Genomic DNA, 69227 nt, shown 5'->3' with positions numbered 1-69227 from the left:
GAAACCTAGACAACCTTACGTTCGCCCCCTTTACAAGCTCGAGATCCGCTCTTAGCAAAGAGCTGGCCAGGCAAGGCTATGCGCTTAGCGGCTACAGGCCTAGGCCACACGGGTCCCATCAAACATACCAAGGGAATGAAGGATTTATGCGTTTTACATGAGTTAATCAACAAGTTTTCTTGCCCTACAGTACAAATTGATATATTTTATAGTTTTTTCATTACAGATCCAGTTCCTTAACTACGTCCTGCGTGCCTTGTTGATATTGCTTGTCCAGCTCCGGGAGGTTACCGGAATCAAAGTCCTCGGCAACACCCATTCCGATGTGCTCCACGTCCAGTCGGGGGAAGTGCATTTTTAGAAGCGCCTTGACATTCTTGGCACACTCCACGGTGGTGTCCTTCACCAAGGCCTTCAGCCGACTTGGTGCATTCTTTGACTCGGCCACAAACCAAGCTAAGTCATATATTCATTTAAATATTTTACGACTTCCGTATATCTCCACACAACTCAATTTCCTATGTCTCCGTGACTTTCACCGACCACCCTGGTCACACCTCCGATTGCTTATACATCTTGGTCCGTCCACTACACGGGCAGTCGGGGGTTGCACCCTATGAGTGCCCAGCGCATGCTATTTGCTTTTCTGCATAGTTCTGACTGCTTTGCTTCTTGTCTGTCTCTCTTAATAGTTGCTAACGTACTTGGGTAGCACACGCTTTAATCTGTGAAACCTCGACTCATATTGTGATGCCCCGTCTACAAGCTCGAGATCCGCTCTCAGGAGACTGCTGGCTAAGCAAGGCTAGGTGCTTAAACGTAATAGGCTAACTACCTGAGGAAATTACATAGCCCACAAGAGCGGGACGCGCAAGGATTTATTTACAGGCTGAATAAAACTCCGAGTTATTCAATTATTAAATGCACTACATTATGCTACATAGTCTTTGTATTATCATTTTACAGATCCAAAACTACTCAGCGTGCCTCCTGTTCCCCGGCCGACCTCCCTGGCTCGGGGCGGGCGGTGACTTGGCGTACTTCTGTGGCTCGGCTGGCTCCCAGGCTTGGGGGCTGGGTGCCACAAACGACTCGGTGTGCCACCCACTGTTCGGCCGACCTAGGCTGGGCATACGACGACTTGGCGTGCCTCCTTGGCTCCGCCAGTCCTCGCGCTCTGGGGCTAGGCACCTACTTCAGGTCGGCGTGCCTCCGCGGCTCCGACAGTCCTCATGCTCGAAGGCTAGGTGCCTATTTTAGGTTGGCATGCCTCTGTGGCTCCGCTAGTCCTCGCGCTCCGGGGCTGGGCGCCTATTTCAAGCTGGTGTGCCGCTTTGGCTCCGCCAGTCCTCATGCTTCAGGGCTAGGCGCCTATTTCAGGTCAGCGTGCCTCCTTGGCTCTGCCAGTCCTCGCGCTCGGGGGCTGGATGCCTATTTTAGGTTGGCGTGCCTCCGTGGCTCTGCTAGTTCTTGCGCTCGGGGGCTGGGCGCTATGTTTTTATCCCTTTTACGACAGAAGCAATACATCAAATTATGGACCATTGGACCGATTACTTTAATCGCTTCAATGCTCGGGGGTTACTCCATATGGAGTGCGTCTTGCAATGCCCTCCATGTGTTTCCCTTCGATCTATAGGATGTCAAACATCCCGCTGCTCGGTAGTCGCACAGCCATGCGTACTTGGTCATACGCCTGTGGAATTTTCAATTTTTCTTCCTTTTTTGAGCACTGTGCAACCTCTCCATCACTATGACAACACCGCAACTTCAGCTGAGTATATTACAAGCTTCATTGTGCATTCATTAGGTTCCTGTTTGACTCCACATTGCTTAGGGGCTTGAGGGATAACAGTACCCACAAGTCCCCACCGACCAGGATACTTGTCGGTCCTGGCAGGTGGGCTCCACCACACCATGCGGGCCAAGGCATAAAGATATGCGGAGCACAAGTTTGGAGACCGGGTGAACGGATTCTGCCCGGATATCATGGGATACTTGTTGTAAACTGACTCAGATTGCTTTCCATGTAACGACCAATTAGGATTAGATCCTATCTGATTTTAACCATAGGCCCTCAGCCTATATAAGGCGGCCAGGGACGCCCTCCTAAGGTAACCGAAACCCAACATACATCAACCCAATGCATCTCATACCAACAATACAATCCATCAGAATACAAGACGTAGGGTATTACTCTCCGAAGGTCCGAACCTGTATAAACCCTATGCCTCTATGTTACCATTCGAGTTCTTGGTCTTGCGATCTCCCCCTCCTACAAATATATCACTTGGGCACCCCCTAGGTGGACTGCAGGTCACTAAATCCGACAGTTCCTTTCCGCATGTGCTTCGCCTCTACCACTTTTTCCTGCGCAACAAAGTCTGGGGATTGGCCCACGGAAGACTTTTCTTTTGCCCTGGTCGGTCGAGTGGTGCAGGTTGGGATCGTGGGAGGCGTATACAGGTGCGATCCGGAAGTGTACATGCATGCAAGTAGCCCCCACGAGCAGGTCGCGCCAATTCCCTTTGCAAATCGGCACAGGGTTCTCGGCCACGAGAGGTTCAAAAAATAAAACTAGGTACTTAATTGAGCATGTCGCTTCTTTTGATTGCATGGTGCAGAGTGTTTGTACAATATTTGAAAGACAAATCTATGGGTAAAAGCGACATAGCTACTTGATGTTCTAGGAGTTGGTGAGGACGTCACCGTCCTTGTCTTCGAGGTGGTAAGCCCCCGGGCGCAGGACCTCGGCTATGGTGTAGGGTCCCTCCAATGGTGGCATCAGCTTGTGCCTTCCTTTTGTCACTTGGACCCTTTAGAGGACCAAGTCACCGACCTAAAAAGCCCGCCCCCTCACGCTCTTGCTGTGGTAGTGCCGCAAGGCCTGTTGGTACTTGGCTTATCGGAGGAGTGCCACATCGCACGCCTCATTGAGCTGGTCGAGCACGTCCTAGTGAGCTTCTTCCAACCTTGCCTTGTCATATGCCTTGACACAGGGTGCCCCGTAATCGAGGTTGGTGGGGAGGATGGCCTTGGTGCCGTACACCATGAAGAAAGGTGTGAAGCCCGTGGATCTGTTCGGGGTCATCCTTAGGCTCCAGAGCACCGTGGGCACCTCGCCTTCCCACTACCTGTGAATTTCTTGAGCCTGTCAAAGATGCGAGGCTTGAGGCCTTGCAAGACCATGCCGTTGGCCCGCTCGACCTGCCCGTTGGTGCGCAGGTGGGCCACGAAGGCGTAGTCGACCCGGATGTGGTAGTCATCGCAAAAGCGCAGGAATTTCCTTCCCATGAATTGCGTGCCATTGTTGGTGTTGATGGAGTTCGGGACCCCGAACTTGTAGACAATGTCGAGGAAGAACTCAACCGCGGTAGCTGACGTGACCTGGGTGATGGGCTTTGCCTCAATACTCTTGGTGAATTTGTCCACCACTACGAGGAGGTGGGTGTAGCCCCTGGGCGCTCTTTTGAATGGACCGACCAGGTCAAGACCCCATACAGCGAAGGGCCATGTTATCAAAATGGTTTGCAGCTCTTGGGCCAGTACGTGTGTTTGCCATGTGTAGTACTGGCATCCCTCGTAGGAGCCTTGTCGGAACGCCTTGCCGACCAGTGACCTCGAGGCCGCATGGTGGTTGCAGATGTTGGCGTGTATCTCCAGAAGTAGCTCCCGCCCCTGGTCGGTGGGAATACACTTGTGGAGGATGCCTGATGGGCTACGCTTGTGTAGCTCCTCGTCGACGACCATGAAGGAATCTGCGCTTCAAGCAAGGCAGCGGGCCTCAGTCGCGTTGACGGGGAGGGTGTCCTGCAGGAGGTAGTTGAGGAAGGGCGTCGTCCAGCTTGGTTCGAGCGTCGCAACCTTGAGGTCTGGGGTGCCCATCTTGGTCCCCACGGTTGGCTCTGCTACCGGCTCAGGGTGAGCTGCATCGGAAGCAGGGGTGGGTGCCTTGGCGAGCTTGATCAACAGCTCATGGGCATCATTGACGAAGACCCCTGGTGGGGTGTACTCGCGGTTTGACGCGAGCTTCGCTAGGAAATCGGTGGCGAGATTGCCGCGCCTGAAGACGTGGTGAAGCTCGAGGCCATCGAACTTCTCCTCGAGCTTTCGCACCTCATCATATTAGGCGACCATCTTTTCATCGTGACACGAGGCTTCTTTCATGACCTGGTAAACGACCAGCTCTGAGTCATCCCTAATGTAGAGGCAGCGAGCGCCCAGCTCGGAGGCGATCTTGAGGCCGTGGATGAGGGCTTCGTATACCGCCACGTTGTTGGTGGCCGAAAAGTGGAGGCGGATCATGTACTCGAGGCGGTCCCCCTTTAGGGAGGTCAACACGATGCCAACCCCCGCGTCCACGGCCATGATTGACCCATCAAAGTACATTGTCTAGTACTTGTGGCTGGTTGAGGCAGGGGGAAGGGGGGAGGTGGGTCTAGGTCTCAATCCACTATGCGATTAAGTTGACGAGAACCTGCCACGTGATTGTAGTCATTGGCATGTAGTTAATCTAGTAGCCCATGAGCTCTGTTGCCCATTTAGCTACGCGACTAGAGGCGACGCAGTTCTGTATGATCTCCCTAAGTGGTGCCAATGTCACCACCAAGATTGGGTGGTTCTCGAAGTAGTGAAGAAACTTGTGCTTCAAAATCAAGATGGCATAAATCATCTTTTGGATTTGAGGGTAGCGAACCTTGGTGTCGGACAGTACTTCACTGATGAAGTATACCAGCCTCTGCACGTTGAGGGCGTGCCCGGGCTCCTCACGTTCTACGATGAGCGCCGCGCTGACCACTTGTATGGTCGTGACAATGTAGAGCAACAGGGGCTCTTTCGGGGTTGGTGAGACCAAGGTCAGAGGTGAGGCAGGAAAGGTTTTGAGCTTGTCAAAGGCCTCCTACGCCTCTTCTTTCTAGCGGAACTGGTCAGATTTCTTCAGGAGCTTGTATAGAGGCATGCCGCGCTCCTCGAGCCATGAGATGAAGTGGCTCAGGAAGGCCAGGCACCCCATTAGCTTTTGAGCACCGTTGAGGTTCCTGATGGTGATAATTTTCTTTGGGTTGGCCTCGATGCCGAGCTCGGAGACAATGAAGCCCAAGAGCTTTCCCTTGGGCACCTTGAAGACACACTTCTCCAGATTGAGTTTGATGTTGTAGTGGCGGAGACACTCGAACGTGTCTCTCAGGTTGGCGATGAGCAGCTCCATCTTGCGGGATTGGATGATGATGTCATCAATGTAGACCTCCACTGTATCCCCGACCAGGTGGTCGAGGTAGCGGTTCATGCACCTCTAGTATGTGGAGCTTGCGTTCTATATCATGACGTAGCAGTACATTCCAAACGAAGTGATGAAGAAGGTCATGAGCTGGTTGGACTCCATCGCGATCTAGTGGTAGCCCAAGTAGGCGTCGAGGAAGCAGAGGACCTCGCACCCCGTGGTCGAGTCGACCACCTGGTCGATACAAAGCAACGGGTATGGTGCCTTGGGGCATGCCTTGTTAAGGCTTGTGTAGTCCACACACATGTGCCTTGAGCCATTCTTCTTTTTCACCAGCACGGGGTTGGCCAGTCACTTGGGGTGGAAGACCTCTTTGATGAACCTGGCTACTAAGAGCCGAGCGATCTCTTTGCTAATGGCCTTCTGCTTCTCATCGTCGAAGCGGCGCAGGCATTGCTTCATAGGTCGAGGGTTCGGCCTGATGTCGAGGGTGTGCTCGATGACTTCCCTTGGGATCCCCGGCATGTTAGAAAGCTTCCATGCGAAGATGTCCCAATTTTCACGCAGGAAGTCAACGAGCTCACCTTCCTATTTGGCGGATAGTGCGATACCGATCTGCGCCACCTTGTTAGAGTCCTCAGGGTCAATCTAGACTGCCTTGGCATCCTCCATGGGCTTGAGGGTGTGTGGCGGAACCACCTCGGATTAGTTGGATTAAGCAGGGTTAAGCCGCCTAACATGCGACACCCCTGGTTAACTCAAGCCAACGCGAAGCGCCGTCGGACTTCATCCGATTTAACCACTTTAAACAGGATCGAGTTCAGCAGACCCACACGAAGGTGAGCGGTTACAGAGAATACAACAAGTCCACTGAGTTTAAACAGTCTTACTCAAGAGTTCGGTCATAAAAATTAATGTCAGAGTTTTAACAAGAGAACAACAGAGAAAACACTAGCGGAAGACTTCGTCGGGGTCGGACGTCCGGGCGAGGCCAGCCAGAACATCACTGAATCCTCTCCTCGCCGTCCGAGGAGGGGTCCCACTCGACCGTCCAGCCTGGCGGGAGCTGGGGCGGCCAAGCGCCAACAAGGGAGGGGTCGGGAACTGCAACTTCACCTGAAAAACAGGAGCCACAACAAGGCTGAGCTACTAAGCTCAACAAGACTTAACCGGGGAGGAGCCAACTACTCTTCCAACTAGACATGCAAGGCTTCTTGGCTAAGGGGTTTGTTTTGCCAAAAGCACTAAGTAACCTATTTTCAAGTTTTAGCTCCGGTTCTAGGTTTACTCATCAGTCTAAGTTGTGCAACCTATTCTAGGCAAACATTGAGCCAAACAAGATGTGTAGATAAAACAACAACATTGCCATCATCAGATTCCTCATTTACTCAGGGTGACATAGCGATCAAGAAATCTCAAACTGTGAGAGGCAGACGAATCGATTCGAGTTCTTTAACCATGCATGGTGAACCTAGCCCCACGACATCCGCGCACCCGGAGGTCGCTTCCTGTGTCGGCCTTCCCCATCGATCCCCTAACCCGTGTCGGGCCCATTTCCTTTGGTGCAAGGTTCCACAGACCCGGCCTCTGCCGTTCTGTGACCACGCTTTGCCACCACGTGCGACAACCAGCAGGGGAAACTCCGTTCCAAGAACAATGGGGCGACCGCTCACGTCTAGGTTCAATCAGGTACTAGGCTTCCTCATCCCATACTAAGTATGAGGCTAGTACTTTCAAACACTTGATCACGAACACCACCACTGTCAGGCCTTAGCAAGTTTTCATAGACAGACGGGGCAACCATCCGACCACCAAAGTGTTAACCAACCCTGCCCCGTCCACCGTCCTTATAGTTGTAACAGGAGAGTAAAACATGCAACTCCTACAACTCGCGAGTGACAGGAGATCACTCGACTTTTACCGTCTCCTATTTAAGCAATGCAGCTACTCGGTCCAACAGCTAGTGCTCATATCAAGGGTTACTAAGTCATGCATCTAGGGTTTCACACAACTCCTAAACGTAAATGCACAAACATGCTATTCGGAAGGCATGTGCAAGTTTGACAAGAACACATAGGATCTTCATGCAACCGGGGCTTGCCTGCAAACAAAGAAGGCTGGAACGGCTCGACTTCGGGGGCGGCTTCGACTTCCGCGGGCAGGATCTCGGCTACAGCTTCTTCTTCGGGCGTCGGGTGCAGCTCGTAGAAGCCGTCAGCGAGATGCAGCTCTACACGAATGCAATGCAAGGGTTAGTTTAAACGTTTTGATTTGACAGCAACACTGGCTCTCCTGAGCCTAGAAACTTGCGACAAAGAGCAGGAGGTGGAGGCTTTTTGAGAGAGCTGATGATGATCAACAGGTAAGGGTAGGAAGGAAACCAGTGGTCTGATCCTTGAACTGGAGGATGTGATAACTGGGATCCTCAGACGTAGGCGCTGAAGGGTTCCCACGTTTTACACATACACCCTCGAGTTGAAGAAAAAGATCACAGCCAAGCCCTCGGGCGAGGCGGACAAGGGTCGGCGAACAGACAGGGTCGGACGAGACGGAACTGGGGTCGGGCGGATAGGAGGGGTCGGGCGAAGCGGACTTAGGGTCGGCACTCACCTTCTTCCTGAAAGGAAAGCTTGGGGTCGGGAAGAGGCAGGCTTGGGCGCGGAACTAAAGCTTTGAGCAGGGACTAAGGTTGGCGATGCTCCGGCGGCGGCGCTTCTTGCGGATCACAAGAGAGCTCTACGCAGCACAAGGGAGCAAGCTGCGGGGTGACTTGGATGAACTGAGAAGAAACTGGGAGAAGAACTTCTCAAGACTGGGCGGATGGCGCTAGGAGCTTTGAGCAGGGAGCTAGAGAAAGCTAAGGCAACAAAGGCGGAGGGAACTCCGGCGACGGGGGCATTCCTTTTATAGCTGCTGGAGCAGAGGAACGGAAACGTCGCGGAGAGAGAGAAAGGAAGCGGCGCGAAGGCCGGGGAGAAGCAATGGAGTGCTCTGCCGTGGCGGCGATTGAGCAAACCGGGCGGTGCTGCAGAACTCCGGGGGTGACGCCAGCGATCATTGCGCTACTCCGTCAGGGCGGCGTAGGCGCGGGTAGACCGGTGGTTGAGATTTGGCGGAAAGCGGGCGTCGTCGTGCGGGAGAGGTGATAGAAGAGACCGGTTAAACGGCGCTAGGATCGAGGGCGCACAGGTGGGAGAACAAGCGGACGCGGCGCGGGGGAGAGCGCGGAACAACAGATTGTCGGGCGGCGTCTGACAGAGCGGGGAAAAGGAACTGTCGCGGCCGCGGTCGGGGTTGGCGGTGGGGGAATCGTCGTGTAGCGACGACCGGGCGGCGCAACTGTTGCTGGAAAGGACGGAAAAGACGGGCGACATCGGTCTCCGGGGCCGGGATTCTGGTATCGTGATGATGGGCGCGGGGAGCAAGAGTCTGCAGAAAGGGGCGCAGAGGGCTTCCGCTGCTATTGGGGAAAAGGGCGCGGGAACCCACTCGGTCGCTTGCCAGAGACAAAACTGAGCGGTGGCGTCGGAGAAGACGAGCCACGCGGCAGGAAAGCTCTGAGGCGGCCATGCAGCTCGAGTGCGGCTGATGCGGGGGATCTGGAAAAGATCTCACGGGTCCACCGGGGAAAAGATCGGGCGGGTGAGGAAGATTAGCAAGATCCGACGGAGGGCTGAACTCGCCAGGGTCGGGAAAAAGGAACGAGCGGTAGGGGTCGGATCTCAGGGGTCGGAACTGGCGGAAGACTGAGCACTAAGGTGCGGTCAACCGTGCAACTGACTGAGGTTAAGGGCTGAGATCAAACCTAACTGGGAAAGGTTAGGGGTCGGTCGTTACAGGGTGCCCAAAGTCGGAGCCTTGTTTGAGTCCAGGGTGACCTCTTGCGTGATTTGCTGGATCTCGAAGAACTTGAGGGAGCAGATAGTCTGCATCACCAGCTCACAGTTCTCCACATCGAAAAGAAGCGCAAACTCGTGGTTGGCGCTGATCGTGATCACACCGCGGGGTCCAGGAATCTTGAGCTTGAGATAGGTGTAGTTCGGGATCGCCATAAACTTGGCGTAGCATGGCCTCTTGAAGATTGCGTGGTAGGACCCCTCAAAGTCGACCACCTCGAAGGTGAGGATCTCAGTGCGGAAGTTGGCATGGGTTCCGAACGTGATGGGCAGGTCAATATGCCCCAGGGGGATAGCCTGCTTCCCAGGGATGACCCCATGAAGGGTGGCCCAGTTGGTCGGAGCTCTGACCTCGGGATCTTCATGTCATCTAGGGTGGCGATATACATGATGTTGAGGCCACAACCCCTATCCATGAGGACCTTGGAAAGGAGGGAGTTGGTGATGATCGGGGCCACCACGAGATGAAGCCTCCCAGGTGCCCCGATGTGGTCGGGGTGATCTGTCCTATCAAAGATAATCGTTGTATCCGACCACTTAAGGTAGGTCGGGACGACGGGGTCAGTACTTAATACTTGTCTGGCCTTGTTCTTCCTCTTGCGGCTCCCGTAGAAGTCCGAGCTGCCGAAATCATGAGGCAATCTTGGGGCTCGGGGAAGGTGTCCTCCTCCCCGGCATTGACATTGGCATTTGGTGGATGCTTCCCTATAGCGCCGACCTTGAGGTCGCCCCTCAGGTAGCGCTTAATGAGGTCACAGTCCTTGCAGAGGTCCTTCGTAGGGTAGCCATTGTTCGGGCACGATCCCTCGAACATCTTCTTGAAGTAGTTGGGGGTGGGTTGTCCCCCCCTTCTCCTGCTTTTCGGAACGGTCGGTGGCTGTCACGAGGTCGCTCTCGTGGCCCTTCTTGTTCTTCTTTTTCTTGCCGTCATGGCGGGAGGGGCCACCTCCTTCCTCGTCATCGTACCCTTCCCCTTGTCGAAGATCGCGACCACCGCCTTCTCTCCAGAGGTGTGGTTGGTGGCGATGTCTAGCAGCTCCTTGGTGGAGCAGGGCTTGGCGCACCTGAACTTATGGATAAGGGTCTCGCAGGTGGTCCTCGAGATAAATGCCCTAATCACGTCGGTATCAACCACGTTGGGTAGCTCATTGCATTGTCATGAGAAACGGTGGATGTATTTTTGGAGCGTTTCCCCTGGCTTCTGCTTGCAGCTCTTGAGGTCCGAAGAGTTGCCGGGTTGGGTGTACGTACCCTGAAAGTTGCCGATGAAAATCCAACAGAGGTCGGACTAGCTGTGGATGCAGTCTGGCTAGAGATATTCCAGCCATGCTGAAGCCGAATCTACGAGGAAGATCGGCAGGTACTGGATGATGAAGTCGTCGTCGTTGGCGCCACCGGCTCGGCATGCGAGACGATAATCCTCCAGCCAGATGTTGGGATTTGTGTTCCTAGCCTACTTGCTGATGTTGGACGGGGCACGGAAGCGCTCAGGGAAGGGCGCGGAGCGTATCCTCCTCCCAAACACCTTCGAGCCCGGGCCATCTAGCTCAGGGATCATGAGCGCTCGTAGTAGCGGTTGCAACGGCCGCAATGGTCATCGCGGTCGTGATGACGCTATCTGTCGGACTCCGCGCATTCGCGGTGCTATGCCTGGAATGTGCGACGCGCGTCGTGCGCCCCGCCCAAGCGGCTATGTGCCGAGGCCGCGGGGCGCGGTGGCGCTAGTGTCCCTCTCACAGGTTGGCTAGCCTCCTGTTGGCCACCTACGGTTGCGGCAGGCACGCGGGAACCCTGGGAGCCGCCTGCACTCCGCGTTCGGTGGCTGCTGCTCACCTCTTGTCTCTGTTGGAGGGAGCTCTCCGCCTGCTGGAATGCCACGGTCTCAAGCAGACCCTTAAGCTCGTGATGGATGCGCAAGCCCTCGAGGTCCTACGGCTGAGGGATTGAGCACAGGATCATTGCCGTGGCGGCCACTTCTGGCTGGCACGGAAGAAGCGGTGGACTCCATCTTCGTCGCGCATGATCTGCTCATGCACGCGACGGGAATGGTCATGGGCCGCTCCGGCTGCCTGTTACTTACCGAGCTCGGCACGCTCGCTCTCCAGCTGGGCACGCTTGCCGTCGAGCTCTGCCACTTCAGCAGCGAGGCGTTCTGCTTTCTTGCGGAGATACGCCTCGCTCTCCTCTTGTGTGCGCTGGATCGGCTGCGCGCGCTGCCCATCAGGAGGGGTGTGCTCGAGGGGCTACTCGCGAAGTGCATCTCCATGAGGTCATGGAAGGATGTCGGTGCGTACTCCGCCGCACCGATGAACATGTGGTTCGCGGGGTTAGGGCGGAGCCAGTGCTCGAGGTCCAGCTGGAAGAGCTGGGCTGCGTCCCAGAGACCATACGGTAGCTGAACCGTACGGCCCCAGAACTCAATCTCGAGGGGAGTGAGACCTCCCCCAAGAGCTGGGTGAAGACATTGGCCAACGCATAGAAGGTGCGCTGGCAAGCCTCGGGCTTGGGTTCATCCCGAGGTGTACGTTGATCTGACGCGCTAGGGCATCGACATCGGTGGGCAACGCGGTGGGGCTTTCACTTGGCGGCGCCCCCTCCAGCTCAGGCTGGATGGGGAACCCCTCCTCGAGGAGGTGCAAGTGATCTAGCTGGTCGGCGACGAAGTCCAGATTTCCAAAACGGAATGCCTAGGCACGAAGAAAGCTAGGGACTTGCGGTGCAGGCAAGTGCAATGCAACAAATCCAGGGCAGCATGACACATGTAAACACCGTGTGGCGTGTTCCTGGTTCCAGCTGCTCTTGTGAATCAGTTTAATTAAAAGGATATCTGGCACAAATGACCATCTGCTACTGACAAACGGAGGAGCTAATGACAATTGGATGCAGTACGCTAATAAGGACTCTTGTTTGTTTGCTGATGAATTGGAGCGACGACTAATCGCCTTGAACAAGAATTTGAACAACCAACAAGGTACGACATACACCAAGTGCTGGCATGTCCATATAACATTTTCGATCGGACTTGCATCTAAATTCGACCCTGATCGACCATCTAATTAAATTCACTCACAAACCACGCGCGCTAGCACAAGATGAAGCTCGCCGTTGCAGCAGTGGTTTCCCTCCTCCTGGCCGTAGCCGCCACGGGCGGCGCCGCCGTCACGTTCCAAGTGACGAACAACGCGTCGACGACCCCCGGCGGGCAGCGCTTCGACCGCGACTACGGCGCGGGCTACGCGGCGCGGGTCCTCTCCGACGCCTCCCGCTTCACCTGGGCCGTCTTCAACCAGACGAGCCCCGCGGAGCGCCGGCCCGGCGTCGACACCGTCGCCCTCGTCGTGAACGCCGCGACGGACGACGGCGCCATCGCCTACACCGACGGCAGCACCATCGTGCTCGGCGCCGGCTACGTCTTGAACTACACCGGCGACGTCAGGGCCGAGGTGACCGGGGTGCTATACCACGAGACGGTGCACGTGTGGCAGTGGGGCCTGCAGGACTACAACGCGCACTGGTGGGTCTTCGAGGGGATCGCCGACTTCGTGCGGCTGCGGGCCGGGTACGCGCCGGCGCACTGGGTGCTGCCGGGGCAGGGGAGCGGCTGGGATAAAGGGTACGACGTGACGGCGAGGTTCTTCGACTACTGCGACTCGCTCAGGCCAGGGTTCGTCGCCGTGCTCAACGCCAAGCTCAAGGACAGCTACAGCGACGACTACTTCGTGCAGATTCTGGGTAAGAACGTGCAGGAGCTGTGGATGGAGTACAAGGCCAAGTACGGCCAGTGACCCTACCCCGGAACAGACGACTCGGTGGAGTGATGTTGCTTATTATCTCGCCCTTATCTCTTGCAACGAGGGGTTTATCATTTTGTTATCCGATTTGTGGGACACTATTTGATTTTTCACATTGGGCTGTTTAACGAAGCGAGCAACTTCAAGAGTTTAAAAAAAATCTCTTCCAAAACTATCTCTTGAGGATTCTACTAAAAATTTATTCTCCCAAAATAATATCATCCCACAACATATCCCTAATAATAAACTAATACTTCAAAACTAGTCACGTCAGCACGTGAACTCCTCTGTTAGGCTCCAGCAGCTTCCCCCTCCAACCTTTCCTGCGTCGGCCTCCAAGCGCCCACTCTCGGGGTGAGGCTGGAGCACCACCAGATGCACTGTGTGGCCGGAGAACAAAGGAGCTGGAGGAGGCGGTGTGGCAGAGAAGGAACCCGGCGCTGCGGCAAGCAAGCCGGCGGCGCAGCCTGCCCCGGCAACTTCTGCTGCAGCTACGATGGGTACTGCGGCATTGGTGCTATCCACTGCGGCAGGGACTGCCAGAGCAGACCCTGCGGCCGGACCTGGATAGCGTGCGGCCGCAATGGGTACTGCGGCAAGCTTTCCCCATCGTACGAACACAGAACACCTGCTCCTTTTCTCTGCAGATCGACACTACCACAAAGCCCAATAGCCCCACGAAGAACACCACCACCACCAACTTCCTTTCTGCAGGAATAGCATCCACATCGCCCGCAGGATGCACTGCCAGACGACGGGCAGAAGGGACAAGGGAGGACGGAGCACGCTGCGGGCAGCGCGGCGCCGCCAGCGCCGCTGGCTCGACTGCGCAGGTGGCGCGGGGGGAGCTTTTGGAGTTGCTTAGACCGATCAAACACGGCAGGAGATTTTCTTCGAATTGGAAAAATCTTCGACTCCCGTATTTTTCCTTCCAGTAATGGATCAATGGTCCGGAACTCCGGATAGCTACGTTGTCCCCGGGCGATTTCGAGTATTCAACTCTGCACTGCCGGCCGTGGCGTCCCCTAAATTAAACCACAGGAAGCATGGTCACCAAACAAGATCACTCTAAGGCCTTGTTTAGTTCCCAATTTGGGAGTGGCAAAATTGGCATTTTGCCATAAATGCGCAACTGTAGCATTTCGTTTGTATTTGTGAAATATTGTCCAAACATTGACTAATTAGGCTTAAAAGATTCGTCTCGCAAAGTACAACAAAACTGTGCAATTAGTTTTTAATTTCATCTACATTTAGTATTCCATGCATGTACCGCAAGTTTGATGTGATGGGGAATCTTCTTTTTGCATAGTGCCAAAGTTGGGAATTTAGGAGTAACTAAACATGACCTAAATTTCCTGGGTTCACACATTGGAACAGTCAAGTCATGCAGTTTGATTTGGCCCTGTCCAGAAAATGAAGTCAGCCAGAACAATGAGTTATGAACGTACCATACACGTAGCGCCATCAAAATATCCCTCCGATCGATCTGCCTACAAATTCAGCCCCACACCTGCCACTGCATGTCATCACTAACCAAAGCTCGTAGCATTGTAGCACAAAGAAGATGAAGCTTCACGCCGTGGCAATCGCCTCCCTCCTGGCCGTAGCAGCCACGGCCGGCGCCGTGACGTTCGACGTGAAGAACGAGGCGGCGAGCACCCCGGGCGGGCAGCGCTTCGACCGGAACTACGGCGCGGACTACGCGAGGCAAGTGCTCTCCGACGCGTCCACCTTCACCTGGAGCGTCTTCAACCAGCTGAACCCGGCCGACCGCAGGCCGGCCGACGGCGACACCGTCCTCCTCGCCGTCCGGGACACGGGCGGCATCGCCTCCACCAGCGGCAGCACCATCGAGCTCAGCGCCCGCTACGTCGACGGCATCACCGGCCGGCGATGACCTCAAGGACCAGGTGACCGGGGTGTTGTACCACGAGGTGGCGCACGTCTGGCAGTGGGGGCTGCAGGACTACGGGGCGCACCCGGGGATCTTCGAGGGGATCGCCGACTACGTCCGGCTCAAGGCCGGGTATGTGCCGGGGCACTGGGTGAAGCCGGGGCAGGGAGACCGGTGGGATCAGGGCTACGACGTCACGGCGAGGTTCCTGGACTACTGCGACTCGCTGAGGCCGGGCTTCGTGGCGCAGCTCAACGCCAAGCTCAAGGACGGGTACAACGAAGACTATTTCGTGCAGATTCTGGGCAAGAACGTGCAGCAGCTGTGGCAGGATTACAAGAACAAGTACAGAAGTGGCTGATGTAAAACAGTATAGAAGTGACGTGGTCTTGTCAACCGGTCATTGAGTTGGTTGACATATGGGAGTATAATATAACACGTTGTACTTGCGGAATAAAATTATAAAATAAAGTAAATGGAACGTTGGTGTTCTACTATTGCGAGGCTTAGATTAACAGTGTTGTGCGAACTTGAATGGTGAGAACAATACTAGCGACAACTCGCGTCCACCAAGATGCAAGGAGTGCTCAAAGAGATGCACAATAGGCAGCAAAAGAATATGACTCTAAAAAACCGATCAAGGAAGTACCTATACCTCAGTCAGTTAGGTTATTCGTGATGGAACACAACTATCAGAATTCAAGTCGTCGACTCGGTACGTGTGCTCAAACTTTCGATTAAAAAGGTTTGACTATTATGTGTGTGGGGTTTGTGTGTTCGTAAGCATATGTATTGTGTTTCTTTGAAAAAAAAAGAACGCGTATCAACTTTTTAAAAAAAGTATAGTATTTTTTTTGTAAAAGTTTATTTTTAGAAGAAGTCGGTTGTGGCTGGACAAGGACACCTACTCCTTGGCATCGATTGTGGCTGACCACAAAAGTCTCGGAGTATTCCACCAATAGATGTGTAAGTTGGTACACCGGCAGAGGTGCAAATTGGTATCTTTAAGAACTTGGGTGTGTTTGATTCAGGGGACGAAGTAGGATGGAACGAGACAATCCTACTTCGTCCCACGTTTGGTTCAAGAACACAAGGATGGAACCATCCCAACATTATAAGAAATATGTTGATCTATGCCGAAAATTTTATGGCACATTTGTTCTCATCATAGATCTATGATGTTTCTGGTTGAAAACGTCATAAAGTTTCACATCCGAGCAAATTTAGTGACAAAGTTACAGAATGTCATAAAGTTGCCATTGTAGCAAAAAGAAATCGTCACTCGCTGTTACATGTTGGTTTTGTGACGATATAAACTCCGCGAAAATGTCATAAACCAACTAGGGTCCCACATGTAAGTTTAAGCTGATAAATAGGATGGTAAAATAAAATGGAAAACGTGCTCCTCCCGTGGGTCGAACCTGTTACCGATCGAATGGGAAGTCTTTACCGCAACCAGGTCCTGCATGTAAGGTAAGTTTCATGTTAGTGTCGTATTTGACCGTAGAAAATCTCGCGCTGCAGCTAAAAATAGTTTACCCGCTGCTGCGCTCCCGGGATAGGGAAAAAAAGAAGAACAGAGAGAAGGCGGCCAGGACGGAGCACTCCTATAGAAATTTGCGCCTTCCCGCGACAGCTCAGACCTACGGCAGCATAAATCTGGTGCTTCCTGCTATGGCGCGTCAATCTGGTCAATAATTTTGAGCTGAATTCACCAAAATTTCATTTTGCATTAAGGTCTTTAAATCTGGTCAGTAATTTTGAGTTGAATTCGCCAAAATTTCCCAAATGGATAGACGTTGGATACATGGTTGTCGACTATTTACCCTCGAGCATGAGAAAGGGGTCAATGTTTTCATGGAATTTGTTAAGATTAGATACTCTGACGATGAACAAATACTATGCTCATGCCGTCGATGCCTGAATCAGTCTAGATGTACTATAGATGTGGTGAGCTTGCACTTACTTTTGAATGGGATGGCAAGCACCTAACTAGGTGGATCCATCATGGAGAAACATTCGAGGATAGGGTTCAGCAAAATGCAAATCTACAGGATAATGGGGTTCAGGAAAATGCAATTCTGTAGGATGATGGGGTTGAGGAAACCGCAAATCTGCTGGATGAGGCGGTTGTGGACAATGCAGTTCTGCACAATGATGGTGATCAGGAAATGGTTCAGGAAAACGAACACATATCGGGTATGGAGGAGGATGAAGGCACCAAAGATGGACTTCCTGAAATGATACCTGACATGTGCCACGCTAAAGAGCTTGGAGGGAAAATATTAGAATGTATAAAGGAACATATAAACTGTAAGTTGTCACCGAGATCTAAATATACACAATTTACATTTGTTGTGAAGTTACTTCATATCAAGTCTTTCTATTGGATCAGCAATGTCGCATTCAATGCGATTTTGAAGGTGGTATCCGTTGCTTTCCCAGGAGCAAGTGTTCCGACATCTTATGATGACGCAATAAAGTACATACGTGCCATGGGACTCGGCTATGAATCTATCCATGTTTGTAAGAATAATTGTGTATTATTTCACAAGGATCTAGCGGAACATGATTTGTGCCCAGCATGTTGTGAAGTAGATTCAAGATGGAAAGATGCAAACAACAAGAAGTGTGTTCCTCAAAAGGTATTGAGGCATTTTTCGCTGGTTTCAAGGCTGAAGAGGATGTTTCTTTCATCAAAAACCGCAAAGGAAGCACAATGGCACGAGTTGAAGCGACAACCGATGGACAATGAGCTTAGCCATCTAGCTGATGGTGAGACATGGAAAAACTTTGATAAAAATTGGCTGGAATTTGCAAAAGCTACGAACATTAGACTTGGACTTGCAACCGATGATTTCAATCCATTTGGCAACATGACCAACTCATATATAGTATGTGGCCAGTATTTGTTGTGCCGTATAACATTCCACCATGGGTATGCATGGAAGAATCAAACTTCATGATGGCATTATTGATCTCTGGGTCAAGTTCTCCATCAAAGGATTTTGATGTCTTCTTGCAACCTCTCGTAGATGAGCTGTTGGACCTGTGGAAGGGTGTCGATGCATACGATGCTTGTAGTCAACAATCCTTTAAATTGCATGCTCCAGTTATTTGGTGCATACATGATTATCCAGCACTAAGCACATTGGCGGGGCGAGTCACGAAAGGTTATTATGCCTGTGTGCGTTCTGATAAGGATCCTTGCTCAAGGAGATTGAAGAACAAGATATGTTATATTGGCCATCGTCGTTTCCTTCCAACTGACCATCCATGGAGAAGAAAGAAGGGATAGTTTGATGGTAATACTGAAAACTGAGAGAGGCCAAAGCAATTTACTACTGAGGAGCTTCAACAACAACTGGAGAAGGTTAAAGATGTTAAACCAGAAAAGCCTCCTCAAGATTAGAAAAGGAAGGGGGAACCCAGATAGTGTTGGAGCCGAAGGATTTGTTTGTTTGACTTGCCGTATTGGACAACTCTGATGCTGCCACATAATCTTGATGTCCTGCGCATTGAGAAAAACATATGCGAAAACCTTATTGGAACATTGCTTAAAATTGCTGGGAAGACAAAGGACACGATCAATGCTAGGGTTGATTTCGAAGAGATGGGCATTAGACCACATCTACACAAGCTGAATACTATGGAAGGGGAGTCATGCAAAATGCCAGAAGATCCATATACAATGGGTAAAAAGAAATAGAAAATGTTTTGTGATTTTATAAGTTAGGTGAAATTCCTAGATGGATATGCTTCTAACTTATCAAGATGTATTACCGCTAATGGATGCAAACTTCAAAGATTGAAAACTCATGATTGTCATATCCTACTCCAATGGATTTTGCCTACTTCCCTTCAAGGTTTAATGGATAAAGAGATATACTTAGCTGTTTCGAAATTAGGAAACTTTTTTCGGCAACTATGTTGCAAAACTTTGAAGTTGGATGTTTTGAATAAACTGAAAATAGATATCCAAATAATTTTGTGCAAGCTTGAGAAAATTTTCCCCCTGCCTTCTTTGATATTATGGTGTACTTGGCTATCCATTTTCCTAATGAAGCAATCCTAAGAGGCCTAGTACAATATGGATGGATGTATCCCAGAAAAAGAAGGCTATGCACATTAAAACGTTCCATGAGAAACAAGGCTAGGCCTGAAGGATCCATTGTAGAAGCATATGTTGCTAATGAGACCTTAATATTTTGCTCAAGGTACTTTGCGGATGATGATGTTGACACACGATTCAATCAGGAGGACAGGAATAGATAGAATGCTGATTTGTTACGAGAAGGCGATTTATCTTGTTTCCAGCACAATTTTGATGTACTTGGAGCAGCGAACACTTCGTTCCTTGATTCAGATTACGACAAGCTAATTTGGTATGTGCTACACAATTGCGAAGAGGTTGAGCCATATATCGAGTACGTAATCCGTCATGTAATGATTGTACTGCAATTATTTTGGTCTAATTTTTAGATGAATGTGTTTTTGCAGGATATACAGGGATCAGTTAGAAGCAGAAGGTGTGTCAGACCAGGTTATTGATCGTAGAATTCAGAAAAAAAAAATTGCCCGATGGTTTAAATCACATGTAAGTTTTCTGCTTTTTCAGAACAAACTTATATTAGCTTGCGAGGACCTATATATATAAATATATATATATATATAACTATGATTTTGTTGTACAGATTGAAAATATGCCTGAAGGAGAGATCTCCGAGGACCTATATGCATTATCAGCTTTACTAGACAAGCGAGGAAGAAAATATTCAGCATGTCTTGTTGGCGGTGTCCGGAACCACACACATGCGTGAGAGGAAAATCGGAACACACAGAACAGTGGGATTATGGCTGCAGGCTTTCATAAAAATGAGCTATTTGAGTTTTATGGTTGTCTAAAAGATATTATTGAGCTGCGGTATAACTCATTAGGGCGTGGCATAAATCGAACTGTTGTTTATTCCACTGTGATTGGTATGATCTGGGAGGGACCAAGTGTGGCGGATCCACTTCGGATTAGCCAAATCGAGGCACGGTTAAGTCGCCTAACACGCGACACCCGGCCTTAATCAGGCTAACACGAAGTGCCGTCGGATTTTATCCCATTTAACCACTTGAACAGGACCGAAATAGCAAACTCACACGAAGGTGAGCGGTTCCAGAGAATACAATAAGTCCACTGAGTTAAACAATCTTACCATTTTTGTTCAACATTAAAACAAACAACATCAGAGTTTTTACAAAGTTTAAAAATAAAAGAAGTTAAAACAACAAGCGGAAGCTACTTCGTCGGGGTCGGACATACCTGGTGAGGCCAACCAGGACATCAGTGATCCCTCTCCTCGCCGTCCGAGGAGGGATCCCACTCGACCGTCCAACCCGGAGGGAGTTGGGGCGGCCAAGTGCCAACAGAAGAAGGCTCGGGAGCAGCAACTCCACCTGAAAAAGAAAGAGCCACAACAAGGCTGAGCTACTAAGCTCAGCAAGACTTAACCGACAGGAGGAAGCTACTCCACCACTTCTAGACATGCAAGGCTCTTTGGCTGAGAGGTTTGTTTGCCAAAAGCACTATGTAGATCCCTATTTTCAAAGTTTTAGCTCAGGTTCTAAGTTCATTATCCGGTCTAGGTTAGCAACTTACTCTAAGCAAACAATGAACCAACCAAAAGGTATATATATCATCATCAAGACCATGTCATCATCAGATTCCTTTATTACTCAGGGTGACATAGCGATCAAGCAGTCTCAAACTGTGAGAGGCAGACGAATCGATTCGAGTTCTTTAACCATGCATGGTGAACCTAACCTCACGACATCCGCGCACCACCGAGGGTCGCTTCCTGTGTCGGCCTTCCCCATCAATCCCCTAACCCGTGTCGGGCCCATTTCCTTTGGTGCAAGGTTCCACAGACCCGGCCTCTGCCGTTCTGTGACCACGCTTGCCACCACGTGCAGCAGCAGGGGAAACTCCGTTCCAAGGACAATGGGGCGACCGCTCACGTCTAGGTTCAATCCGGTACTAGGCTTCCTCATCCCATAATAAGTATGAGGTTAGTACTTTCAAACACTTGATCACGAACACCACCACTGTTGGGCCTTAGCAAGTTCCATAGACAGACGGGGCGATCAGCCGACCACCAAAAGTTAACCAGAACCCTGCCCCGTCCATCGTCCTTATAGTTGTAACAGAAGAGGAACAACCAACTCCTACAAACTCGCGAGTGACAGGAAATCACTCGGCTTTTACCGCTTCCTATTTAAGCAAAGCATCTACTCGGTCCAATAGCTAGTGTTCAGATCAAGGGATCTAAGTTACGCATCTAGGGTTGCAAACAACTCCTATACATAAATGCACAAACAACATGAAGAAGGCATGCGCAAGTTTGAGAAAAACTGGGGATTCATGCTCCGGGGCTTGCCTTCAAATGAGGAGGAGGGAAGCTGCTCTTCTGCTTGGACGGCTTCGGCTTCTGGGGGCGGGAGCTCTGCTGCAGCTTCGTCTTCGGGCGCCAGGTACAACTCGTAGAAGCCGTCGGCGAGACGCAGCTCTACACGAAATGCAATGCAAGGGTTAGTAGTTTAGACGGTTAATTCAACAGCAACTCTTGCAAGTTCTAGCCCAGAAACTTTGTAGCAAAGCTACGGAAAAAGGTGAAGAAGTGTACTGGGGGTTGGGGTAGATCAAGATAGAAGGGTCGGATGGGAGGGAACTTAGGATCGAACCCTTAGACTAGAGGAATAGAGGAGCTGGGGGTCCTCAGGCTTAACGCAGAGAAGTCCCCGATTCTTACACATATACCCTCGGGTTAAGGAAAAAGATACCGCCGAGCCCTCGGGCAAGGCGAAGAAAAGGGTCGGCAGACAGACAAGGTCGGGCGAGGCGGAAAAGGGGTCGGGCGGACATAAGGGGTCGGACGAGGCGAAAAGGGGTCGGCAGCTTACCTTTTCTTACAGGCGAAGCTTGGGGTCGGGAAAAAAGAAGACTTGGGTGGAGGGACTAAGGCTTGGGATAGCGGCGAGATCCGGCGGGGTTCCGGCGGTGGCGGTGCTTCTTGTGGATCACAAGCAAGCTCTTGCGCAGCGCGGAGGAGCAAGCGGCTGGGTGGATTGGGGAAAATGGTGTGGAGCGGAGAGGAGAGTTCCTCAGGGACTTAGGCGGTAGCGCTTTGAGTACGAACATGAAGCCAAGGTGGGAGGGCAGCGATGGTGAAGGGGAACTCCGGCGGAGCTCTGGCATTCCCTTTTATAGCTGCGCGGAAGAGAGAAGGTTGGAGCGGCATGAGGACCGGGAAGAAGCGATGGAGTGCGCTGCCAGGGTGGCGATTGAGCAACGAGGGCGGTGGAGCAGGACTTCAGGGATGGCACCGGCGGTCATTGGGCACCGAAGACAGGGCGGCGCAGGCGCGGTTTTGCCGGTGGTTGAGATTTGGTGGAGACGGGCGTCGTCGTGCGGTGGATCTGATGGAAGTGACCGGGGGAACGGCACTAGAAGCGAGGGCGCACAGGTGAGAAGACAGGCGGGCTGCTGTCGCGCGGGCGAGCGTGAAACAACAGTCTGTCAGGGCGCAGATCTGGCAAGGCGGAAAGGAGCTGTCGCGGCCGGGGTCTGGGTTGGCGGAGGGGGAATCGTCGCGTAGCACGGATCGGGGCGACGCGACTGTGGAAGGGCGACGGAAAAGACGGGCGGCATCGAGCTCTGCAGCCGGGAGTCTGGCGAGGTGATGATGGGTGTGGGCAGCGAGGCGCTGCAGAAAGGGTTGTAGAGGGCTTCCGCTGCAATTAGGGAAGGGGGCGCGAGAATCCATCCGGTCACGGCCGGCGACGGGATGGAGCGGCGGGTGTCGGAGGAAACGAGCCACGCGGCGGAGAAGCTCTGAAGCGGGCATGCTACTCGAGTGCGTCTGTCGCGGGAGATCTGGGGAAGAGATTTTATGGGTCCACCGGTCAGATTTAAAGGAGGCATTGTGGGAAGACTTAGAAGGATCCCGCGGCGAGTTGGGGTCGGCAGGGTCGGAACGGGAGACCAGCGGAGAGGGGTCGGGTCTCGGGGTCGGGTCCGGATTGGAGGTTGAGTACTTAAACTTGGTAAAGCTGAGATAGGGGATTAGGGACTTAGATTAAGATTAACTCAAGAGATTTGGGGTCTGTCGTCACACCAAGAAGGAACCATGGATTAGAAAGGATGGGTACTTCACAAGCATTAATACTAAAAAGTACTGGTACAAAAGTGATCCCTACATTTTTGCTGAATAAGAAACGAAGGTGTTTTACTTGTCAGACACCTTGCTACAAGACCCATGGAGAGTGGTGCAAAAATTTGAGACAAGTATTTGTGAAGCTTTAATGAAACTGAGCAGGACACAGCGCCCAGTGGAAGGGTACTTGCATATCAAGATGATGTAATTGAAGAAACCTTGAATGATGGTATTCGTGATGGTTCGGAGGCTATGGTGCCAATTACTAATGGGAGGAGGATAAGACTATCGTTCCAGCAGCTCAAGTTACTTCCGTTCGCCAACAAGTTCTATCTAATGTGGACGGATTCAATTTTGACGATGAGGAGGAGGACGAGACTATCTGGCAATACCATGATGCAAATGAAAATCCCACACCTGACAGTGACAAAGATTAGCATGTGAAATCAATTAATGTTTTAGTTGATCTGATCTAAACTCATTTGTTGTATAACATATGAACCGATATGTGCATCTAGACCTTTTATCATAGTAGTTGTGGGAAAATTCTTTTTGATGCATCTTAATATGTTCAAAAGCACACTTAGCTGGCTATTGATCCGGCTCATTGTATTATCAAACACCGGAACATCCTGTAACGTCTTCCAAAATCTTCGAACACCCATTTGGCTGGCTATTTATCCGATTCGTTGTATTATCAAACACCAAAACATCCTATGACGTCTTCAAAATCTTCGAACGCCCATTTGGCTGGATGTTTATTCGGTTCGGTGTATTATCAAACACTGGAACATCCTGTGATGACTTCCAAAATCTTCAAACGCCTATTTGGCTGGCTGTTTATCCAGTTCAGTGTATTCTCAAACACCGGAACATCCTTATGCTAGAACAAGGTTGGGTAGGAAACACCTACCCATCTTCTTGTCTAGGTGCGTACTACACCTTTATGACTTTATCCAACGTCGTGACACTTTTGGTGACCCGCCGTTCCCCATTTACTGCAAGGCACTTGCGGCGCTCGCCCTTGGTAGGGTTTAGCCATGACCGCTGCCACCACCTGCTGCAGCCGCCCGCCGCCGTGGTCGCGCTCCGCCGCTACTGCAATCCACCATAGCTCACCTCGATTTCATAGGTACTCATCACTGAAAGGGGGATTCGTTAAATTTTTTGAGATCATTGTGGTAGCTGATTCAAGAAAGATCTTGCAGATGGGCCGAGATGGTGGCAAGAGAAATGGAAAGGCGCTTGACTTGCCTCCGGTGAAGCGACAAAGGAAGTCGCAGGCAAATTCTGCAGGCATGGCTGGTGCTTAGACGTGGCAAAAGGGCAGATCCATTACACGGGAGTCTTCCCCTGCCCGTTCCCGCCATACACGGGGTAGGTCAACCTCAGCATCTGTCTGCCACACATGGGTTGGTTCAACCTCAGCGCCTTCCGAATGACAGCAATCTACGCGGCGTCGACCGCCCCGCCCTGCTGAGTTTCCTGCGCCCAACCCCAGGGAGCAGAACGAGGTACCACTTTACCCTCCACCAAAAGAGCCGCTAAGGATGATTGAACTGAGCATGCATAGCTACCAAATGATTAAAAGGCTTAGATCTGTGTCTGAGGATGTGTGGTTTGAAAAATCCCATGACAGACGGGTCGAACAAAAATTTAGTAATGTCATTCAGCAAACTTTCTACTATAACTATAAGAAGCTATCCACCAAACTATTTGAGCACAAGATTATAAACTGGAATCATATGAACATGACTGTGGGAGGAGAGGATATTATGGGATACTTCGATCAACTACCCGGATTGGCTGATTTGATCTTAGGGCATCATTAGTATATTGAGGATTGAGTTCGAGTTTTCTATGCTACGTTGTACATTCCTAAGAGCAGAGAGTGCATTCAAGTCATGTTTCATGAAGCTCCGCATAGAATTTGGCGACACCAAATTGATAGTATTGGAGTCAATTCGTGTAACGTGTCCCTACACCACATTATCTACGGGGATCGTGAACCACCTCGTCATAGTTTGCTTGGTGGATCATTCCCTTCGGACGAGGATATGGCCGAACTTTTTGTGGAGTCGTTCCCTTCTAGCTGAGCATATTGCACGCCTGACATGTTTACCCATAAGGCCAATGTGATTCACCGGGCACTAAGAAAGACATTGTTACCACAGATTGGCAATGCAGAGTCCATCACTAGTCTTCAACAATGGCTTCTCCTTCACGTCATGACTGGCCAGGAGTTCGACATCGTGGACTTTATTCTTTGTGAGATTCAAGATGTTATCCATGATGGATTGACCGTGGCCCAACAAATGTTGTATGCTCACTAGATCTCCATCATCCTGAGTGATCTTACTAAAAAAGATGAGAATAGTAGAGAGGTACAAACCGGATCCAAAAATTAGCGACATGAGTATAGCAATGCCAAAACACAATTCAAGATATACAAGCCAGCGAGACCAGGAGACAGACGTATTGGTCTAAGGGCTAGGAATGAGCCATCTCCTAATGAGCACAGAAATGAGAAAAGCAAATCAGACAAGAACTACTGCTCAGACAGCAAAGGCAGTGAGGAGGAAAATACGTATGTACCTTGTCTCCAAGTCACTCAGGACTAGGAGGCACGTGTATCACGATCTGCTACAAAAATAGTACCGGTCACTCCAGTAATAGCCAGTCAGCCGATGGAGCTTGCCTTAATTCTTCAGGGACTGGTTGATGGTCTGGCAAAACAAGCAGAAAGTAATCTCCGCTTGGTCAAGCTATAGAAACGGTTGGATGAGATACTGGCTCATCGGGAGGAGAGACAATTCGCGTGGCTAGAGCAGGTGGCACAAAGGGCAGACCAGAACATCAACAATGTGATCACCACCTTCTCTGCTGCACTCAATCAGGTGTACCAGCAGGTTGGGTTACTAGCACCGCAACTTCAACTCCCAAATGCTGGTCAGACCCCCTTGCTAATCATGCCTCCGACTGAACGGGGTAAATCCTCTGAAGTCTCTGTGCCGCATCACAGTTCAGCTAGAATTCCACAATTGTTGACATCAATGATGACCCTGATAGAAAAGGAATCCACACTTGTTTCCACAAAGAAGGGTGATGACGGTGAGGAAGCAAATGCATCAATACTCATGGTTCTATCTGATATTGCTGCCTCGCAATAGCAAAAGGAAGATCCTGTGGTGGAAACAGCTACAGATCCGGATGCTCGTGAAGTTTCTACCGCTGCTACTCCAGATGATCCTGGTGTCACTACTTCGCAAGCTAAGGATGATCCTGGTCACACTACTTTGCAAGCTCAGGAAGATCCTGTGGTGGCTCCCGCTCCTGATCTCGCTTCGTCAGAAGGCTCTCCAACACCTGCTCATGGTTTGGCTACGTCGAAAGGCTCTCCTGCACCTACTCCTAGTCTCGCTATGTCGGAAGGCTCTCCTGCACAGTACTTGTTTACTTTGCATTCTTCTTTGCAACAAAAACACTAGAAATATTTGTGAGTACTTTTGTGAGACCTTTCATTTTCTTTCTTTTATTAGGCTCAGATGGAACAAATAGTCACCCAACCTGGAGACGACCAACCAAAGACTGTTGTTGAAATAGTGGCTGAAGTTGTCCAGCCTGGGACATTTTGGGAGGTTGCTGGCATTCACCCACCCTCAAAGAAAAGTATTAGAGTTGGTACTGCACTACAGGTAGAAGAAATACAAGCTGATCTTGAGAGTGAGAAATAGGGGGGCACAACTTCGGCAAAAAATTGCTGAACAGGAGTCTGAGATGGGTGCACTAAGATTGAGGGCTGAAACACAAAAAACAATATTGAAGTCTTAGATAGAAGAGCTCTAAGCTTTGAAGAACACCACCAAGGAGTTGCACTTTCTGATTTCTAGCCTGATAAACTTCAGCACCAGTCAGAGCCACATGAATCCTCCCCTCAACTAAAGTGTGTTGCTGGTGAAGTTGTTGTTTGTTGCTGATGAACTTTTATTGAATGTTGCATTTTTTATGCTTAACTTGTTGTATGTTGCATTATTGTTGCTAGTGAACCATTCATTGATTGTGATGTGAACAATATGGAAGTTGGAAATGAGCTGTTTTTATGTCCGTGATTGTTATGGTGATCAACAACCAAAATTGAATATATTATTGTGAAATGCAATAATGGGCTAAGGCCCAGAAAAAACGACCCAATATGGTACCGTGAAATGCAATAATGGCTCTTTGTTAGATGTGCTAGGGCCTAGAAAAAAATAACCCAATATGGTACTGCGAAATGCAATAATAGCTCTTCGTTAGATGGGATAGCTCTTCGTTAGATGGGCTAGGGCCTAGAAAAAATAGCCTAATATGACGTTCAATAAATATTTTTTTGCCCATAAAATAGCGTGGAAATCTAAAATGGGCTAAAAATGGCCTAACAAAATTGGGCTTATAAATGCTCTTAAATGGACCGGGCTTTAATTTATGACGAACTGAAATTATCATAACACCCCTGCCACGTCGAAGCCACGTTGGATTCTTGTCCAACGCGGCGCAACCTCCGAAACAATTTTATGACGACATGTAGGATGAATTTTCATTCGTCATTATCTTAGTGACGAACCGAAATAAGGAACGTCACTAGTCGTGGTTTATGACGCTCGACTAAATCACGGTTTATGATACAAAAAAATATGTTTATGACACTTTTTGGTTCATCACTAGTTGGAAGATTTCTTGTAGTGCAAGGAGGGAATATGCTCATCAGATGCGAGATGCCCCCATCCCTCCAAAATGAGCGGACGGGGGCATCCAACTTTATCCCCGTCTCGCACCGTCACCCTCCGTTGATCAAGCGTACGAATGGGGGCATGGCAACACGGACAAGAGCAGCTTGACCACCGCACCGGAAGCCGTGGGCGAGCTCGAGGCCACTTGGTGGCAGCGCGGGGAGGATCCACCGGCGGGAGAGATGGCTTGGGGGACGGCACGGGGAGGATCCACCGGCGCGAGAGCTGGCCTGGGGGTGGCGGGGAGGAGCCGGCCTGGGGGGTGGCGTGGGAAGGGCGCCGGCGGGATAAGCTGGCCTTGGGGGTGGCGTGGGAAGGGCCGCTGGCGGGAGGAGCCGGCTTGGGCGGCGCGGCTGGTTCCCCAGGGCAGCGCGGCCGGTAAGGTGGCCGGGGAGGAGGGTGGGGGAGAGAAGGCGGCGGGGAGGAGGATTTCGGGGCGGTGGGGAGGAGGATGTCGCGGGGAAAAGATAAGGGGGAAAAGGAAGTAAAAAAAGAAAAGGAAGATATGATGGATGATGTGTGGGTCCTAAAATGACAGATGGGGCCCGTCAAACATTGTTGCTAACGGTGTTGCAAGTACCATCCATCCCACATATCTTAACCCTCAACCAAACAAAAAACAGGAACGAACCCATCCCACTTCAACCAAACATTGGATGGGATCGTCCCATCCCACAAAATTGGGTCAAGAGCATCCCATCCCACGTTATCTCTCGTCTAAACACACCCAAAGAGTATCGGTTGAGAGATGAGGCACCAATTCTCTCTTCTATCTACATAGGCACCCAAGCCCGATGTTAGGGATGCACCTCAATTGTCGGTGTGTCTTATATACTTGTTTGGTATCGAAACATTTGTCAGAGTTGATTTTTTCCACAATATTTGACCATTCGTCTTATAAAAAAATTATTGGAGGTATATAAAAATGATAAATCATTGCTTAAAATACCTTTAATGGTAAAGTAAATCACAAACAAAATAAATAATATTTACATAATTTTTTGAATACAATGAATGGTTAAACATCGTGACTAAAAGTTAACGGTACCAGATATTTCGATACGTAGTACTACTAATCTTCTCTCCTGCGGTAACCCACCAAACAAGCTGATAATAGTTGTTATATTTTTTATCGATCAAATGAAAACCACGATCCATGAAACATCTTATGAAGGACCGGCATCTAACTTGGAGCAGAGTGGAAGAGGGGCATGTTCAAGGTGTTGAAAAAAAATTCATTAGTACAAAATATTTGTTCTTGAAGTATAGATAATTGTTAAAAAAACTGAGGGGGAAGAAAATTCATCTAAGGAGGGGGAGATCTATCCAGAAACACAGCCGGAAGGATCATGTTGTAGGTGCGGATAAAAAATTTCCACGAGCGTAGAAAAATCGTTCCATGGTATAGCAATTAGCGAATGGAAAAAAAATGAGCTGTTACACATGATGTGGAGGTGGGTGGTCTGGGTGGAGGCGTGGTACGGTCCGTCTTGCACGGCAAGATGGAGGACCTCTTCATGGCCGTGCCTTGTTGATCATTGCGTCCCCGGCAGGGTCTTCGGCGTGTCCGTGGGAAGTTTCCATGAGCACATGGGTTAGACCCGGTCAAAACCGAGAAACTTAAACGAGCTTCCACGAAACTGCCGGATTCGGGGTGTGGTGGTGGATGTACGGGCGACGAGCTGGGTGATCTGGACGTGTGTATCGCGACGTGCTTGCTCGGTGACGGAACTGGTGAGAAAATTAAAGGGCGCCGGATAAATATATTGCCGATTCAAAAATTTGATAATTCATCCTAAATTTTAAATGTTGCAAACCGTGGACTATAGAATTTAGCGGAGTGCTCCCAGAAAAGCTAAAGGTGCTCTAGCGCAGCTATAGCGGCCACTATGACATTTAGCGGTATGCAAAAATACTAGCAAAATTTAGGGAAAAACATTAGTAGTTTAACGAATTTCAGCTCATATTTCATAAGTACATGTCCTGGTATAAGTGCAAACATAAAAAAATAAGTCACAACTCACAAGACAAGTTATAAGTCATCACTCATAGTTTATAAATCACAAGTATATAAAGTTTGTAACTCAGCATGGTGGAGTTAGCAGCACCGCGCTATTGAATTTAGCAGTACTATTTCACGCAATAGCGGAGTTAGCGGTATTAGGGGTAATATTTGCTGGCACCTGTCTAAAAAATCTATAGCAGTGCTATAGCGGGCTATTTGCAACCGTGTAAATTTTTATTATCCACCCAAGCATACACTAATTAATCATGACTATAGTAATTATTATAATTGACTCGTGACTGCTAGGTAGAAAACGAAACGTCGCGAGGACATCTTACCATCTTGACGAACGGCTACAAGCTGTGTGCGTTGTGCAGTTAGCCCTGTAGCGTTTTGACTTGACCATAGATTAACAAGGGGTAGTAATTTTTTTTATTTTTGATGGGGTGGCCATGGCCCCGCCGGCCAACCCCAGTTCCGCCACTGTGCATGCTGGCGTCTCTTCGTCTCTAATAACTTTCTGATATAAGAGACGTTCCAAAAATATTGTACATGGTGGTATTGATGAGTACGTGTGTTGTTAATACAATATTTTAAAAAAAAACTGACTCCTCCTAAAATAGTTCGACCAAAATTGTAAAAAAAACACATCCAATCAGAAATATATTTTTTTCTAGGATTTATGGTAGTAAAATAATATAGAAATAAATAGGCCGATCTGCAATGTAACGTTGATGTATATAAAAATAGACTCAGTCTAAAAATATCCTTGTGACCAAATATTTTTTTTGTTTTAAATATTATATTTCATAGAAATTGCTTGTCATAGTTTTATAATGTATATACTATATCGATGCCATGCATATAAGTTTTTCAAAAGATGTTTGTAGGCGCGATGAGCGTGCCCGCGTGTGTATTTTTTTTATACATAAAAGGTCTCCCCTTCATTTCGCCAAACACATAGCGTAGCAAGTCTTATAGCATCCAAGATCCCAGCATGTATTCGACGCATACCCGCTAAAACCCATACAAGAACCGTGCCAAAGCTTCTACCAATAACACAGAAAGGCACAGAAAAGGTTTGCATTCGAAACAACCTCAGCCGCTCTTTCAAGAGCATGTGAGCGCCTGGTTCTGAAAAAACAGTAGTACATATGATTGGCGTCAGAGGCGAAGCTACACTATAATTAGAGGTACTAATGTACCTCAAAATTTACGAAAACAGTGATTATATTTTATTTTTTACCATATGTGCACCCTCCTTAAAATTTACGAAAACAGTGATTATGCTTTATTTTTTACCATATGTGCACCCTCCTTAGTCCTTAGCTCAACACTATTCACCTACGAGGCAAATACACCTCCCTCTAATTTACTCAGACTTCACCACTGATTGGCGTGTAGTACTCCTGTTATTGAATTAGATGGGACCCAAGGAAGAAAGAATAGGTGCGCAATTCTTAAATTTCTAGCCGGGCGGTAACCATACCCATCAAACTTAAGGCACGTTTGTCAGAGCCCCTAGAGATGTTCTGCTGTTTGTCAGAGCTCCTAGAGATGTTCTGCTGATTCCAGTAGAAGTTCTGCCAAACAGTTATTGAGAGAGAAGTGATTCTCTACTGATTGTGTGAAGTGATTCTCTGAGATGAACTAAGAGGTTAGGAGCTGGAAAAAGTAGCTTCTCCTGATTATGGGAAGTGATTCTCCATCCTGATTTTAATAGTTTATAAGAATAAAAAAGAATCACTTTCAGCCACAAAATCACTTCTTCTAAAGAATAAGCTCCCATATAGAATGGGAATCAGCCATTAATTTCCGAAGACCGATCAAACTTTGAAACGGTCCAAGTCTTGCACACTTTGACTGGTAACTGGTAGGGTACCACTCAATACTCATAGCTCCAGTGCTAGCAGCCAGCTCGCTCGCAGCACCTATTTAAAGTGCACCCTTACTGGTCCATACTCCATACCAGATCAAGTTTAATTTAGTACGTAATCCTACAGCATTCAGCTAAAAAAATGAAGCTTCCCGCGGCAGTCATCGCCGTGTCCTCCGTCCTCCTGGTCATGGCCGCCACGTCCGGCGCCGTCACGTTCGACGCCACCAACTCGGTGGCCAGCACCGACGGCGGCGCGAGGTTCGACCGGGAGGTCGGCGTCGACTACGCGAAGCAGGTGCTCTCCGACGCCTCGTCCTTCATCTGGGGCACCTTCAACCAGCCCAACCCCGAGGACCGCAAGCCGGTGGACTCCGTCGCCCTCAACGTCGTCGACAACATCAGCGCGCCGGCGCAGACCAGCGGCGGCGCCATCAGCCTCAACGCCCAGTACGTCGCCGGCTTCCAGGGCGACGTCAAGACGGAGGTGACCGGCGTGCTGTACCACGAGACGACGCACGTGTGGCAGTGGGACGGGCAGGGACAGGCCAACGGCGGCCTCATCGAGGGCATCGCCGACTTCGTGCGGCTGCGGGCGGGGCTCGCGCCGGACCACTGGAGGAAGGCGGGGCAGGGCGACAAGTGGGATCAGGGGTACGACGTGACGGCGAGGTTCCTGGACTACTGCGACTCGCTCAAGCAGGGGTTCGTGGCAGAGCTCAACGGCAAGATGAAGGACGGCTACAGCGATGGCTTCTTCCAAGATATCCTGGGGAAGGATGTCCAGCAGCTGTGGCAAGACTACAAGGCCCAGTATGGCGGTTGATTTATGTTTGCAGCATGTGGCGCTTGATATTTCGATCGAACTCAAGGTGTTTGGATACGAGGTGCTAAAATTTAACAGTATCACATCGGATGTTCGGATGCTAATTAGGAGAACTAAACATGAGCTAATTATAAAACTAATTGCAGAACCCTATGCTAATTCGCGAGACGAATCAATTAAACTTAATTAATCCATCATTAGCAAATGATTACTGTAGCACCACATTATCAAATCATGGACTAATTAGGTTTAATAGATTCATCTCGCAAATTACACTCCATCTGTGCAATTAGTTTTGTAATTAACCTATGTTTAATACTTCTAATTAGCATCCAAATATCTGATGTGATAGGTGTTAAACTTTAACACCATGTAGTCAAACATGCCCTTTGTCACGGGTGGCTGGGTGATGGAATAATGTCAAGGTTACTGTAATCTAGAAGATGTACTTGCTGGGAGTTGCATCTCTTTCTTAAATTTAATAAGAAGTCAGTTGCTCATTTGGATTATTCTTTTTTTTAAAAAGGCATTTCTAAACCTGAACAAATTTCGTGCCATGCGGGGCGGGGCAGCCGGAGAAGCAGAAAAGGCGCGTGCTCGCCTTTTGCCGCCCTCGGTCCGTCGGTCGTTCTCCCAGCTCTTGTCACCGTCACGGCTCACAACTTGAGACGTGAGCCTAAAGCTCCCTGATCTTTTCGCTCTAGTTTTTTGAGACAAGATATCGCTATTTAATTTTGTGTACAATTTAGCCGTTATTGCTTAAGTCTCATTTAGCTCCGCCATTAGCTGTTTTAGAGTTTTGTCATTAAAAGTTTTAGCCCGTTATTTAGAACATTGCTTGACAGTCGGTCGGTGCGTTGGACTGGCTGGCCACGCCTTTACTGTTTGCAATGCAATGAGCGACCGGCATGAGTTGCTAGCTGTTGTCAAGCTGGGGCATCGGGTGCGTTTGGATCTCCAGCGATAATCGTTCTAGCCTTGCTAGGCTAGGCAATGTTACCCGTTTTAAACAGGCTGAAAGGCCACCGGACCATCCGGGCCTTTGTAGCATCCAAGGTGGCAAGGTGAAATGTAGCATGTTCTCGGTAGTAAGAGACTTTCGCTTCCAATCATAAAGTTGTAGTAGCACCAAATATTAATGGAAAAGGTACTTGTTTTTGACTTTTTTAATATATAGTTTTTAGTATCTACCTAGACGTATATGCGTATATGTGTTTAGATACGTAGTTTTCCTATGTATTTAGAAAAGTCAAAACGAATAGTAATTTGAGACGGAGAGAGCAGTAAATCACATCACGCAATGCAGCCGCCTTGAGCTGATCTGAGACACTGTAAAGAAGCAAAGAATGACTAAACATCTCAGAATAAGTTCAAATGGTGTACAATAACACCAAGGATAGCAAAACTGGATATTACAAGCAACCCGAATCATATTTTCAAGAAACAACAATCCGATGCAATACAACAGCATATTAGTGAGAAATAATGCACAAATTGAATGGTCGTTGGTTAATTTTGGATACCGGCACAAAACAGAATGGCGGTCCCATAACTTGCTAGAGTTTAACAACCTGTACATTCGCCTTATCAGCCAAGGTCAGTAACTCTGCTTTACACATTATCAGGCCAAAATTCCCTAAAGAAAGCCATCTCGAATTCCTTCTCTTGCAATCGCTTCTCCTCTTCTTGCATCTTCCTGATCCTCTTTGCAGCTAGCTTTGCCCTTTTCTTTGACTGCATGTCCTTCTGCAATCATGGCGTGTTTGAAACATTAGAACCCCGTGTGGCAATGTGACAACTAAAAGTTTACAATTGGAGACTTAAGGAAGAATAGAGCGCTATCTATTATCTACTAAATCAAAGTAATATTCCAAAAAGCAATGCAAGGAACCATGTTAATCTCTCTATAAAAAAAATAACCTGTCTCAGCTACATAGCAGAATTTAGTAAATAAAAGAAATGGTTTAGCCAGCCATATTGTGGACTAACAAGATACAAATCAAGATTTACAAGAAATGAGAAACTGCAATGATACAATAATAAAATTGATGCACTAGAATAATCTCATCATTGGCTTACCTTGGGCTTTTTGGGATCTTTTTCAACATCATCCTCCACCTTAGGCTTTGGTTTTGGTTCTTTAGAACCTAGACCACGCTTGTTGTTCTTAACACGAGTCTCTACAGGCTCCAACCTTCCCTGTTCCACAAACAATAGGGGCTAGTAAGCAGGCTGAGAGAAACAGAACAGGGCAACTGGGGAAATCTACACTGCACACTGGCTAAATCAAATCCCATATAAATAAAAAAAAATTCTAACATAAGATCGCCAAACAGCAACTCTCGCTTGGACCATCAGTGAGAAATATTACTGCTCCGCTTGAACCATACAAGTATTTAACTAAAGACCCTTCTAAACTTTTGGAGTTACCATGGGACTAGGTTAAAAAATTCATATAATCAGCTAAACTCCATTTACAACGATCATGAACCTGAAAGAAAATTGATTTCGCATGCCCTACGACCTGATTTGCCAAAGCCTATGCAATTCCGACCGTTCATTTAACTATCAATCCCATAATTCTATCAGTGTAACAAAAAAGGCAGCAACACTTGCAAACCCACGGAGTCAAGCATCAGTGTGCATGTTACAATGCTATAACTACAACAAATAGCACTAAATTCGGTCGAAATCAAATTTGGGGGGAAATGGAAATATGAAATCATGACGCGGGAGGAAGCGAGAATCGAGACACGGACCTGCTCCTGCGCTCCGAGGCCGGTGCCCTCCTTCCAACCAGACTTCTTCAGCAGCTGCAGCAAAGTTCAAGCAACGAATCAAACCCTAGCCAGCAGTGGTGGGGAACCAGGGAAATACCAGCCACGCGGGAGATGAGGCGACGCACGAACCTGGAATCCGATGTTGGAGGAGCCGATCGCCGACATCGCCACTTCTGCTCTCCTCCCCTCCCCAGCTCCCCTCCGGCGCCGGGCCGCCGCCGCCGCGCCGCTCTCCCCTTCTCCTTTTGGGTTTCAGGCAGGCGTCTCGGTGTGGGTTGGTTTGGTCAGGTCTCGTTGTCCCGTGTTGGGCTTGGGCCCTTGCCGTGCCGTGCGCGGCTCGGGCTCGAGCGCCGACCTGGCTCGCGAGTCGGTTCCGACCCAGACTCCATCAGGACCGCCCGTTCCCGAGCAGACGTCGCACACGGGCCCATGAGAACAAGCACGGGCCGCGGCTGTCGGCCACAACAACGCCGCCACGCCACAACCCGCCCCGAGATCTCTCCATCGACTCCGGCCGCCGCCGAAAGAAGAGGCCAAGCCAAAGGGATCTCCATCAAGAATTCAAGATGCAGATCTTTGTGAAGACGCTGACGGGCAAGACGATCACGCTGGAGGTGGAGGCGTCGGACACGGTGGCGAACGTGAAGGCCAAGGTCCAGGACAAGGAGGGGATCCCGCCGGACCAGCAGCGCCTCATCTTCGCGGGGAAGCAGCTGGAGGACGAGCGCACGCTGGCCGACTACAACATCCAGAAGGAGTCGACGCTGCACCTGGTCCTCCGCCTCCGCGGCGGCGGCAAGAAGCGCAAGAAGAAGACGTTCACCACGCCCAAGAAGGCCAGCCACGAGCACAGGAGCGTCGGGCTCGCCGGCGTGCTCGGCAGGTACAGGGTCGACGAGGCCACGGGGAAGGTCGAGAGGCTGCGCAAGGAGTGCCCCAACCCCGAGTGCGGGCCCGGCACGTTCATGGCGGCGCACGCCGACCGCCACGCCTGCGGCAGGTGCGGCCTCACCTACGTCGTCGCGAGCCAGAGCGCGGCAGAGCTTAGCGGCTAGGTCGCTTCATATGACATGTTTTGGAAGTGGGTCATTAGTTCAAACAGTAGTGTTTGTTTAGGTAATCGTGGAATTTTTTTTTACAGTTATTAACTGAATTCTTTCTATGGAGGCGTGGTTGCTTTTGAATCTCTTTTGTTCGATCCGGCAGCCTGTTTGCTGCTCGTAGCCACATGTTCTTTCCCTGAGAAATAAGCAGAGCAGCCCAAGGTTGGATTGTTGCTACCTCAACTGCAAACGGATAGTCCAAACTGTATAGCTGAATTTTGGATTTCCCACTTACCTAACCAGATGTGTCCTCCTTCCCAAATTTTCACCTAAGCGCACCATGTCCAACCTGCCATTGTACCCCTATGATAAATCATGAATACACATTTCAAGTCAAGGCAGTGTCGTTTGGATTGGATTGGATTGGCTTATGGTGGTTTTGCCTGGAAACTCCACTGGTTCATTCAAATCCACGTTAGAGTGCAATCAAAACAGCAAGACAGCGCAGAGCGGGCCTCCACCGTAGAAACGCCAATCCTATATTTGTCGTGATGACTTGCTAGAGTGCAAATTTCTCTCCTCTTTTTTTCAAGGTCCGTTCTTCCACCACAAAGCTTGTCTTGAGTTTAAAATTTTGTGTGAAGTTTCGCTGACATCTCCATCTGTGTGATGCGTTTCAGAATTTGTTGTTGCAATTTGGTTGGCAAACATAGTGGGCAGTTGCAAGCCCAAAGAGCTTTCACCAGTCTGCGATTCCTCACCTCTTACTGTCTCTTCAGATTGTTTTCTTGACTGGAATTTCTTCTGTTTCATTACTCAGCTCTAGTACTGACCTACATGATTTTTCCCAGAATTTTTCGTAGTGATCCGATTTGTTCTGAATATGGAAACGGAAATTTAGGAGGCTAGCTAACGGTGCTCTATGTATGAGCATAACACCCTTTGCCATGTTTACATGAGATTTCCAATTATTTGTTCATAAAGTTGTGATATTTACACACTAGCCTGATGTAATTTATGCTTCCCAAATGACAGAGATCCCAAACTATTGAAGTAATACTTTCCTATGGGTGTCACAAAACAGTCTTCTCATTTTTCATCAAATGGTACCTTTTACGTGGAGGTTGGACAAAAGTTCAACCCTTTCCGCTTTCCGCCATTAGTATGTGTTTCTTAGCGTTAACAGTTTAGTTCAGTGATAAAATTAGGATGTTGCGTCACGAGTCAATTCTAAGAGTAAGAAGGATGAGAGTACCAAGGTCTGAATTACCTAAGCGGCCATAACTATTGTATCTAATTGTATCCATCGCAATTAAGATTCAAACTCAAGATCTCTAACCCGATATCATATTGAGTTGTATGCACCAACCAATTTAACTGAAAATGGTAGGTTGATGAGGGAATGTGGACAGATCACTCAATAACGAAATCATGTTTATTTTTTCGATGCTTTTGCTCCTATGAAAGTCAACTCTTGACATGAATAGCCTAACTTTGACTTTGTTTCTTCTAGAAAACTTGAATATTTTCTTCCCTTATATTTCCTAAGATAAAAAGTAACTTTATGCAAGCTGTCGAGTTTACAAATGTGTTAAACCACATACACTTGACAACACTAACATTATGAATTAAAGTATGGTCTACCTTGGTTCAACTTCTGTGATGGTCACCTTGTTGCAGGACGAATTACATTTGTTTGGCCGTTTTGGTAGTTCATTTGCACCTCTAGGATGGGCATGGGTTGCATCGTCTAAACTAAAAAGAAACGCAGGCCTTAAAGGAGCAGGCAAGGTAGTAGACCTTCCCACAAGCATCAGTAGTACATCGGACATTCTGGGTCTATCGCTTGGATTCTCTTGAATACATAATAACCCAATATGTATAGCCTTGAGAACATCATTTTCAGCACAGTTATGGTTCAAGTATGGATCGACCACATCTGTTACTGTTCCGATAGTCCAATTTTCCCATACCTGGGCACCAAAAAAAGTTTAATAATTGATCACGAAGCTAGTTTTGAACAATTTTTCTTTAAGATGAAAGAAAGTATGCAAGTGAACGACTGACATAGCTTAAAAGATGTTCAGCCACCATTCCTTCTGATGAAGTAGTATTTCTCCTCCCTGCTACAATTTCCAGAACAATAACTCCAAAGCTGAAGACATCTGACTTGGTCGATATATGCCCAAGGACTGCATATTCTGGTGCCATATAACCGCTGTATGAATGTAAATTAGTTTCTTGTGAAACAAATGCCTCGACTGTAAATAAATTAAGTCTAAGTATGTCCACATGAACGTACTATGTTCCAGCGACTCTTCTTGTGACATCCTTTGTGTGGTCTCTCTCAAAAATCCTTGCCAAGCCAAAGTCACTAATCTTGGGGTTCATATCTTTTTCCAGTAAGATGTTGCCTGGCTTTAAATCTCTATGTATAACTTTAACTCGGGATTCATCGTGTAGATACACCATTCCTCGAGCAATACCACAAATGATCTTGTATCTCGTTTCCCAGACTAGTTTTTTGCGATTTTCTTCATCTGCATATATGTAACGGAGCAATCAGAGCATATTAACACATACAAAATCTTGGACGGACAAACCTGGGAAACGGAACACAAATTACCTTTTCGAACTCAGAAATATTAATGCACATTTCTGGAAGTGTAAGCTGCTAAGATAACTTCTAGTTTCTACTTTGCAAAATTTTAGATGAAAAAAAAACTCTTTATGAAAAACTTCAATCACTATTTTCCGCACATATCCTGAACGCTATGGTAGAGCACAATATTATGTGCTAATACAAATTGTTAGTCCCAGCAAATGAATAGTTTACATGAATATGGAATGATGGCATAATATTATGGGTATTTTGCTGAATCGTTAATGTTCCGTATACATTTTCTGTTTCCTTTTCCATCCATATTTCTGCAAATAAATTGAGAACTAACATGCATCTTATAGGATTGCACATATTGTTTCTATGTACATTCACGTCTTGATATGTTTTTGTCTTATTATAACTTGTAACCATGTTTTGCCTTAGAACCAAGTACTTCTGAGATAATTCTTCGATGTTGGTTTACTTTTGAGAGGGAGGGAGGGAGGGAGGGAGGGAGGGAGAGAGAGATGCGAAGTTATTACCAAAAATAAAGGCATCAAGACTTTTGTTTGGAATGTATTCATACACGAGCAACTTCTCTTCTTCATGCAGGCAAGCCCCTATCAACTTCACAAGATTGCGGTGTTGGAGCTTGGCTACTAATAGCAACTCATTTTTCAGCTCACGTATTCCTTGCTTTGATTCTTTGGACAATCTTTTTACTGCTATTTCCAGTCCATCAGGTAGCAAACCCTGATGAAACAAAACAAACTTGAGCGATTGTGCAATACAATTGTTATTCCGAAATGTAATCGTAACTGATGCTTGCACTTTTAGAAGATGTGTTCCATTCTTGGTTTTAATTTGCTGTATACCTGGATTCATGATTTCACCTGTCAAAAGTGAGTCGCGTATAGTTGTTCACGAAATGCTTGCATCTGTACTACTTGAGAGTAGATTTTCTCCCTTTTTTCTTGTTGAGAACGTGAGTGCTAGTAAGATTTTCCAACTGCAATTTTGAGTGTTATTTCCATTGAGTTTCTTTTACTCCCTGATATATTTTTTATGCTTCCTCAGCACGTCTTTGTAAGAGGAGAATGACACTCCAGCCATTCTCAAATAGATGACAGTATTCTATGTGTGTGTCCGCCAAAGCACGACCTTGGCTATCAATTTTTGTCAGCAAAATGTGCTAGTACAAGTTATATGTAAAAGCATACACGTAAGAAAGTAAGAGAACTATGTTCAGAGTTGAATTGCACGTATTCTAAAGTATAATTCAAGAATCAATAATTTTCATTTGCTGATCTACCTTATAGACTTGTCCGAAACCTCCTTCTCCTAGTTTGTTTACTTCATCAAAATTATCTGTTGCTGCTCTTATCACCACCGCGTCCAGCAGCAATGCCTGAATTTCTTCAATATCCTCTGAGTAAGCAGCGCCTATGCACAAAAAGGTTAAGTTTTTACTGTTGAAGTACATTGTCGATATGATATTGTGGATCAACATGCAATTAGGTCACTATATTAAAACTTTTCTGAATAGACATTATTATTACAAATTACGATTGATGGTGTTCAAGCAGTAATTAACTAGGATAACCATAGAGAATTTGTGAGCATTCAATTGTACTTACATGAAAGGGTTTGCTGCCTTGATCTCGTTGTTCTCCTCAATGCACAAGTAACAATAGCTGAGATTAAACATAGTGTAATCCCCACGGGTATGGCGATTGATAGTATTATTAAATAGCTGTTGTTATGGCGTGGGGTAGTACCACCTGGAACACTGCCACTCGGTTTGCTATTGTTCTGGCTTGGCGTAGTGTCATCAGGGACGAGATTGTCATCACCAACAGCTGTTTCATACATGAATTAATTTTTTTTAGAGAACGTGGAAAGGGAACTAATAGAAAAGGTTCTACATTCATTAGTAGTGAGAGTAATAAACCCCACGGGTATGACTAATTTATGGGTAAATCAAATGGAGCTCATATGTGTGCAAACAAATAATTGGTCCTATGAAAATTGCATATGAGAAGAATTGACAAGTAAAAGTGAAAGTGGCTTGGTATAATGGCTACTGTATGACCTTCCAATGAAAGTTTGCTTGTGTTGAACAAGGTGATATTGAAATTTCATAAGTGTTGATTAAAAAAGAAGACAGGATCGACACAATGAAATGGTTTTGAATGTGAACATATATTGTGATGCTAAATATTATGTGACTCAAGTTACGGATGAAGGTTTGGCAATGGCTTGGCTATGCAAAAGAGAAGGGCTAGCATGAGGCTTAGCATCAAGGAATTAATCACCGGAGAAGAAGAAAGCATCAGCTCAATCCGAGGAATCTAATGCTATGAGCAGTTTCATAATGGGAGGCATTAATCATTCTTGGCAAATGAAGAGTGGTGGTGACTTGTGTACGCATTGAATCGGTTCAAGTCGCTAGCTCAAAGTTGAATTGCTCAGAATATGGTTGCAATCCTGATGAAATGATATCGAAGATGTATAGCATGGTTGAAGTGATGACAAGCTCAAGTGTTTAACTTGTGATTTTTCTTAACCTTGAGTATAGTATGTCGTAAAGGAAGAGGGATACAACATGTGGATCATATAGTCTCAGTGATCAAGTATCATATGTGAGTTGATGAGTGGCATGCTCACAAATCCCTCTAATGGTAATTGTCATGAATTTTCTTGGGATCGACGTCACTTAGATCATTAGATGCACTACAAGAAATGATATTTTCCCAACCATCATTTCTAAATGGCCGAAGGTGATTAAGGCTTACAAAGCAGTACCGACCAAGAATTTTCTATATCAAATTCTATATAGCAAGTGATCTATATCATCACAAAAAGTGTTGTGCTGGATAATCTGTGGACCTATAGTGAAAAATGGATTACCACTAATGTGCCCTGATCCTTACGTGGATCGAGAGAGGGTGATATATTCACGTAAGTGCTCCAACAAGAACTAATGAAAAGTGATGACTATTCGATATCTCGGGGGAAAGCTTATCTTTCTACACTTACATTCTGCAATTTACTTACCCAAAATTGCCATATTACTATAGGCCGGGTTGGAACTAGGGTTACAAGAACTTTTGTGTGCTAGAATAGACACACTTCTTGTTAGATATATGAGCTTGGCCCATATAAATGATAATTCTGAATAAATCTCAAAGGTCCACTAGCGTAATAGGGGTACATCATCTATTAGTCCCATATTGCTAATAGATGAGGGTGTTGGGGGTTTTCCTCCCTATATATATGGACCACCTCCCTCATGGAATAGATGCAATATAGACTACTATACGGAAGGTCCCAAGTTAGGGTATCCTAAGGTGGTCTGTACGAGGTAGGTTTTTGTCTCTTCTCGCTATTGCGCCGCCACCGTAATCTACTCCATCCCGAGCGTCGGCGTGCACCGGCGAACGGGAGAGCAGGTCTCCGAAATCTCTTGCTCTTGTGATCCTGCACCGGGAGAGGGCAAATAAGGTTTTTGGGAAGCGCTCGGCGTGACTGCTCAAGGTCTTCACCACGGCTCGTCTTCCATCCCAGTCTGGCGTTGCGGCGGCTCGTCGTCTTCAACCTCGTCTGCTGCGCTCCATCTGCAACACCATCGTCGTTCCGTTGGCACCGCTTCCCATCACGGCTGCGCCCGCTCAGTACGTATGCTGTGATTTGATCTATAATTTCAGCATGTTTTATGAGAACATGATGTCGTTCTTGCTATTGCATAGTATGTTAGAGTCTTGCATGCTAGGTTTAATTCTTTTTATGAGAAATATAGTTCGGAATTTAATCATACAATTGCCTAATTTTCCAACAATCCAAAAACCTTATTATAGGCAATATGTTGATTCGGGTATGGCTGGTTTTGCTGAGTCACTAAGGCTGGAAAAATTTACCGGTGTGAACTTTAAGAGATGGAAATCTAAGGTTCACCTATGGTTTAATGCTATGAACATTTGGGACACGAGGCTTGGCAAACCTGAAGGCGAACTTACTGCTGAAGCGCAGAAAAAGTTCGATGATGCAAATAACCTTTTCGTGGGATGTATCATCAGCAACATATTTGACCGGCTGGTCGATGTCTACATAGACATGACAGATACGAAGGTGCTGTGGGATGCTCTGGTTGCAAGGTATGATGCAGCAGATGCAAGTAGTGAACTATACCTCATGGAGAGTTTCCATGACTACAGGATGGTGAACAACCGTTCTGCGGTGGAACAGGCTCATGAGGTGCAGTGCCTTGTGAAGGATCTTGAGCTCCTCAAGTGTCAATTACCTGACAAGTTTGTGGCTGGTTGCATAATCGCAAAGTTGCCTTCTTATGGAGGAACTTCGCCACTTCTTTGAAACATAGGAGACAGGAGATATCAGTTGAAAATCTGGTAGCATCTCTTGATGTTGAGGAGAAAGCTCGGAAGAAGGACACAGTTGATATAAGAGACCAAGGTCAGTCTACCGCCAACATGGTCCAGAAATTCCCACGTGGCAAGAACAAAGGAAAGAACAAAGTCGTCAAGACTACTACCTTCAAGAAGAAGAAAAATAAGGCTGAGATGAGTTGCTTTACTTGTGGTGAGCTTGGACACTTCTCTAAGGATTGTCCAGAGCGTGCAGACCGCAAGGGCAGAAAGGCAAATGGGCCCAAGGATGTCAACATGGTGATCATAGGCAACACTGGAAACGGGTACGGTAATTTACCTATTGTTCTTTCAGTTTTTCATTCCACTAGTTGGTGGCTTGATACGGGTGCCAGTGTTCATGTGTGTGCTGACATCTCCATGTTTTCTTCTTATCAGGTCGCCCGGGGTTCCTCTGTGCTGATGGGGAATGGGTCACATGCTGTTGTTCATGGTGTTGGTACGGTAGATCTGAAGTTTACTTCGGGAAAGATTGTGCAGCTAAGGAACGTGCAGCATGTCCCTACTATCAACAAGAATCTAGTGAGCGGGTCGGTCCTATGCAAGGACGGGTTTAAGGTAGTGCTAGAGTCCAATAAATTAGTCATGTCTAAACATGAACAATTCATTGGTAAAGGCTATGAGTGCGGAGGCTTGTTCCGCTTTTCCCTTGCAGATTTCTGTAATAAATCAGTGAACCATATTTGTGGCAACGTTAGTGATGGTGCGAGTACTTGGCATTCACGTTTGTGTCATATAAATTTTGGTTTAATGTCTCGGCTATCCAGCATGTGTTTAATTCTGAACTTCACCATTGCCAAAGGTTCCAAGTGCTAGAGTTGTGTGCAATCGAAACAACCTCGGAAGCCTCACAAGGCGGCTGAGGAGAGACACTCGTTACCTCTAGAACTCATACATTCTGATTTGTGCGAGATGAATGGTGTGTTGACAAAAGGTGGAAAGAGATATTTCATGACTTTTATTGATGATGCGACTAGATTTTGCTATGTTTATTTGTTGCAAACTAAGGATGAAGCATTAGACTACTTTAAAATTTATAAGGCTGAGGTTGAGAACCAACTTGAGAGAAAGATCAAGCGTCTAAGGTCTGATCATGGTGGCGAGTATTTTCCAAAAGCTTTTGATGAATTCTGTGAGGAACATGGCATTATTTATGAGAGGACGCATCCCTATTCGCCCAAGTCCAACGGGGTTGCTGAGAGGAAAAACTGCACACTGATTGACTTGGTTAATTCCATGTTAGATATTGTTGGTTTATCCAAGGCATGGTGGGGGGAGGCTCTATTGACTTCATGTCATGTCCTGAATAGAGTTCCGAACAAGAATAAAGATCAAACTCCATATGAGATGTGGATCGGGAGAAAACCATCACTTTCTTATTTGCGTACTTGGGGGTGTTTGGCGAAAGTCAATATATCCATTCCCAAGAAGCGCAAGTTAGGACCCAAGACAGTGGATTGTGTCTTTCTAGGATATGCTCAGAGGAGCATTGCTTATAGATTTTTAGTGGTTAAATCTGAGGTCCCTGATATGCATGTTGATACTATTATGGAATCTCGTGATGCAACATTTTTTGAGAATATATTTCCTCTTAAAGATATGCATAGCAACTCTAAACTTTCTACTAAAATAACTCCTGCACCTGTTGAGTCTTCTGAACAACCAAATGAGTTTGAGCATGAGGACGTCCTAGAGAAGGATGATAGTGAAGCTCCTAGAAGAAGCACGAGACAGTTGCAAAATCCTTTGGTGATGATTTCACTGTGTACCTTGTGGATGATACTCCCATGTCCATTGCTGAGGCATATGCATCTCCAAATGCAGACAATTGGAAACAAGCTGTCCAAAATGAGATGGATTCGATTCTTTCTAATGGAACGTGGAGCTCACTGAACAACCCTATGGTTGCAAACCAGTGGACTGTAAATGGGTGTTCAAGAAGAAGCTTAGGCCTGATAGTACTATTGATAAGTACAAGGCTAGGCTTGTAGCCAAAGGTTACGCACAAAAGGAAGGTGAAGACTTCTTCGATACATATTCACCTGTTGCTAGACTGATCTCTATTCGAGCACTACTCTCTCTGGCTGCCTCGTATAGTCTTATCATCCACCAGATGGGTGTAAAGACAGCTTTTCTAAATGGAGAGTTGGAAGAGGAGATCTATATGGATCAGCCTGATGGGTTTGTGGTGAAGGGTCAAGAAAGTAAGGTGTGTAAGTTGTTGAAGTCGTTGTATGGCCTGAAACAAGCACCTAAACAATGGTATGATAAGTTTGACAGAACTTTAACTTCTGCGGGCTTTGTTGTTAATGAGGCTGATAGATGCGTGTACTATCATCATGGTGGGGGTGAAGGAGTTATATTGTGCTTGTATGTGGATGACATACTGATCTTTGACACAAATATTGATGTGATCAATGAGGTCAAGTCTTTTCTATCACTAAATTTTGATATGAAAGATCTGGGAGAAGCTAATGTTATTCTGAACATCAAGCTGATTAAGGATGAGAATGGGATTACTCTTTCGCAGTCTCATTATGTTGAGAAGGTCTTGAACCATTTTGGTAGTCTCATTATGTTGAGAAGGTCTTGAACCATTTTGGTTACACAGACTGCTAGTCTTCTCCAACACTTTATGATCCCAGCATGATACTCAAAAAGAACAAGAAAACAACGAAAGACCAACTGAGATACTCTCAGATTATCGGTTCACTCATGTACTTAGCTAGCGCAACGAGACCCGACATATCCTTTGCTGTAAGCAAATTGAGCAGGTTCATGTCAAACCCGGGCATTGATCATTGGCATGCACTTGAAAGGGTTATGCGCTACTTGGTGGGTATAATGAGCTATGGGATTCACTATTCTGGGCACCCTGCTATGCTTGAGGGATATAGTGATTCGAACTGGTTATCGAACGTTGATGAACTATATACCACGAGTGGGTATGTGTTTACCCTTGGAGGTGGTGCGATATCATGGAGGTCTTGCAAACAGACCATTTTGACAAAGTCAACCATGGAAGCAAAACTTACTGCTTTGGAAACAGCCATTGTTGAGGCAGAGTGGCTGCGTGAACTCTTGATGGACTTGCCTGTGGTTGATAAACCAGTGCCGGCAATCCTTATCAACTGTGACAATCAAACGGTGATAGTTAAAGTGAACAGTGCTAAGGTTAATGCGAAGTCATCAAGACATATCAAGAGATGACTGAAGTCTGTCAGGAAATTGAGAAACTCCGGAGTAATAAGTGTGACTTATATTCAAATAGATAGAAACCTAGCAAATCCCTTTACAAAAGTGCTATCACGGAATGTGATAGAAGGTGCATCGAGGGTGATGGGTATGAGACTCGTTTGAGTTGCCATAGTAGTAACCCAACCTATGTGATCGGAGATCCCGTGAATTAGGATATGGGAAAAACAAGCTATCGGTTGACTAAGGAGAATAATTTTTAAACCCTCTCTATGAGAAGATGCAATACTCTCAAATGCTGCAAGGCATGTGTGTTGTAAGGCAGGATGGCAAAATGCCTTAATGTGTTTCTGTTGGCTTGGTTAAGCGAAGATGTTGTCCTACAGAGCATTCTTGAAAGAACACACCTATATGAGCTCGACTGTAAAACGTCGCAGTCTATGAGATTTGGGTGATTTCTAGTAAGCTCATGAAGAGACCAGGGAGTATGACTTATATGCTCCACCCGCGGGGTAGGCTACTGGCGGCCAGGTACTAGTTCCAACTTTGAGTGAAACTTGTCCGCCCCAAAACTTGTAATTCAAGGCTTAGTCCATTGTTCAAGTTGTGGATGAATGTAGCTTGAAGCTCTAGGCGAGAGTTCAACTTAACAGTCCTTGCTGAAACACTGGTATATCAAATAGTAGTGAGAAATATGCAAAACACCAAAATGGGTATTTGAGATCTGGTGGGGGATTGTTAGATATATGGGCTTGGCCCATATAAATGATAATTCTGAATAAATCTCAAAGGCCCATTAGCGTAAGAGGGGGTACACCATCTATTAGTCCCATATTGCTAATAGACGAGAGTGTTGGGGGTTTTCCTCCCTATATATATGGACCACCTCCCTCATGGAATAGATGCAATATATACTACTATACGGAAGGCCCCAAGTTAGGGTATGCCTAAGGTGGTCTGTACGAGCTAGGTTTTTATCTCTTCTCGCTATTGCGCCGCCACCGTAATCTACTCCATCCCGAGCGTCGGCGTGCACCGGCGAACGGGAGAGCAGGTCTCCGAAATCTCTTGCTCTTGTGATCCTGCACCGGGAGAGGGCAAATAAGGTTTTTGGGAAGCGCTCGGCGTGACTGCTCAAGGTCTTCACCACGGCTCGTCTTCCGTCCCAGTCTGACGTTGCGGCGGCTCGTTGTCTTCAGTGTCGTCTGCTGCGCTCCATCCGCAACACCGTCGTCGTTCCGTCAGCACCGCTTCCCATCACAGCTGCTCCCGCTCAGTACGTATGCTGTGATTTGATCTATAATTTCAGCATATTTTATGAGAACATGATGTCGTTCTTGTTGTTGCCTAGTATGTTAGAGTCTTGCATGCTAGGTTTAATTCTTTTTATGAAAAATATAGTTCCGAATTTAATGATACAATTGTCTAATTTTCCAAACTTCTTGCTAAGCACAACGGGTGAAATTTGGCTAAGCGATAGGACTTAATTTGTGCCAGAAATTTAGGAACCCAATTCACCAATTCCCCCTCTCTTGCCCATCTCGGTACTTTCGGGCATATTTCCTATAGAAATCAGTCTAGGGATGCCTTGATTTTTTTTTTTGCTTTAATGAAAAGCAAATAAAACAAGGGGGCTCCGTTGTTCCTTACTTGCTGCCTTGTAGTCCTGCCACAGCTGCTGCACGCTCTTCCCCAGGATCTGAGCGAAGAAATCGTCGGTGTAGCCATCCTTCATCTTGGCGTTGAGCTGCGCCACGAACCCCGGCTTGAGCGAGTCGCAGTAGTCCAGGAACCTCGCTGTCACGTCGTAGCCCTGATCCCACCTGCGTCCCTGCCCCGGGAGAACCCAGCTCCCCGGCGCGTAGCCCGCCTTCAGCTGGACGTAGTCGGCGATGCCCTCGATGAGGCCGCCGTTCGCCCGGCCCTGCCCGTTCCACTGCCACACGTGTGTCACCTCGTGGTACAGCACGCCGGTCACCTAGCACGGCACGGCATATGCACAGACATGTTCATTCAGAAACAGAGGCGCCTCAAGGTAGCTAGTGCGTCCTTATTACCTCCTTCTTGACGTCGCCGGAGTAGCCGCCGACGTACTTGGCGCTGAGGTGGATGCCGTTGGCGCTGGTGAAGGCCACGCCGTCGATGTCCTCGACGACGAGGGTGACCTTGTCGACGGGCTTGCGGTCGTCGGGGCTGGGCTGGTTGAAGGTGTTCCAGATGAAGGTGGACGCGTCGGAGAGGACCCGCTTGGCGTAGTCGAGGCCGACGGCCTGGTCGAACCGCTGGCCGCCGGGGGTGTTGGACGCCGAGTTCGTCGCGTCGAACGTGACGGCGGCGGCCGTCGTCGCGGCCGCGGCCAGGGCCAGGAGGGAAGCGACCGTGGCGACGTGAGGCTGCTTCATCTTGTGCTGGTGCTGCAAGCTCTTGTTGCTCCGATGATTCGCTTACTTGTGATTGGGTTTCTAATTTTCTATAGACTAGAGCGTCGCATGTAGAGAAGATGAAGTGGTGAGAAGTTTGCTTTCGTCAAATGGGCTTATTTGGACTTTTAATTTATTCCAGTTTGGTTATGTCTTCTGGAAATTTGGTGTGGAAGAAAGCGCGTAGATGTGTCCATTTTTCTGCCATAGGAGACGTTTCTCCACAAGCGTACACGCTTGGTTGTATCGTTGGGTTTTGAGTTTGCCGAAACGGGTCAATAATGAAGAACACTGATCGACATAGTGGCATGTGCATGTTTTCTCTGCATCTGGATAGAACGAACTATCTGATCGTAAGCATGCAATGCAACACACACCTGGTATCTCTGATTTTGCCCGTCCCACTGCCACACGCGCGTTGTCTCCTATAGCATGGCGCGGCATACCGAGATTTTGAATTAGAAAGCAGAGGCCATATTAGTAAGGGAATAGATAACAACACTATGTTGCAAGCTATGCGTTACTTACCTCAAACATGAGGTCGCCGGAGTAGCCGCCGACGTATTGGGCGCTAAGGTGGATGCCGTTGCCGCGGGTGAAAGCCACGCCGCCCGTGTCGTCGACCTCAACGACGAGGGTGACGGTGTCCACGGGCTTTCGGTCGGCGGGACTGGTCTGGTTTGAAGGTGCTCCAGATGAAGATGGACCCGTGGTGTTGGGCGCCGCGTTCGTAACTTCGAACGTGACGGTGCCGGACTTGGCAGACAGGAGGACGTACGATGGAACAGAACACCGCGGTAAGCCGGAGCATCTCATCTTGGGGCTTGGGCTGCTTGCTGTCCCCGTACCATGCTTTGGCAAGAACCATTTTTGGGCGCACAAAAATCTATTTATGGTAAGCGCCGCGAGTACTGCAGCTGCTGGGGAAAGGGTCGACTAGTCAATAGACATATACGCCGGCCGGAAACCAATCAGTCTTCTACCCTTGGCGTGTATGGAAGGGCAGGTTGAGTAGTGGGGACACTTAGTGTCCTGTTTGGTAAGGTTTATCGTGATTTCGGCTTCACCTATTTTGCGCAGAATGAGATACTGTAGTGTGAAACCGCTTTGTAATCTAGAGTTAAAACGAACTAGAAGCTGGCTGAAGCTACTATTTTTGACTTCACCGGTGAAGTTATTTTGGGAGGAACCCTCCTAAACAAGACCGTAAATATGTCACGTCTCGATGCATACATGTCTGCCCCATGACCAATATTACACCACTTGTCACATGGTTGGATGCTACACAAATGTCACAACAGTTGTCGTCTTTCCTTCGCTGCTTGTGGCATGCAAACAACCTTGATTTTTGTGATCGTCACATGGTTTCAAAGTTTTAAAACAAACATCACTCTGCTGCCATGAAAAATTTGCAATGCATCTTTCCGACATAAGCTATGATGCCACTTAGCTTGCCACATCATTTTTATAATTTTTAATTTATAAACTTAAATTTGTACATGAAGAAAAGAAAAGGATAATCTCCTCGAGGGATAGATTGCACCAATGAAAATAGTTTGGAGGAGTAAATAAAGTAAGAATTTTGTTCATGGGTCCATTACTACCCAAACTATCCACTTTAATTTTTATTTAAAAAAAGCTATTCACTTTATCCGCTTGAACTCTTGAACAAAATCTTCAACTATATTTTAATACCCTAAACAATCCACTTTTGTCTGCTTGACCTGCAGAATTTGGTGGCAAAAACTAGGTGACAGGGTGCCACCTAGATGCTAAGTAGGTGAATCAACCTGATTACAGGGAGATCTAATTGATATCCAAAATAGTTTAACGGTTGATGCAATTTACTCTTTTATCAAATATTGAGACCTGAATGGCAATAGGCCAACCATAACTAGGAAATTTTTTTAGAGGAAAAAAAGACCCCATAAATCACCCAGGTTATGAGATTTCACCACTAAGATATTTTGCAACTGGGCACCTCTTAATCCACTCTGGCGAAAAACCTCCTCAGCACTAGTATGCTTAGCTAAATTTTCGCCTGTTTTAGCCAATTTAGAGCCCCCAACAAGTCGTATTAGCCAAGCTAAGTTTGATCCGATGGTACAACTATTCATATTTATCATATTTTTACGAAGAAATTATGCATAACAATACAATTACAAAAAAGCACCTGCAGTTCAGGATTTTGTTTAATAAGCACCTGCAAGTCACTTTTTCCTTGCAAGAAGTTTTTATGTATTTTCATAACCCACTTGCCCTTTTACCAGAAGGAAACTGTTGTTTGGCTTCCAACTCCACGAATCCTCTTTACATCAAGAGGATATGCTAGAGATGCCCCGCGCATGAGAGATTATACCAAAACTTGTTCGAGTAGGAGAATCACAAAGTGCCCTAATGACACCTGAACTCAAGTAAAACGGATATGACTTATGCACCAAACTGTTAAAAATCCGTTAGTAAACTTATTAGGACAAGCCGCAAAGCTACACGACAAATATATTGCTTCGTCAACGGGCATAGGGGGTATTTGGAAACGCATACAACTTGCAGGTGTTAGATTGTAACAAGGTGACTTGTAACTGGATATTTGAAACCCCTCGTAGCTTGTAGGTGTGTTTTTTAACAATTGAATTGAATTGAGAGACCATCAAAACTACCGGACATTATTGTCTTCAACTCATAGAACGGTTGAAAGGGTTCGGTCAGGCTCATTCCAGTAGAAATCTTGTTTCACCATCTATGACTTTTGAAGCACCAAGTTGAATAGCTGCTCTAGCTCTATTTTGAGTGTAATCATACATCCATAGCAATTGCCAATTGGTTCCCGAGTGTAATCGTACGTCCATAGGAAAAGCTGCGTTTGGTGGCTTATGTGTATGTAATATATTGTATACCAAAGCAGAATAGATAGGATAGTATCCTCATTGGACTCAGATCCTAGGTTTAATAACATGCTACATTTCGCAAACAGATTGCTGATGATAATCAACAGAAGGCTCCTAAGTGCCCTTGGCATTCCAGGTGGGTTAACAACAAAATCGGGTACTTCCTCCGTTCCAAACTGTAGGTCATTTTAGCTTAAAAAATTTAGATCGTTTTAGCTTTTTAAGATTCATAGATATTATTATGCATTTAAACATACACTACATCTAGATGCATAATAATACCTATACATCTAGATACATAATAATACCTATAAACCTAGAAAAGCCAAAAACAACCTATGATAGAGTACTAATTGAGGGTTGCAGTCATAGCTGTGAGGGTGATACATGTTGAACAAAAGGGGGGGAACATTAAACAAAAAGACGCTTTCAGTGTGGTCTGGAAGAATGCAACAGCAGAAGAAGAGTGTCACCAAATTTGGTGTCAGAGACTTGTCTATACAAATAGTTATGCTTGTCAGGATGACGCGTCACTTTCCTTTTCCAAAAACATGTATGCGCCTGGCTACAATAGCAACTCTGCTGGCTACCCTAACAAAATTGCGCCCCTTCCTAGAACGCCAACTCCTCTTTCTCGTCAGCTGCAGCAATCGGCAGCGTTCCCTCGGAGGCCGTGTCCCGGATCTTGTTAGCCGTCTCGTTACTTATGCCGAGCAGGTACTGCAACCTTGATAGCTTCTCTGGCTTCGGGGTGCCCTTCAGGTAGATGGCATACAGGTCATCTAGCTCTCCCGGTGTGGGCCATGACAGAGGTTGTGGTGCAGGGACAGCGGCATCGCACGCGAGCAAGTCATTCAGAGAAGAAAGCTGCACGGGGAAATTCCCTCATTAGATAAGTTTCCAGGGAATCAAATTTTCAAGGAGCAAATAAAGGGCATTTGGTACATACCACATCATCTCTCTTCTTCTGCCGAAGCAAGGCAATAGCCTGAACAAGGGAGTTCTCCAACCTAACCTTTGCAATATCCTGAACAATTGACTTGGCCTTCTCAGCACTTATGATGAGATCAGCTGGGATCTTTACGTACACTTCCTCTTCATCAAAATCTCCTGTGCCTGATGAAAAGATCTCCTCAACAGTTTTCCTGTAAATGCTTTCCCGTAGTGGTTCCGCAATCAAACTATCCAGTTGGAAGTTAGCATCTTTCAATCCTCTGACCTGCTGTATACCGATCTGACCCCGAGCAACAGAAGCTTCTATTGCAGATGACAACTTTGTTGTTGTGATACCCTTAATGATTTTCTGTGCATTTTCAGTAGGCAAACCAAACTGCTTTTGAATCTTTGCAAGCTGTTCAGCCTTGGCCTCTGTTAACTTCCCATCAGCAAGAATTACTTCTGCCTGTTGCACAAAAGCTTTTTCTGTGAACTTAATGTGAACATCTTGTGCTTCTTTGCGAGTTAAACCAAGTATGTCACCCAACTGCTTTAGCATTAAAAACTCTGAATTGTCTTTCTTCGTGGAGATTGCTGTTCCAAATGATACGTTCGTCGTCTCCCCACTGATGCAGAACTTCAAGTATGTCTCATACAGCTCAGTCCTGTCTCTCAACGGAATGTCATCCTTGAGGGTTATCTCTTTCTGGATTGACTTTCTCAGCTTTTCCTTAAGCTCTTTATCAGGTCTAGTCTTTCTCAATGTATCCAATGATTCCCATTCGTATTCATCATCCTCTCCCTCAGATTCCGAGGCCGCGCTTGATGCTTCAGTTTCAGCAGTAGAAGACAGCTCTCCTTTAATGTCAGCTAAAAGCTCACTAACAACAACTGTGTTGAAGGAAATTAGCTTCTTCAGCTCTTTTGCAGTTTCAATGGGGTTATCAGCTTCTTTTGCTCTCTGAATGTAGCTCAGGAACAACTTACGTACCTGATCATTTGAATGTGACTACTTAGAATAGTGAGCAGAATTTTATAAGGAATATAATAGAAGAATATAAATAGTTTATCAGAGAAGATCACGAGAAAATAAGCCATTATACAATAATTTATCATTTTTAAAGGAAAAATACATACCGCTTTACTAAAGATCACCATGGCAGCCTCCTTTTTCAAGTTTAGACTTTGTGCTGCCTTCCTAACAGCCTCTCGTCTATCAGCATCATATCCATCAACGGATGCAATGGCTTCCTTGACAACCTGTAATGTCCAAACAAATGTAAGAACACTAACATAGAACAAGCCATCAATTTTGCTACAAGATATGGAACAAAAGCCAAATCTAGTATCACCTTTTCGAACAATTGGCCACAGATCTCAGTATGAGCAGCATCCACAGTTTCTTGAGGGATGCAGAGACGCACTTGGAATGCCATCAGAGCTTCCACTTCCTCCTTGCTCAGCTCACCGTCAGCTACAAACTGCTGAAGCTTCTGTCTGTAAATTTCTGAAGTTCAAAGTGGAATTAATACACAGCGATATCTGAATATAAAGTGAATAATGGCAAGGCCAGAATTCTTTTGAATTAAAGGTGTGAGGTCATAACTCGGAGTGGCTTAGTTTGCATGGTGTTTATACAGGTATACAAACAATTTACAATACATTAGTGCTATCAAAACAGATGAGAGGCTTCTTTAGTTCAAAACATATTCAGCATGTGTTTTGCTAGTAATTCATCCCTGATCGTAAGCGATACTCTCCAGGCAAACCAAACACACATGTACCTTTCCCAAAAAAAATATACTCCCTCCATTCCAGAATATAGATGCTTTTAAGTTTGTCCTAAGTCAAAACATTTTTAACTTTCACATGAATAGCACAAAAATCATAAAGACTGACAATGTAAAATTGATGTTAGCCAATTCATCATGAAACCAACTATCATAACATGTAACTTTATCTATTTGAAACAAATTACTTTTATAGATATTGTTGGTCAAGATAAAAATGTTAAGGACAAACCTAAAAGTAGCTACTCCCTCCATCCCAAATTACAATTCGTTTTGGCTTTTCTAGATACATAGCTTTTGCTATGAATCTAGATAATAACAATGAAGTAGCATTGCCAATGCCATGGGTAGTCGGCTGGGCCTATTGGGCTGCCTAGGCATTGTGGTAGGCCGGATCCCTAAGGGTTACATTTAGTTAGAATAAGATTGGAGATTGCATCCTTAGGAGTCAAGTAAGCCTCGGGGCTCTCTATATAAAATCGACGCAAGCAAGAAGTAAACCAATCTATTACCCAAGTCTCCTATCCCAGCCATTGTGATGCAGCCACCACCTATCAGCGAGGTCGCGCTGCTTGGGTTTAGGGCCATTAAGATAGGTTCATAACACCATTGAGCAAAAACAATTATTCACCACATCAATGCTGTGAAATTAATGTTGCAAGAATGAAAAGGTGTCGAGATGGTACCTTCATGCATCTTGCTAGCAAGTTCAGGATCAAATTGCAACTTTTCACAGAGAATTTGGAGGAATGCTGCTTTGCTAGGGACTGAAGCCAATTCGGTATTAAACGCTTTAGCAAGTGTCCTTCTGTATATGTGAGCTTTGACATCAGACAAGATTCCTTCTGCTTCACGCTTCCCCAGTCCAAATACATTTCTCAGTTCATTCAAAGGAGCAAGCTGCATTTTTTTAAGCACAGAAAAACTTCTGTTGAGCCTTGAGATATCCCCCAATAATTCACATCGATATGATCACTAGGGTACCATCGCACCAGAACTAGAAGGGGATTATATCAATGTGTCCTTACACAAGCAGCATTAGTAAACTAGAAATGAAAATATATATGAAATCACCTTCTCATCATCAACAATTCCATCTGAAAGTACTTCTGTAGCATAGGCCTTGTAGAGTATCTTGAGATCATCAGCCCTCCTATCATGATCATACTCACCACCTATGCGTGCCAAACCCAAAAAAAAAACTTAAACAAGGCTCAGCTCACAAAAATCTGATTACAAAAAACTTCACCATTTTACCTAACGAAATAGGGCCAAGACCACGAGCAAATCGATCAGCCTGAGGGTGCTTGCTTAATATTGTAAGCAAACTATTAAATCTAATAACACTCTTCACCTCTTCCACAGCCTTAGTTAGACTATCCCTGTAATCACATGGTTCAGTAAGGTAAATCCACCAATGCTCTGAAATGGTACATTTTGAATCTGTAAGTTAATAAATTCAGAGGATTGACCACTCGTTTACAAGGATTCATACATTTGCTAATTACTGGTCAAACTCAAATGCCATGCAATTCTGTATCTATGATTCATGATCTTCTCATGTTCCATCAGAAGGATGATGCCTTGGCTGCTCCTAATAGTAGCTAAATACTCCTCTATTGGTAAAAGCGGATGTATATGTTGAAAAATAACCTTATTAACTTTTCTTGGCAACATTTCTACCTGATAGTTTATATGAGCGGTCTTCAAATTCATATCTTAAATAGAGATGTGATGAATGCTGTGCGATTGCCCATGATAGACAAGACAATCCTGGAACCAGGCATTCGTAACAACATGAAAGGGCCATGTATGGAAAAGATGGCACATAAGTACATGATGGATCATCTCTTGTTTTAAACAGGGGTTATAAAACGGATTCTTAATGATTGCTACTTAAAAAGTGCTTTTCCATAATAGATGCCCAAAATATCTACCATATTGCAAACCAATATATCAGGTTTTAGAAAAATGGTTATGCCCTTTCCTTCCAACCATAGGTTATTTAGCTAAGAATATCACTTAGGATTTCATGCACGACACCTAATGAAGTAATAATGGAATCTAGTAACTTGCTTTGCAATAGATAAATAGGTTCCATACGGGATACGAGACTTCATGATGTCTAAGGCTGATGAAATGTTTTCTTCAACTAGCTTCTTTGCATGCTCCCGGAACATCTCAGCAGCAATCTGCGAGAAATTTAAGAAATTCAGGACGTTACTCAGCAACAAAACATGCTTACATTGATTCAATTTGTCTTTGTCCCAGCACACTTAGACGAACACCTTCTAATCATAGTTAACGTGGATATAAAATAGTGACCTTCCCTGAACAAATAGTGACCTTTTTTGTTTTTGTCTAAACTGTTGACTGGTGCATATACATAGTTAGCGTGGATAACTGGATATAAATGGCTATGTGCTCTAAGTATTGATGAAGATTTAATCCCAAATGAAGTTAAAGCAAATAAGCAGCATTAGATATTAATTTAGAAAAAAGGTTACCTCATCAGAAAGTTTATATGCGAGTTGCGCTCTCCTTACATCAATGAGTGTGCCTATGTCAAGACCTAAAAAGAGAGTATTTTGAGTTCAGAATGTTCGCGAGATATAATTAGAGATTTTCAAGCAATGAATACAAAAACAGAAAATGCCATTGCTATCTTACAGTGTACTACTAATCTACTTGGCAAATCAAAATCTTAAGAACAGCATGGATTGAGAACTGTACTAATGCCTGAACAAAATTACGTGTTCCAGCAGTACCTCTCCCGATAGACTTGAGCTGCGACGAGTATAAATTCTTGGCATTTTCCCTCATAGCAATGTCAATCTGGAAACGAACATAATGTCAAACTAGACACAAAGAAAATAGAAGCCATCACCGGATCTATATACAACGGACAGGCAGTTCAAAATAGTGCTCTGAAATATGAACAAAAAGCATCCATCTAGTACAAAGTGGCAAACACCTGTATTCTCAAATTATCAATAGAAAGGTACTTCCCATCTGTATCCATGCTAGTCGAATACGATTTTGATGCTACTTAAAAAGGAATAGAATTTCTTTGTTGCATGCGCAACCTGTATTCCCCTGCAGAGTGGATTTTCAAATGCACATTTGTGTGGGTAACATCCATGCAATATGTTCATCATTTTTTTCCTTTTCTGGGTTGGGAGGGAGGTGGGGAATTTTAAATCGCATATCATAAAATGGGAAATGCCCATATGGCCCCACCAAATATACACTACCAATATATCTGTACATATTAAAATCAGCCACAAGACGTATTTTCTACCAAAATACCAAATGGCCTTACAAGTTATATTTTGTTCTTCCTAACAAACAATGATATTTGAGACCATGGCAAGTCAAAGAAAAAAATGCTCTTACTTGGACCGACCAATTAGTAACATTAACACTTTAGGAACATTCATCCAGACCCTCTGAAATATCTTGCATGAAGAGCAACGTAACACTATGCAAAGAGCAAGCTCATCATACTTCAAAAGATTTTTCACGACTACTGAAGTAATATTCAGAAATTGGATGAAACTAGACTTAAAAATTCAGAACAAATAACTTTCTCTAAGACATCAAAGCATAAAACTGAGAGAAGGTATGCAGAAGATAACAACTATTTTATAATAAAGTACCTGAGACTCAGTCACCCCGAAAAGACGTTTCCATGGAAGTAGGAACGCAGATTGATCTCCGAAGACAAGATTTGACACGTAAATTAACTTTTGAAATGCCTGCAAAGAATTTACATGGTTATAATCTGGGTCAACAGAAAGTTTTATAAGTATCTTATTGATGTATCAAAGCATAAACACTTACCCGCCTTTGTTCCATGTCAGCATCACGGTCACTTGTTTCTAGCCTCTCTCTGTATATGTGTCTACCAATCTAGTACACCAAGCAAAGTAAGAGGAAAAGGTATATTGGCATAAAACAGGAAAATGGAAAACGGAGGCGAAAGAATAAGAACATGAGACAGATGATAAGATATAAAAGGGTTTGGACCAGGAGGCAATACCTCCATGTGCATGTTAGCAGCATCCACATCATCAAGCCCAAGAGCTCTTTTAAATTTTGTAATAGCCTGAACCTCACTACCTTTGAGATCTTCATCTCCTGGAGGAAGTACTGAGTAAATATACCTGCATAAAAGCACAGCCAAGACAAGGATGAGCAAATAACTGATGTTCAGAAGATTCAGACCTCTTGAGGAATAAATTGCCGATACGTGAGTAACTAAGTATTATATAGTGTGCTTGTTTTTTTGTAATACTCTATAAAGGACGAGTTCAGGTGCATCCATAGCAACTTAGCAAGATTGTTGATTTCCATCCATGAAATCGGAAGGCTGCAATTCAAAGTTGGAGCCCCCACCCCCAATGCAAAAATACAAACACCATTAGCCACACCACCAAATGAGCTTAGTATTTACTTGTGTTGTGGAAGTTAGCTCTGTTCACGGTAGGAATTTACGAGGAAAATGTTGGATTGATGGTTACAATGCAACAGGTCAAGGCACGACAGCAGTTCAGCAACAGCATTGCAAAACTGGAAAGCCAGGGCAACAAGCCAACAAGTACAGCAGCATCTGGCAGCTTATTATGCATGTATAGTCCACGTCCAGCAAGTTTTCTAGGAGGCTGGTTGGAAAATTGAGAGCAGAATAGACGTACTGCTAGTTGGTCAGAGAGCACGATTTGTAGCAAATAAGAGTATAGTGAGAATATGGAAGTTAAATCAAAGTTTAACAGTGCTGGGAAAGAACACAAAAACGTCCATTATAAAACGAGGTGCATTGAATATCAGTATCAGTAAAGTAAGATAGTACTCTATTTGCTTCGCTCGACCACTCTAGTTCCCTCATCTCAATGCATGGTATAGCCTCCCCTTCTAATACCTCTTTAATCCCTTTCAAGCCATGTTATAACCCTACGGGTGGCAGTTATCGCAAAATAAACCAGCGTCCAAATCAATTAGGCAGCTCGTTATCGCACATCTGTTTTCATAACTGAAATTTATTTAGTTGCATGAATCCCCTAATATAGATTAAAAGCATTCAGAGAATAATTGCTCCTTAATGTATAGTCAATAGCTAGAAGATTGTGGTTACTCCTTTTTCTTGTAAATGTTTGCAGCAACCTTCATGCCTCCAACTGGTCGAAGGATGGAGGGGGCAACACAAAGTAAACGTGAATAGCATAATGTCAGTTATACAACCAAATATTGCCATTTGAAACTATAAAGGTAACCAAGCCAAGCAGTGTCATCTAATAGTGTAGTTTTTTTAAGGTACAACCCTAATTCATTTGACAACCTGAAAGTTGTTTTTCCACAGACAAGCAGAAATTTAATCAAGTAAAACGATTGATTATATCTCAACTAAATATTCCATACCCAAAAATGTGTGCTGGGCACCATGCAAGGAAAAATCATTTGGTTTATCGTACAAAAAATACATATTTAGTTAAGCAATATCATTTAGACACTTTTAACTGGCATGGAATGGGAAGAAAATTTGAAGATAAAATGTAGGATTGCTTGCAAGTTGGGACAGACACAAACTTTTATATGGTGTAATCAGGTAACAAAACTGGCATCAATTAGAATATTGTCAGTCTACAGCAGAAGTTAACTTTCAACACCTATGGAAATCTACAAGTGACTGCTGGTTGCCAAAAGATGGAAGTTCAATCAAGGAACAAAGATTGATTTATAACAAAAATAATTTAAAAAAAACTACTCTTACCACCACACGGAAGTTTCATTTATGGGCATTGGGAAGTGTCAAATGTATTGTTAAATCTCCATCACTTGTGCCAACAAACTGTTGCTAAGTGTCCATATGGGCATGATATGAGTACATCAGTACATATGTCATTAAGCATATTTTCATAATAATGCATATCAGTGTATTGAAAATGTATTATAAAAAATATTGATTGCCAAAATGAATACAGGAGGGTATGATAGTTAAAACATAAAACTTTCTTATCGCTACCGGGGAAGGGAGACTAAATAATCCCCTCTGGAGGCAACATAGTAGTGATAATAACCAAGTGTTGCTCCAACCAATTCAGCACTTCTATCACAACAGAATTAATGCCATATACAATTATACTGTGCCTAGAAACAATACTTTATGCACGCCCATGTTCACAAGCATAGGTGCCAGCTGAAAAACAAGGACATTAAGAAGCTCACCTGGCATACAAGTCACATAGCTCTGCTTTAAAAGCTGCATCCTGTGTACTAACTCCATATCTGAAACAAAATTGCACATCATAAGAACATGGAGAAAGGAGTAAAAGCAGCATCAGTAATTAGCTTCCAAAACAACTAAAAAAACAACAGCAGCTGCTTATTCAGTTTACATTTCCAAAAGAAAATAATAGATTCCACGCATGGAAATTACATATAGCTTCTTTTAGCATAACAAATAACTAGCTAAGTCAAAATTTACCAGCATTCCAACAATAAATGGGACTACGGGAGCTTCAAAAGTAATTGCCCAAATAAACAGGCATGCCAGACTTAATGACAATTGGAGAGAGAGAGAGAGAAGTGCACACCACAATAGGAGGCTGAGCTCATCAAAAAGCTGGTATCTATCTGCGAATACTATCATTTATGTACATGAACAGAATGAAAACCTCAACTAAGGGGCACCCTACCAAATCAACCATTTAACATTAGGATAACATGGCTAAGCCCTATAATTTTAGTAGCACGGCAGTAGTACGAACCATCCGAGCAAACAAACCCAATGCTGCAACTGCAAACAAGACCCAACTCACTTCTTCGCGATGGCCTCCACCTCGCCGTTGTCCAGGTTGGTGGGGTCGTCGTGGCCGGCGACGTAGTTGTGGAGCCCGACGGCGGCGACCTCGGGCACCACGGAGTTCACCGCGGCCGCGCCCGCCACGCTGGCCGCGCCGAGCACCGCCGCCCCCGCCACCGCCACGGCGCGCGACCCGCCGCCCGCGCGCAGCCCGATGCCGTACCCGGCCGCGATGGCCGCCGCGGCGACCGCCAGCTCCGCCGCCGTCCGCGCGGCGGGCGGGAGCGCCTCCACCAGCGGTTGCACGCCCGTCAGCTCCTTCCGCCCGCCGAACACCTCCTCGCCGGGGGAGGACGCCTCGCCGGCGGCGGCCGCGCGGGGGCGGAGGCGGAGCCGCGCCGCGGCGGGCCTCCGCGGCGGGAAGCGGAGGAGCGGGAAGGGTTTAAGCGGCGAGAAGAGGAGCGGCGGGCAGGCGGCCCCCGCCGCCCGGGGCGAGGGCTTCGCGGAGGCGAGTGGGAGCTCCATGCTGGCACGAGAGGGATCCCTGCTGCCTCGCGTGGCGGGGGTGGGGGCGCGCGCCTTCTCCTCGGCGGCGGCGGGGCGGGGTGGGTGGGGTAGGATGGATGGGGAGGGAGGAAGGTGGCGGATGAGGGGGAAGAGGAGGAGGGGGCGCGGCGCGGGCGAGCCTGAGGAGGCAGCGGATAGCGTTGGGATGGGGTGGGTTTGGTGCGGCGGGGCGGAGGGGCCAAGGGTTTGCGTGCCGGTTGCGCGGGCGCGGACGGGCACCCTATTTCGGGCAGTCTCCCCGTGGTTCCGTGGTACACGGCCGTCTGCTCGCTTTGCTGGCTGCGGTCGCCCCGCACGGTTGGGCCGTTGGACTTGGATATTTGTGTTTGAGGAAATTGAGGGCATGCGCTTGGGTGTGACTTGGCTTCGGCCTCGTTTAGTTCCCTCAAAATTCCAACTTCGTTTAGTTCCCTCAAAATTCCAACTTTAGCACTATGTAAAAAAAATTTCCCCATCACATCAAACTTGCAGTATATGCATAGAATACTAAATGTAGACGAAATTAAAAACTAATGGCACAGTTTTGTTCTACTTTGCGAGACGAATCTTTTGAGCCTAATTAGTCAATGTTTGGACAATAATTCACAAATACAAACGAAACGCTACAGTATACTACAGTGCTAGCACAGTGATTTTGGTTGTCCAAAATCGGGCAACTAAACAGAGCCTTCGTTTGAAAGGGAACTGTGGTTCCCTGGATGCAGCAAAATATTTGGTTGGGTTGAACGTCTGTGGCTATCTTACGAGCATTCTTGCCTTCGTTAGTGATGTTTTTGTTGGTTTCTTGCGTCCTTTTCATTTTTACGAGAATACCAGTACAGATGGTCTTCACTGATTTAGTTGTCCTTTTTCTACGGGATATTTTTTTGCTATGGCAAGTTTATCAGTACTATGTTCAACTCTGTTTATATTAAAACTGGGTATGAGAATGGTGATCCCTATGATGTGTCAAGGTAACGTATTGTATATGCAAAGTGCATAATCATTTAAGTTGGTATCCGAGTGATTTTGGTTAACCGTGACGAAACCATCTTGCTTCACTGCACCTCTTATTGTGGTTCGTTCATCTTCTTATCATGCATCTTCCACTCACACATGATTGAATTTGATCCAACTTTCATCTCTTCAATCCTTCGTACTTCCCCTCTACGTGTTAATAGAGCAACAAATCTGATACCCAATTGTTAGTTGACATTCATAACTGCGTCAACTTATGCATGCTATTTAGGCCTGGTTTGGTTCGTTTGCTTATTTTTAAGCACCCGTCACATCGAATGTTTAGATACTAATTAGGAGTATTAAACGTAGACTATTTACAAAACCGATTACATAAGTGGAGGCTAAACGGCGAGACGAATCTATTAAAGCCTATTAGTTCATGATTTGACAATGTGTTGCTACAGTAAACATTTGCTAATGATGGATTAATTAGGCTTAATAGGTTCGTCTCGCTGTTTAGCCTCCACTTATGTAATGGGTTTTGTAAATAGACTACGTTTAATACTCCTAATTAGTATCTAAACATTGATGTGACACTTGCTTAAAAATAAGCAAAGGGAACCAAACGCCACCTTAGCAAACCATTAGATTTGTATAAGCACATACGCAAAACCCTCGCGCATGTTTCCAACATCATGACATATTTAGGCATCAAAATCTAACAAAACTATAGTTAACATAATGACCCCTTTTTCTCGGCAATTTAAACTTTGGAGTAATCTGTACAGTATCAATATGGTTTGAGAAGAAGCTTAAGTTTAGGCCAAAAGTGATGTTATTTAGGAGAGAAGTATCTTCCACCATCCACCTATCATTTGATTATGAAAGCAACACACGGTCCCAACTCGCAAGTGGAACAAGTCTTAGGTTTCCCCTGGCCCATGCCACGCCCATGTTACACGGTAGTAGGTTGGATTATGCTAAGTTCTTAAGGTTACTGTAGCAAATGGTTACTGTAGCACCACATTGTCAAATTATGAATAGGTTTAATAGATTCGTCTCGCGAATTAGACTCCATCTGTGCAATTACTTTTGTAATTAGTATATGTTTAATACTCCTAATTAGTATTAAACATTCGATGTGATATGTGCTAAACAATAGCGAGTGGTACCTGTCAGTGTGCGCCTGCGTATATCGTGCAAACCCCGGTTGTTTTCACGATGATCCCGCTACCTGCAAACCAGAGACGCACAGCTACATACATGTCAGTGTCATTACCTCCTTTTTCCCGGTGCCCATTTCTCAAGGATCAGACAGTGATTTACGCCCTAATGATCTTCTGACAGAATGGCTTTAGCCTTTAAGCACAAGATCCTCGCAATCACAGAGCCTGATGCTCCTTTGAAGCTCCAAAGGAACGACAAGATTGCAAAAAACAAAAGGAAAAAAAAGAAAAGGTAAAGATGAGGACGGTTTCTGATTCCCTGCACTCCTCCTTGAGTCTTCGTCTCCCTTTTGTTTGTGCAGCCAGCTACCAAAAAAGTGTGTAAAGGTCTTCAGTCTTCACGCTGGTGCCTTGTAGGAAGAGTAAAGGTCAGCCTCCTGGTGCGTCTCTTCAATCGAGCGCTGCATATCGTATCAAACCCCAGCCGTCCAATTTCCACGGTCCATCATCCATCGGTTGGTGCAACTGCTCGATCATGTGAGCAAGTTTACCGTTTCTAAATCTTCTCGAGGATATCTTGCATGCTAACTTTTGATCATAAATACTTCATGGTTTTTATTGTTTTTTAGTGTAACTTTGGTCATTACTTTCTGTTAGAATGTAATCATAATGTTAAAATAGTAAATGTATGGAACTATATATGGAAGTACTATTTTAAGACAAATCTACACACATTGTTTGGCTAAAAAGCCACGTAGCTCAATAATTGGCTAAATGACGAGTAACCGGCTATTTAAAAATATTTTTGAATGTTGTTAATGATCATAGTCTCAAGAGCTTGACCAATTTTGATGAAAGTGTCAAGCACTTATGACCAAAGGTAGTAGTTCTATAGATTGTACCAAATTGTGTCTAGAGGTGCTTGTTCCCAATATATTATTAACCCTTTTTTGTTAGTGGGCGTTTTAGGATTTGAAAACGTTTTTAACTTTAAGGTAAATTTTGGCCATCAATTTCACTTATAACGTATCATCGATTGCTATATAACCAGTTTTATCAAAAAGATCTTTGAAATATGAATCTAGTATCCATATAATTCTCTAATCATAATACTCCACACGATTGATTTTTTTGATCTTCGAGTTTAAATGTGGACGACTATTTTTCCCTATTAGAATACAATGGTAATATCTAACATAGCATGAGATTGCGAAAGTACTTTTCAAGAAAAAAACAATACATATTATTTTGTATGTTTCTACATAAACTAATGTTGTTGTTTTTTTAAATTATGATATTCATACTGAAAGTGTACGTACCGAATATTACTTAAGGGGTGTTTGGATACAAGGTGCTAAACTTTAACAGTGTCACATCGGATATTCGGATGCTAATTAGGAGGACTAAACATGAGCTAATTATAAAACTAATTGCAGAACCCTGTTCTAATTCGCGAGACGAATCTATTAAGTCTAATTAATCCATCATTAGCAAATGGTTACTGTAGCACCACATTATCAAATCATGGACTAATTAGGCTTAATAGATTCGTCTCGCGAATTATACTCCATCTGTGCAATTAGTTTTGTAATTAGCCTATATTTAATACTCCTAATTAGTACCCAAACATCCGATGTGACAGGTGTTAAACTTTAACAGGGGTGTTCCAAACACCCCCTTAATCTACTTAATGACTAGGGCTCTATCTTTTTCCAGAAACAAAAAAACGAAAAAGCCAAACTCTGCCTATGACGGCGACGTATCAGTGAGCACTGGTGGTCTGGTACGACTCCTTTCCTCTGTTTCCATTTTTTCCTTTTAGCAGTACTGTACACTGTAGACCTGGATAGTACTTGGAACTTGAATAGATATCTAAACAAAGTCACAAAGCGTATCCAATGGATGACAACGGTCGTTAACGATATATATCATCCATACAGAAAATGATTGCCTGTCCATCAGGAATTTTCCCGATTTCATTATTTAACTATAATACATATAAAAGAAAATATAAAATCCTAATTTAAATACGGTAATGGTCAGAAATTTTATCACTTATACAGAAATAATTCGAAAACGGGTCCCAGTAAACGCGATTTTCGGTTACAGTTTCGTCCCACCCATGTTCCTCGCGTGTGCATAGGAGTCGAATGGCGTACTAGCCCTTGTGAAGGAAGAAAAAACACAGCTAATGCTAAACCAAAGCGTTACTAGTGAGACCATGGGGCCGCTAGCTAAGATTATATTATAGTGCAACGGTGCAACCCCATAGCCTATGATAGAGCTTGTGCTACAGCAATTAGAATGTCCATGCCGATGTGAAATTTCAGTTTACTCATGTTGCCTACGCCTATATATGTGGCACCAGATGTGCATCCATTTTGTCGAAAAAATTAAAGAACAAAACATTGGAATCTATTGAAGGACAAAATTCTTAGTAGTAAAAGAAAGATCGTATACACACATCCTGTTGTGACCAGTCGACAGATGTAAAGAGCGGGATGCGTCTGCATGTCTCCAGTCTCAACCAATTCAGCACTTGGCCACTTGGGTTTGTCAGAAGAGCTCGTCTCCCACACTCCATCTGCGTCCATCCGGGTCGGTTGGCCCGTCGCTGCAGCCGCGACCGAACTGCCGAGATGTTCACGTCGAATCCACCAAAATCCAGCTCCCTCCCTCCCTCCCGCTACCAGCACGCACCACAGCCGCCTACCACCACCCCACCCGGCCTCCCTCCATCCGTCTCCACGTATCTTATCATGGTTCTTCCCCCCCGCCCGCTGCTGCCTCCCTTGCCTTGCACATCTCGGCAAGCATCCTCCTCCTGCAAGGATCGATTTGTTTATCGCCCTCGTCGGGTGAAGAGGAAGGAAGCTCTCTCCATGCATGTTGCTTGACGCGAGCTTATCGAGGACGACGCCATGAACGACGGGAGCAGGTGTGACCGGCGGCGGCGGCCGTGGCATTGGCTCGTCGTCTCGTGGGTTCTCGTGGCGACTGTGGTGGTGGGGGAGGGAGGCGCGGAGGTGACGGAGCTGGACTTCGAGGAGCGCCGGGACGAGCGGCGAGACCTGCTGGTGCTGCGCGACACGCTGCGGTCGGCGCTGGACCTTCACTCCAACTGGACGGGCCCCCCTTGCCACGGCGGGCGCAGCCGGTGGCGCGGCGTGTCGTGCGACGGCGACGGGCGCGTGGTGGGCGTGGCGCTCGACGACGCGCAGCTCACGGGCTCGCTCCCGCGCAGCGCGCTCCGCGGCGTGTCGAGGCTCGAGGCGCTGTCGCTGCGCGGGAACGCGCTCCACGGCGCGCTGCCGGGGCTCGAGGACCTGCCGCGCCTCCGCGCCGTCGACCTGTCCAGCAACCGCTTCTCGGGCCCCATCCCGCGCGGGTACGCCACGTCGCTCCGGGACCTGGCGCGCCTCGAGCTCCAGGACAACCTGCTCAACGGCACCCTCCCGGCGTTCCGGCAGCGGGGGCTCGTCGTCTTCAACGTGTCCTACAACTTCCTCCAGGGCGAAGTCCCGGACACCCGCGCGCTGCGCCGGTTCCCCGCGAGCGCATTCGACCACAACCTCAAGCTCTGCGGCGAGGCCGTGAACGCCGAGTGCCGGGAGGAGGCGCCGCCTTCGTCCGGTGGTTCGGCCGCCGCCGATGGAGGCGGCAGTGACGATCCGGTCATCAGGCCGGCAGGCGGCAAGGATCGGGAAGCACGGAAGCCCGTGCGATTCAGGCTGGCGACGTGGAGCGTCGTGGCGATGTGCCTCATCGCCGCGTTAGTGCCGTTCGCGGCCATCCTCATCTTCCTGCACCACAAGAAGAAGGGCCGGGAGGTCCGTCTCGGCGGTCGTGCCGATGCCGCAGGTGACATAATTCAGCTCACTTCCTAGCACGTATGGTTTTTCATCTGCGACGGCGTTCTTGTTCCTGACAGAGACTTGATGTTTTGTACGATGCAAAAGTGACAGGAGCTGGGGACATCAACGACAAAACCAAGCAGGGCAGAGGGAGCGGCAGCCGGAGCACGGACTCGGCCGGTGGCAAGGGAGCCGAGCTGCAGTTCTTCCTCGACGACAGGGCGAGGTTCGAGCTCAACGAGCTGTTCCGGTCCACGGCGGAGATGCTCGGCAAGGGCCGGCTCGGGATCACGTACCGGGTGACCCTCGAGGCCGGCCCCGTCGTCGTCGTGAAGCGGCTGCGGAACATGGCGCACGTGCCTCGCCGAGACTTCACGCACACCATGCAGCTCCTGGGAAAGCTCCGGCACGAGAACGTCGCCGATCTCCTCGCCTGCTTCTACTCCAAGGAGGAGAAGCTCGTCGTGTACGAGCACGTCCCCGGCTGCAGCCTCTTCCAGCTCCTCCATGGTACGTCGGAGTCCGTACGCTTGTGTGCGTCGCCTCTGAAGGCTGCCACGACAGATCGCGATGACAAGTTGACAACCTTGCTCTGCTTGCGCGTGCGCAGGGAACAGGGGCGAGGGGAGGACGCCGCTGCCGTGGCCGGCGAGGCTATCGATAGCGCAGGGCACGGCGCGCGGGCTGGCGTACCTGCACCAGTCGCTGCCGTACTTCCACCGGCCGCCGCACGGCAACCTCAAGTCCTCCAACGTGCTCGTCTTCTTCTCGGCCGCCGCCAAGAGCAAGCAGCAGCAGCAGAAGCAGGCGGTGCCGAAGCTGACGGACCACGGCTTCCACCCGCTGCTCCCGCACCACGCGCACCGGCTGGCGGCGGCCAAGTGCCCGGAGTTCGCGCGCGGCGGCGGCCGGCGGCTGTCGTCCCGCGCCGACGTATACTGCCTCGGGCTGGTGCTGCTGGAGCTGGTGACCGGGAAGGTGCCCGTGGAGGAGGACGGCGACCTCGCGGAGTGGGCGCGGCTGGCGCTCAGCCACGAGTGGTCCACGGACATCCTCGACGTCGAGATCGTGGCCGACCGGGGCCACCACGGGGACATGCTGCGGCTCACGGAGATCGCGCTGCTCTGCGCCGCCGTCGACCCCGACAGGCGGCCCAAGGTGCAGGACGTCGTCCGGATGATCGACGAGATCGCCGCCAGCGACGGGCCGGAGCTAGCCGGACGCTGAGCTCCGCGACGGTGCAGCGTGTGGACTGATCGACGTGATCTTCTTGGCTTGGAACTTGTACGATTTGTGTCTCGTAATCGGTTTCGCCTTAATTTCTTGT

The 69227-nt window shown here is 46.8% G+C and overlaps 8 protein-coding genes and 1 pseudogene across 9 annotated transcripts in view; 5 read left to right on the top strand and 4 right to left on the bottom strand.

Moving 5' to 3' along the window:
- Positions 1-12206: 12206 nt before the first annotated feature.
- On the top strand, positions 12207-12899 carry LOC101768140. Its single transcript, XM_004986401.1, has one exon. It carries the CDS (start codon positions 12207-12209, stop codon positions 12897-12899), a length of 693 nt encoding a protein of 230 aa, XP_004986458.1.
- Positions 12900-14445: 1546 nt separating this feature from the next.
- On the top strand, positions 14446-15296 carry LOC101767729 (annotated as a pseudogene).
- Positions 15297-31727: 16431 nt separating this feature from the next.
- Positions 31728-32985, top strand: LOC101755530. The gene has a single exon (XM_004982707.3). It carries the CDS (start codon positions 31793-31795, stop codon positions 32474-32476), a length of 684 nt encoding a protein of 227 aa, XP_004982764.1. The 5' UTR covers positions 31728-31792; the 3' UTR covers positions 32477-32985.
- An 858-nt stretch (positions 32986-33843) lies between these two features.
- LOC101755123 (PIN2/TERF1-interacting telomerase inhibitor 1) lies at positions 33844-35543 on the bottom strand. The gene is made up of 4 exons (XM_004982706.4): positions 35386-35543; positions 35236-35289; positions 34556-34675; positions 33844-34222 (listed from the first exon to the last, which is right to left on the bottom strand). Exons 1-4 carry the CDS (start codon positions 35419-35421, stop codon positions 34088-34090), a joined length of 345 nt encoding a protein of 114 aa, XP_004982763.1. The 5' UTR covers positions 35422-35543; the 3' UTR covers positions 33844-34087.
- A 141-nt stretch (positions 35544-35684) lies between these two features.
- LOC101754714 (ubiquitin-40S ribosomal protein S27a) lies at positions 35685-36593 on the top strand. Its single transcript, XM_004982705.3, has one exon. It carries the CDS (start codon positions 35823-35825, stop codon positions 36309-36311), a length of 489 nt encoding a protein of 162 aa, XP_004982762.1. The 5' UTR covers positions 35685-35822; the 3' UTR covers positions 36312-36593.
- A 1312-nt stretch (positions 36594-37905) lies between these two features.
- On the bottom strand, positions 37906-49191 carry LOC101754313 (putative receptor-like protein kinase At4g00960). Its single transcript, XM_004982704.2, has 8 exons — positions 48596-49191; positions 48189-48516; positions 40539-40760; positions 40214-40344; positions 39444-39654; positions 38602-38839; positions 38367-38517; positions 37906-38272 (listed from the first exon to the last, which is right to left on the bottom strand). The coding sequence occupies exons 1-8, from the start codon at positions 48938-48940 to the stop codon at positions 37940-37942; spliced, it is 1959 nt and encodes a 652-aa protein (XP_004982761.1). The 5' UTR covers positions 48941-49191; the 3' UTR covers positions 37906-37939.
- LOC106804514 lies at positions 49106-49774 on the bottom strand. The gene is made up of 2 exons (XM_014805795.1): positions 49487-49774; positions 49106-49159 (listed from the first exon to the last, which is right to left on the bottom strand). The coding sequence occupies exons 1-2, from the start codon at positions 49772-49774 to the stop codon at positions 49106-49108; spliced, it is 342 nt and encodes a 113-aa protein (XP_014661281.1).
- A 2395-nt stretch (positions 49775-52169) lies between these two features.
- On the bottom strand, positions 52170-61996 carry LOC101753913 (protein TIC110, chloroplastic). Its single transcript, XM_004982703.4, has 15 exons — positions 61391-61996; positions 60798-60857; positions 58615-58738; positions 58416-58484; positions 58232-58330; positions 57341-57407; positions 57080-57144; positions 56676-56764; positions 55830-55954; positions 55647-55747; positions 55259-55472; positions 54135-54289; positions 53920-54042; positions 52796-53773; positions 52170-52713 (listed from the first exon to the last, which is right to left on the bottom strand). The coding sequence occupies exons 1-15, from the start codon at positions 61897-61899 to the stop codon at positions 52459-52461; spliced, it is 3033 nt and encodes a 1010-aa protein (XP_004982760.1). The 5' UTR covers positions 61900-61996; the 3' UTR covers positions 52170-52458.
- A 4729-nt stretch (positions 61997-66725) lies between these two features.
- Positions 66726-69227, top strand: part of LOC101752977 (probable inactive receptor kinase At3g02880) — a 2625-nt gene continuing 123 nt past the window's right edge. The window contains exons 1-3 of one of the 2 annotated variants that reach the window (XM_012848803.2): positions 66726-67907; positions 68012-68410; positions 68511-69227. The exon at positions 68511-69227 is cut by the window's right edge and continues 123 nt beyond it. In XM_012848803.2, the coding sequence (XP_012704257.1) occupies positions 66968-67907; positions 68012-68410; positions 68511-69127 (1956 nt within the window). In that variant the 5' untranslated portion in view covers positions 66726-66967 and the 3' untranslated portion in view covers positions 69128-69227. Of the gene's footprint in view, positions 67908-68005; positions 68411-68510 lie in introns of both variants that reach the window. The other variant, XM_004982702.2, reaches the window with a different exon arrangement.

This window comes from Setaria italica, chromosome IX (genome assembly GCF_000263155.2).
Source record: "Setaria italica strain Yugu1 chromosome IX, Setaria_italica_v2.0, whole genome shotgun sequence".
NCBI classification, from domain to species: Eukaryota; Viridiplantae; Streptophyta; class Magnoliopsida; order Poales; family Poaceae; genus Setaria; species Setaria italica.
Note: the sequence above shows the minus strand (reverse complement) of the source record. Positions and strands in the feature narration are given on the sequence as shown.

What these genes read in the sequence shown, in the direction of transcription:
- LOC101755530 (XM_004982707.3), top strand. Translation starts at nt 31,793, where the DNA reads ATGAAGCTTCCCGCGGCAGTCATCGCCGTGTCCTCCGTCCTCCTGGTC.
- LOC101753913 (XM_004982703.4), bottom strand. Translation starts at nt 61,899, where the DNA reads ATGGAGCTCCCACTCGCCTCCGCGAAGCCCTCGCCCCGGGCGGCGGGG. An exon ending in ATCATGAAGTCTCGTATCCC is followed by an intron (nt 55,955 to 56,675) that starts GTATGGAACCTA and finishes ATGTGATTACAG; the next exon opens with GGATAGTCTAACTAAGGCTG. An exon ending in AGAAGAAGAGAGATGATGTG is followed by an intron (nt 52,714 to 52,795) that starts GTATGTACCAAA and finishes TTCCCCGTGCAG; the next exon opens with CTTTCTTCTCTGAATGACTT.
- LOC101755123 (XM_004982706.4), bottom strand. Translation starts at nt 35,421, where the DNA reads ATGTCGGCGATCGGCTCCTCCAACATCGGATTCCAG. An exon ending in GCCTCGGAGCGCAGGAGCAG is followed by an intron (nt 34,676 to 35,235) that starts GTCCGTGTCTCG and finishes TTTGTGGAACAG; the next exon opens with GGAAGGTTGGAGCCTGTAGA. An exon ending in AAGATCCCAAAAAGCCCAAG is followed by an intron (nt 34,223 to 34,555) that starts GTAAGCCAATGA and finishes CCATGATTGCAG; the next exon opens with AAGGACATGCAGTCAAAGAA.
- LOC106804514 (XM_014805795.1), bottom strand. Translation starts at nt 49,774, where the DNA reads ATGAGATGCTCCGGCTTACCGCGGTGTTCTGTTCCATCGTACGTCCTC. An exon ending in CCGGCGACCTCATGTTTGAG is followed by an intron (nt 49,160 to 49,486) that starts GTAAGTAACGCA and finishes CTCCTATGGCAG; the next exon opens with AAAAATGGACACATCTACGC.
- LOC101768140 (XM_004986401.1), top strand. Translation starts at nt 12,207, where the DNA reads ATGAAGCTCGCCGTTGCAGCAGTGGTTTCCCTCCTCCTGGCCGTAGCC.
- LOC101754313 (XM_004982704.2), bottom strand. Translation starts at nt 48,940, where the DNA reads ATGAAGCAGCCTCACGTCGCCACGGTCGCTTCCCTCCTGGCCCTGGCC. An exon ending in CCGGCGACGTCAAGAAGGAG is followed by an intron (nt 48,517 to 48,595) that starts GTAATAAGGACG and finishes GTGCCGTGCTAG; the next exon opens with GTGACCGGCGTGCTGTACCA. An exon ending in TCTTGATGCCTTTATTTTTG is followed by an intron (nt 38,840 to 39,443) that starts GTAATAACTTCG and finishes ACATATATGCAG; the next exon opens with ATGAAGAAAATCGCAAAAAA.
- LOC101754714 (XM_004982705.3), top strand. Translation starts at nt 35,823, where the DNA reads ATGCAGATCTTTGTGAAGACGCTGACGGGCAAGACGATCACGCTGGAG.